Below are 72,089 nucleotides of genomic sequence, written 5' to 3'. Positions count from 1 at the left end.
TATGAGAATAAATAAATAAAATAAATTCATTTATAGACTAGTTCAGATAAGATTTTTCATAAAACTTTCTCAAGTTTTTATTTTAACTTGTATTTGGGTTAATTTAGAGGATAAAAATTATTTTATTTTTATTTATTTTTCTCTTAAAAGTGATGTAGAAATTTATTGAATAGGACACCATATAGAATAATTGATTGTTGAAACCCATCATTTGGATTCAAAATTATAAGATTGTTGGAATTTTATGATTTAGGGTTAGGGAGGAAAGCCAATATGAGAGGAAGCACTAAGAAAATGTGGGTACACAAAAGTGAGACAAATAATATGTTCATGCAATGACGGTTTACGTAGTGATGGCTTCACTCACTACACCCTCTCTATCCCTCCAAAGAGGACCTTTCCACTCCATTCATTTTTTTGTATTATATCATGTCAACTTCGCAACCAACCACCTCCCATAAACCAATCATTAATATTTTCCTAATTAACAAAGGATATGTGTTAGAGTATTTTTTTTTAACATTCATACATATTCTATATATCTATATTATGAGAATAAGTATATATTATGAAAGTAAAAGTTTATCGAAATATTATCAATTTGAAAAAATCATACTTACATATCACGACTTAATTCTTTCAATCCTCAAAAATCGTACTCAAAGTACACTTCAATTTAATTGTTTCAATCTTTCAAAAAGTCGTACAAACAATATACAATTTTAGGTCATATATAACTTCAACTCAGATTAACGATATGTACTGGTGAACAATTCATACAGTTTTAATTAAAAAATATTGTGTGAAAATCGTTGGGATGAAGTGCGACTTCAAATTCACACAATTTTGCAAGTCATACAATTTCATGACGACTTCAAACGACTTTAGCTTAAGGTTTAAAGAACGCAACGATTAATATTCGCAATCGCTGGCCTGAGTCTATTGGTTGAGATCCAAACGTCTATTTCGTATAGTATACTCAGGGACGTCTATTAGGGGGAGGAGAGGGAGATGTACCTGGGTTTCTAGAGGCTAAAGGCACAACCTTATGCTCATCTCTTGGCGTGGAGGGTACTGGAGGACAAAATAGCAACTAAAGTCAACCTGACAAGGAGGGGGTAGGGCTAACCACCAACATTTGTAGCCTGTGCGGGGAGGAGCAGGAAACTATGTCCCACCTGTTTTGTACGTGTAGGGTTGCTTAGCTTGTGCGGGCAAAGTGTCATGAGTGGGTGGGGATGACCTCTACGAGCCATAGGGATCCGAAGAATCATTTATTAAGCTTTAGGATGAGTGGGATCACGAAAAGTGTGAATCAGGTCTAGGGGTGTGTGTGGATAGCAGTGGTAGGGGAACTTTGGAATCATAGGAATATGAAGGTGTTTAGAAGCGGCATGATAGACCATATTGAAATTTTTGCTATGTCGCAGGTGAAGGCGTGGTCATGGGTAGTGTGCAAAGCGTTATGACATCTGTTATTTTTCCTAGGAACTCCTCTTCTTGAGAGGAGCAGTCGGTCTTTCCGTGCGTGAGGTAGGTTTCTGTATACGGGTTGAGGTATATCTCATTTTTATTCATTCTTTTTTTGATCGTTGTATGTTTCTGCAATACAATTTCATCAATCCCTAAGACTATATATATATATATATATATATGATGGGAAATTCAATGCAATAACAATAATATCTCAACAAAAGCAATACGCAGCGGATAACAATTTCCCCAACTTGCAAGAATATGTGAGGAGCAATAGCAAATAATGGCAACAACACAAAACACACTTCAAGAAGACACAAGAATTTTAACGTGGAAAACCTTCTCAATGTGAGAAGTAAAAACCACGGGCACAAGCCAGTCAATCAAGGTTCCCCTATGATAAAAAATATGGTTACAAGAGACTCAAATCACAGCACAAATTGTGCTCAATGACCAGCCAAATACCAATACAACAGAGATGAAAAAAGAGAACAAGGAACCTGAAAAATTCACAAACTGCAGTTACCGTACACGGCGTATATGTCACTGTTCCAGTGACTTTTGAACAATCCGAACGGTCAAACTGAAGAACCACGAGGTATGAACCTTTTGACAAAATTTCAGCCCGATCCAACGGTGGACGAAACCGCAGCAGCAATCTGAAAATTCCCGTTCTCAAAAGAAACGCTGAAAAATGCTGCTGCAGTGTGAGATGAATTTCTCTCTGCTCAAACACCTTCTGCAAGATCCGAACGGTCAGATTGAAGTTACACACAGTATGAACCTGCTGACAAAGTTTCAGCCAGATCCAACGGTGAACAAATCGGCGGCGGTGGTCGGAAGTTTCTGACGAAACTTTCTCCTTTTCTCTGCTTCACTATCACTCTCCATTTCACTCTCTATATCACTCTCTATGGATGGCACACTGTTGGCTCTCTCCAAGAGTTTCTGGATGGCTCTCTCTGCTCTCTCTCTTGCACCTTGACTGCACTCACTCATCCATTGAAAGAATGAAAAGCAAAAGGGACCTAACCTAATTTCACTGTGGACTGGGCCTCCACATAGGAAGTGAGCCCAAACCCAACAAATCTCCCCCTCACAACTATGTGGAGATGATTGCCAAACCGGCAATCTTGCAACAAGTTTCAGACTTGCTCCTCGGTAGTAACTTTGTCATCATATCAGCACAATTATCATCTGTATGAACTTTTGCCAACTCCAGAAACCCAGCTTCCAAAGCATCGCGTATTCAATGATACCTCACATCAATATGCTTGGACCTAGAATGGAAAGTTGAATTCTTACCAAGATAAATTACACTCTGACTATCACAAAATAGCAAGTACTTGTCTTGAACAAAACTAAGCTCTTGCAGGAGTTTCTTCACCCACAACAACTCCTTGCATGCTTTTGTAATGGCAATGAACTCTGCCTCAGTAGTGGACAATGCAACACACTTTTGTAATCTGGATTGCAATGCCACAGCTCCACCTGCAAATTTAATCACGTAGCTTGAGGTAGACCTTCTAGAGTCTATGTCTCCACCCATATCAGAATCAGTGTAACCTACAAGGGTAGGCTTATCACCTCCAAAACAAAGCCTCAAACAAGTCGTACCACGAAGATACCTTAAAATCCATTTCACAGCATTCCAATGCTCTCTACCTGGATTAGACATAAATCTACTGACTGTACCAACAGCATGTGCAATATCTGGTCTTGTACACACCATTGCATACATCAAGCTACCCACAGCAGATGCATAAGGAACCCGTTGCATATCTGACTTTTCATATTCATCAGAAGGACTTTGTTTTGTACTCAATTTAAAATGGGTAGCAAGAGGAGTGCTTACCACCTTAGCATTTTCCATCTGGAACCTCTGTAGCACTCTTTTAACATAGTTCTCCTGTGACAACCAAAGCTTCTTCTCTTGCCTATCACGCATGATTCTTATACCAAGAATTTGCTTAGCAGCTCCCATGTCTTTCATAGCAAATGACTCACTCAATTGCTTCTTCAACCTGTTGATCATGGAAATATCTTTCCCAACAATAAGAATGTCATCAACATACAACAACAGGATAATGAAATCATCATTAGCAAATTTTTTAACAAACACACAATGATCAGAAGTAGTCTTCTTGTAGCCTTGCTCACACATAACAGACTCAAACTTCTTGTACCATTGACGAGGAGCTTGCTTCAAGCCATATAGACTTTTTCTCAGCCTACACACATGATCTTCCTTGCCTTCAACAAGAAAATCATCAGGTTGCTTCATGTAAATCTCTTCCTCCAAATCACCATGAAGGAAAGCAGTTTTAACATCCATTTGCTCTACCTCTAAATCAAGAGTAGCAGCCAAACTCAGCACAATTCTAATGGATGACATCTTCACTACAGGAGAAAAAGTCTCATTGAAATCAATGCCTTTTCTCTGTCTAAAACCTTTCACCACCAATCTGGCTTTATACCTTGAAGATGTGGAATTGCTTTCTTGCTTTACCCTGTAAATCCACCTGTTTTCCAGAGCCTTCTTGTCTTTTGGCAATTTCACCAAGTCAAAAGTGTGATTATCATGCAAGGACTTCATTTCATCTTGCATTGCATCCAGCCACTTTTTCTTTTCTTCACTTTCCATGGCTTCAAGATAGCACTCCGGTTCTCCTTCATCCGTCAAGGTAACATAGTCATCAGAAGGATACCTAGTAGATGGTTCCCTCTGCCTATTAGACCTCCGAATTTGAACTTGAGGTGGTTCAGGAACATCACCAAGATCCTCGTCTTGTGACATCCCATGTTCCTCTTCAGTGTCATCAATAGGAACATCAAAAACATCTCCAAGTTGTTGATCATCAACATCATCATGTTGTTCATCACTCAGAACTGGATCGACATTAGACAATCTATTATCTGTCTCAGATGTTGTCTTCTTTGTCTTATCAATATCTTCAATGGTTTGATCTTCCATGAACTTCACATCACAGCTTCTCACTGCCTTCTTCTCAACCGGATCAAAGAACTTGTAGCCAAATTCATCCTGACCATAACCAATGAAGATGCACTGCCTTGTCTTCGCGTCCAACTTGGATCTCTCATCCTTAGGAACATGCACATATGCTTTACAACCGAAGACTCGCAAATGATCATACTTGACATTCTTGCCAAACCAAACCTTGTCTGGCACCTCAGCATTCAAAGCAACTGCATGACTCAAATTAATAACATGCACTGTAGTGTACAATGCCTCACCCCAAAAGTGCTTAGGCAACTTTGCTTCAGAAAGCATACACCTGACTCTTTCTATTAGTGTCCTGTTCATCCTTTCTGCTAAGCCATTCAACTGAGGAGTTTTAGGAGGAGTCTTTTCATGTCTGATACCGTGTTGCTTGCAATAAGCATCAAACGATCCACAATACTCACCACCATTATCAGTACGAATGCATTTCAGCTTCTTGCCTGACTGTCTCTCGACCAAAACATGAAATTCTTTGAATTTCTCTAGAACTTGGTCCTTTGTCTTCAAAGCATAAACCCAAAGCTTCCTGGAACAATCATCAATAAAGGTAACAAAATAAAGTGCACCAGTAAATGACTTTACCTTCAATGGGCCACAAACATCAGAATGCACCAGTTCAAGCAACTCTGACTTCTTTGTGGGAGGATGCTTCTTGAAGGATACTCTGGTCTGCTTACCAGCCATGCAATGAGAACATTTCTCCAACTCTGCACTCTTCAATCCCGGAAGCACATCCTTTTTAGCTAAACAATTCAGCCCCTTCTCACTGATATGACTAAGCCTTCGGTGCCACAAAGAAGCGTCCATATCCATGGCGTTCACACTGTCTTTAGCAACCAATGCTTTTGTCCAATACAGTTTACTGATTCTCTCCCCTTTGGCCACGATGAGATTACCTCTGGAGAGTTTCCACTTTCCTAAACCAAAGTGATTTTCAAAACCACTATCATCAAGCATCTGCACAGAAAGCAAATTAAAGCGGACATCTGGAGCATGTTTGACTCCTCTAAGCAACAACTGCATTCCCATATTGGTTTGCAAGCAAACATCACTAATACCAATTACCTTAGACACACCATCATTACCCATCTTCAACACTCCAAAATCACCAGAAGTGTAAGATGTGAAGAACTCCTTCCTTGGTGTAACATGCAATGTAGCACCACTGTCAATTATCCACATGCTCTCATCTGATACAAGATTAACTGAATCATGGTCACGGAGAATAATAAGATCATCATCAGAAATAGCAGTAGTAACACGATCATCATTGTCATGATGTTTCTCCTTCTGCTTCCCTTTCTTATCCTTGTTCTCCCTTTTCCATATAAAACAGTTTCTCTGAATGTGCCCTGTTTTGTGACAATAATGACACTCCACATTCTTGTATCTGGACTTGGATTTACTTCTGCTGTTCTGTCTACTCCCTTTCAGTTCCTTTCTCTGGCTTCTCCCCCTATTTTCAGTGACAAGTACTTCGGAATGAGATGAAGTACCATGTGCCTTCCTTCTCATCTCCTCATTAAGAACACTACCCTTGACACTTTCCAAGGAGACAACACCATCCGGGGATGAGTTTGTAATTGAAACCCGAAATGTTTCCCAAGAGTCTGGTAGAGTATTCAGCAGCCATAATCCCAAAACTTCGTCATCAAACTTGATGCCCATTCCTGCCAATTGATCTCAGAGTCCCTGAAAATCATTTAAGTGATCTGAAATAGAAGTGCTCTCCTTGTACCTCAAATTCATCAAGGAATTCAACAAGTATAATTTATTGTTCCCTGTACTAGAGGCATACAAAGTCTCAATCTTCTTCCACAAGGATTTTGCATCTTCCTCATTAGCAATGTGATTATAAACATTGTCTTCAACATACTGACGAATAAAACCGCAAACCTGCTGATGCTCAAACTTCCAATCCTCATCAGTTTTGTCTTTTGGCTTTTCAGTAGCAAACACAGGAAGATGCAATTTCTTCACAAATAGGATATCCTTCATTTTTCCCTTCCAAAAGTGATAGTTAGTGTCGTTCAAACAGACCATCTTATTTGTATTTGCCTCCATCATTCAAGCAGTCAAATAGCCCCAACCAAGGAGCTCTGATACCACTCTGATGGGAAATTCAATGCAATAACAATAATATCTCAACAAAAGCAATACACAGCGGATAACAATTTCCCCAACTTGCAAGAATCTGTGAGGAGCAATAGCAAATAATGGCAACAACACAAAACACACTTCAAGAAGACACAAGAATTTTAACGTGGAAAACCTTCTCAATGTGAGAAGTAAAAACCACGGGCACAAGCCAGTCAATCAAGGTTCCACTATGATAAAAAATATGGTTACAAGAGACTCAAATCACAGCACAAATTGTGCTCAATGACCAGCCAAATACCAATACAACAGAGATGAAAACAGAGAACAAGGAACCTGAAAAATTCACAAACTGCAGTTACCGTACACGGCGTATATGTCACTGTTCCAGTGACTTTTGAACAATCCGAACGGTCAAACTGAAGAACCACGAGGTATGAACCTTCTGACAAAATTTCAGCCCGATCCAACGGTGGACGAAACCGCAGCAGCAATCTGAAAATTCCCGTTCTCAAAAGAAATGCTGAAAAATGCTGCTGCAGTGTGAGATGAATTTCTCTCTGCTCAAACACCTTCTGCAAGATCCGAACGGTCAGATTGAAGTTACACACAGTATGAACCTGCTGACAAAGTTTCAGCCAGATCCAACGGTGAACAAATCGGCGGCAGTGGTCGGAAGTTTCTGACGAAACTTTCTCCTTTTCTCTGCTTCACTATCACTCTCTATTTCACTCTCTATATCACTCTCTATGGATGGCACTCTGTTGGCTCTCTCCAGGAGTTTCTGGATGGCTCTCTCTGCTCTCTCTCTTGCACCTTGACTGCACTCACTCATCCATTGAAAGAATGAAAAGCAAAAGGGACCTAACATAATTTCACTGTGGGCTGGGCTCCACATAGGAAGTGAGCCCAAACCCAACAATATATATATATATATATATATATATATATATATATATATATATATATATATATATATATATATATATATTCTTCATTAATTATTCACCATTACAGAAAATATGAAAATTTATTGTCTTGGTCTAACTCAACAACTGCCGAAGGTATTTTTATACACAAAATTCTTAAGGTCTTACAAAATTTAGAAGTCCTACTCGATACCAGCAACTTCTATATAATTTTCTTTTCCGAAGTATATGGGTGCTTGAAAACTTCAATAGAGTTCAAGTCGTAGGATTGAAAAAATAAAATCGTGTTGTATTCCCCAAAATTTGTAATTTTCTCTGCAAAATGCCTAGTAATGTTGGTGTCAAATTTCATTTTTGTGTACACAATATTTTAACAATTTTTCTTCCCAACTAATTCTAAAAGTTACTCTAGAGTCATATATGAGATTGATATATAAGGATCCCTTATGGATATATAAGGATCAGTTGGTCCTGTAAATTTTAGAACACAAACAGCAGACTTATGCTGCAGATATACATGTTGGCATCTTTAAAATTTGAATACCAGAATAATTTGATGAAACTAGAACTCTAAACCAAGGATCAGTAAATTACAGGTAGCTCAATGTTTTTTTTATTTATTAATATATATATATATATATATATATATATATATATAAAATAAGAGTATTTAAAGGATATTCCAATCATAAAGATCCAAATAAAGATCCAAACAATTCATCATCTACCACTACATATAATCATACAGAGCAAAGACAAAATTACATACATCTAAAGTTCCCTCAAATGCTCCTTATTTATTGCAGCAGCATTATCTTACCTATTCCAGCACCAAGGATTTCTACACTCCCTATATGCTCATCAAATGTAGCATAATCTCCTAAGGTCCTCCTTTTTGCATATTGTGAAAACAGTGGCATGGCACAATGTGCACCAAGAACACTTGAACCCATACCTCTCCACGTGAGTTAGGCCTCCAATCATTACCACAGCTTTTAAAGATGAATCCTAGTGCACCTTCCATTCATCCTGAAAAGCACCCCTCCTTGCCCCTAGTTCCTCTACGACCACGACGACCTCTGCAACAACTCTGGAAAGCTCCTCCACTCTTCAATACTTCCTTAGCTACATTACAGGTAGGTCAATGGTGTTGATATCATATGGTTCAGGTAGGTCAATAGACGAGAGGTATATTCTCCTCATGGTGATCAACGTTTGCTTCCAGAGTGTGGAAGTGTAAGAAACCAATTGGTTTTCTTTTACCACTTCCATAACTTCTTCGTACAAAAGTCCATCCTATTCTTGCGTGTCTTGGAAACATTCCAGAAAAATCTATTTCTAATATATTATTAATTACATAATTCAAAACTCATTTCGGATTATACAACTACGTAACATGAAAATACATTTCAAATTATATAATTTAAAATGTTTCTTCTGGATTGTGTAATCCAAAAATACAAACAAGAATACATTTTCACAGACAATCTAAAATTCTAGAAATATGTTCTAGATTACGTAATTCAAAAATGCATTCCAAATTAGGTGGAAAAGGTAATTGGCTCTTACAGCAGACTTAGTAGGTCCAAAAGCACATGAATAGTAGGATAGTTGCAAATTAGAAAAGAACAGGAGTAAGATAATAGAAGGTTATTGACATGGAATAGAAATTTGGGGAGAGTAGGGATGATAATAGCTAGGTTTGGATACTACAATTTTAGTGGGATACCTGCATTGTAAAATAATAATCAGACCCATATCCGTATAGGTAACAGTGACAATTTCTATACACCTAAATCCTTATCCACTAGATACTTGTATGCTACTTAGATCCACTACTTAACCTTAGTTAATCTGAATAAAGTCAGCTCTTCTGCATTGGATTCACAAACTAATAAAACACAAATGCGATTATAATCCTAATATTAATGATGGAAAAAAAAAATAAAAAGAGTTCCGATTAAAACTAAAAAAAGTAGTTTAATTGAAGAAAATATTCAAAAGGAAATCTAATTCACTAAATAAAATTCTTTAGCTTAATAAGAAAAGTTGTGGACTTGTAATTCTAGATATAAAATATAAATAATATATTATGCAAGTTTGAGTAGGACTGGGTACAATGTCTCAGTATAATCATCAATAGATATTGCAAATGTCCAAGTCTGACGTCAAATAGTATGAACTGATCCGTGGAGTAATCAAGTGTTTGGCTCTCCCCCTTAATATTTAACTTCTGAGAGATGAGTTCTCTAAATGCTTGAGTATTCTATCTAGTATTAAAACTGGTTTTCTAAGTTTTGGAAAGGATTAGTTAAAAGGGGTTAAACACTTCGGGATTATGGAATGCTTGATGTAAGTGTTGGGTTCTCTCCCTCATAGCTAACTTTTGAGGGGGGGATTTCCCAAGTGATTGGGGATATTTGCAACCTATCAGTTTAAAATAGGTAAATTACCCTACTCGGTCATAGATCAAGTTCATGGATAAAAACATCATATCTTTGGTGACAACATATTCAAATACATGGAATGCCAGAATATTACAAAAGTAATTTTAGTTAGATCTTAAAAGAATTGTTTTAAAACTAATACTTTTCGTGCAGTAAGTTCTTCCAACATCAATCATTTTAGAACTTATTAAGATTCAATAAATAACTGGATAAACCAGCTTGTGATCTAAACCATTGTATATTTTATCAAACAAACAGGTATGTTGCATTCGACTTGATCTAATTCTATCTCCATCTATGCTCACCTGCATAGGATTTGCCTTATATGTAGTAACAATATCTTGAAACGTAATCTGACTAGAGACAGCAGGATAGAAGTATCAGTTGACCAGGTTCTTGGGAGAACTATTGTACTGTCAAAATGCAGCTTGTAATGTAGTTTTCAGCCTTACAATTGGACCTGTAATGTAGTTTTCTGCAACTGATTTATTATAACAATATAGGGTGATGTTATCAAAAGCTCAGAATTTCAATTAAAAAGCTCAAATAGTACTTGGTGAATTGTTCATGATGAAATGCAACATTTACGACTAAGATTTGAACTGAAGAATAGGAAATACTTTTTTCTCACATTTTTTGAAAAACTAAATTACAAAGATTCTTGGATGAAAGTCAACGAGAACAAATTAAAACAAAGAAATTGTTGTATTGAAGAGTAAACTAAAAAGACAAACAAACAACATACAGTAACAATTGGGTAGAATCTATAACTTAGAAAGATTCGTCAAACAAACTAAACAGTTAAAACAACACACGGCAAAGGAACTCCATCCCTGGCATTATGAACAGAGCTATAAAGAGATAAATCGGAAATTAACATAATTAGCACTCTAAAGTGCATCATGATGCATACAATTGATTACATACCATATATGACCGCAATCTGTTCATGAAATATCATCCCTACACAAATGTCCTTCTAAGATCCTAAAAATGTGATGGCAAGTAAAAGGTTGCCAGCACTGGCTGTCACCACCACTATCTCAAATGAATGAACCGGATGGTAAATACATCCAACCAAAGCAAATAAATTTGATGTATATAACTACATATATCATATAGAGCCAGTCTGCCAAATTATAAACAGAGTCTACACCTTTAATTGCAGGGTCAGTAACACATTTGCATGAATCAAGAATCAGCAACTATCATCACATAAGAAACAAAAAAAATCAGTCTGAACCAAGATTTTAAAAAGCAGTCCAAGACCACGATTTTGTTTGAAACATCAACGGTTTTGGTGTCTCATTGACGCAATTACAGCCATGCCAACAAAATTCGACTGCAACTTCGCACAATACCATGACAGCAACAAAACTGTGAGCACGACCATGATTTAAAACCACAAAAGAAACTAACTATAGAGTTTGATGATGGCATATCTCTTTGAGAAGCGCATATCTGGCCTTGTTAACACTGTAAAAGCAGAAGAATATATGTTGCTCAAGATCCCCAAGCAAATGCTCCAAAACAGGTTGGTTCTTTCTAAGCTGTTTAAGCACCTCCTGAATCGGATGTCTCTCCCTTCCCCTCTCCAACGCAAACCGCACGAAAGCCTTATCAGCTTCCACCGCGGTTTGAAGCCGATCAACTAGGCTATCAATGGTGTTAATGTCATTCACCACAAGAGTTCCATTCTCCGCAGCCTCTAGCTGCTTCAACCTCGCAAGGTTCCTCGTCTTCTGCCGGGGAACACAAAGCGGCGCCGCGACAACGGCAGCGAAACCAATTGCTGCATGGGCAGCGACAAAGGCGACGGCGGCAACTGCGGCGACGGAAATAACAGCGCAGCCGGCGGTAGCGTGGCGGAACATGCGGATTCGCGAGTGGCACTTGCGGAGGTCGCGCTGGATGTCGCCCTTGAGGTGGGTGAAGCTGTCGCGGAGCTGGTGGAGGCGAGCGAGCGCGAAGGGATTCTCCTGGCTGTCGAATTGGAGGAAGAGGTCATAGGCGCGGTCGCACTGGGCCTGGGAGAGCGGCGGCCCGTCGGCGGGGAGGACGGCGAGGAGACGGGAGAGCGGCTCGTAGAGGTTGCGCGCGCGGAGGATGGTGAGGTGGAGGCGGAGACAGAAGTCGGAGGTGGTTTCGCTGTAGTCGAAGTAAGTGGAGACGAGGCGCGTGAGGTTACTGCTGGGTTTGGACTTGGCGAGGGCTTCGCGAACGCTGTTGGAGTCCGGTTGGAGGACCTGGGATAGGACGTAGCGGTGGTGGGAGTCTTCGTCATGGAGGTCGTGGACCTGCGAAGGCGCCTGGATCATGGAGCGGATCTCGTTGTAGGAGTGGGCCTGAACGGCCCGGTGGAACTCTCGCGACACGTTTGGGCTTGCGGTGGAAGCGTCTTCATCTTCTTTTGATTCTTCTTCTTCTTCATCTTCTTCTACTTCCGTGGAGTTCCCTACGAAACAAAACGAAGATTCGGTGAGACATTTTCACAAACAGGTTGGGATGAGAGTAAAGAGGTTTTGGTTTCGGTTTTACCTTGAGAATTGGGATGGGAAGGTGTGGGAAGAGAAGTGTTGGTGTTGGGAGTAGAAGGTCTCACTGAGACGCATTCCAGCATATCTATTTAAATACTTTGCTAAAACTTTCTATTCTTTTCCCACCTCCTTCCATACAACTCTATCTCACTACCCTGCGTATAACCGCCGAAGAGACTCACACTTTTTTGTTTGGCTTGTTCTATGCTGTTTCTGTTTCAGACTTCTTTCGAATACATTTCCAACACCTACATTCATTCTTCTGCTCATAGATAACTCTACCGTTGATTTTATTTTATAGTTTTCTTAACAAACTTACTCCATTAAATTCACATGGACCCAAGTTATTTTTCATCAACATTATATGGTTGGAAAATAATCATAATAATAATATTAAAAAAATAATAATTAACTTCTAAGTATCCCGTGAATTTAAATACTTTTTTATTTTATTAAGTTTTATTTCAGTCTAATGTTATTTGGATTTTTTGTCAAATGATGGTGTAATCATTATTTCATATGTTCATTTAAAACTTACCCATCACTCATTTCTTCTCTCCTTAATTTATTTAAATTTGTTAGTCAACTCATTCATGCACAGAAAAACAAACACAGAGTTGAAAGAGAATAAGAAAGAAATGAGCAAGTTATTCGTGAGTTTGAGATGGAAATAAACGTCGAGTCATTCCTTTTACAACAAAAAATCAAACCGGAGTTAGTTGGAAAAAATAAAAAATATTTTTGGAAATCAATAAAACGAATATTTTTAATAAAATTCAAATTGAAAATAATTAAATTTATAACATACTTAAAACTAAATTAAACCTTTAAAAAATAATTCCTATTCAAATCAATTGAAAACTCTCAATTTATATGAGTGAACAATTAATCACATTGCTTCAATAAAAAAATAATCATGTGAAACCTTTGAAAAATAATTCCTATTCACATCAATTGAAAACTCTCAATTTATATATGAGTGAACAATTAATTGCATTGTTTCAATAAAAAAGTAATGATGTGAATAATTGAGAAAGTTCTAATTAATATTAGTCAAGAAATAACATCAACCAATATTGTTCCAAAAAATAATTTTAGTCGACGTTGATTAAAAAACATCACCTAAAAATAATTTGAAGTGACATTAATAGAAAACATTATCAATATTGACAATGAAAACTCCTACTAACATTGCCTAAGAAGTAATAGTAACCTATATTGACAAAATAATTATTCTTGGCAAATGTTAGTTAAAATTATCTATAATGTGAAAATATGTATTTGAAATTTATCCTTATTTAAATATTTTTTTAACTAAGATTTTAGTTTGCATCCTTTATAATCCATTAGACAAAAGAAATGTTGTTTGATGAATTTTTAAAACAAACTAAAAAATAGTTAAGTTAAGTGATTTAATTAAGTTGTTGAGTTGTTTTCGTAGTTTTCTCTCTCTGAAGCAACTAAATTAGGGTTTTTGAATTGGGATTTTTGAATATGGCTTTTTATTTTACGTGAATGGTTATGCAATGGCGATTCCAGCAGATGTTGCAGAACAATGACAGAGCACCCTTCAAGTAATGGTTTTTGAATTTCTGATTTCTAGCGTTTTTTTTTTCACTTTCCTCATTCTCTCTGTCTCTGAAACCTGATTACTCTCTCTCTTTTCTCTCAAACCCTAATCGCAACCCTACATCTCAACCTTCCGCCCTCCTTTCTCTCCTTTTCCTTTACTCATTTTCACCATTTCAGTAACTTCAGAGATGCCATATTTGAAAGTATTTTTGTCCAAAAACACCATTAGACATTTAGAAATGGCGCGTGCTTTTGAAATTTGAAATGATAATGACTATTGTTTTTCACTATATATACAATGTTGTATAGAGCCATTATTTCATTTATGTTTGGTTTTGTTCTTTTCATTTGACATTGAACGAGATACCGTTTCTAGGGTTGAGTTCATGTTCTAGGGTTGTAAGCATGTGTTCAATTCATTTCTCTTTATTTTTGCCTTTCTAATATTTTGTTCTTTTGATTTGTTCATCTGATTCAACTTGGTTTTTGGTGGATAACGAAGGGCATAAACATATTGTTAAGTATAATATGGACTTGTGTGTTCCAGAGATCATTGGAGGATGGTCTTAATTCCGCGAATTTTATGGCCTTCGTGGCAATCATTTTGTATATTTTGATTATGTAGGAAATAATAGTTTTAAGATTACTTTGTTTAATGGAAGATCGTCTTCTTCAACCGTGAATAAATTTTATGATCGTATCGAGAGTCGTTGCCCTCTCATTGACGGTCTGTATCTTCATTTCACTATCACACTATCTGTGTCAATCAATCTGGTAATTTTTTATTGCATCATTTCTTAAGTTTGATTTTACTTTATATTACTTTATTACTGTATTTATACATATGTTACTTGGCTTTTAGGATCTTCCTGTTTCTTTTGTCAATTTCATTCACAAAAGCAGGCTAAAGTATATTGTCCTTCATGGACATAAGAGTGAAGTTAAGTGCAAAATTCTGATACAACCACCTCCAAAAGCTTCTGTTAAATTTGGTGCTGGATGGAGAGAATTTTGTAAGATGCATGCATTTTGTGAAGGTGACAAATTGATTTTTGAGGCTAATATTGAGGTACAACCCACAGATCTGAGGGTATTGTTAGTTTTGTGATTAGTGAATAAGTTAATTTCGCAAATATGTTTCAGCGAAAGACAATGTTACTTTTATTTCATTACAAGTTATGTTTTGTTTCATTATTACATGTTATGTGTTTGATTTTATTTTATTTTATTTTTCAAGTTTATTTAATTTAACCGTATTAGCAATAATTTAACTGAATAGTGTTCTAATTTGTCTCAGAATTGGAAATTCGAATTTGAATATTTTATAATGCAGTATTGTATAAAAGCCCAATTTGAATATATTGCATGTCAGAATTGGAAAGTCCACTTTGAATATTGCATGTCAAACCAATAACTAGCTTCAAATAACAAAGACATAGAAGAGTATTTGCATGCAAAAATGTTAAGGACATACCAAATATACAAATCGAGAATACTGAGCAAACAAGATCGACAATGTTTGTGAATGTTCTTTTCCTTTCTCAATAGCAATAGCATGTTCATACAAGGAGAACGCATCCTCCATTTTTCCCTGTAATATCAATATCAATGAATGGAAAAGTTGTAAACAAATCAACCTAAAATTAAGTCAAATGTAAAAACACTTAGACAAACCAACATACCAATTTGTGTTCCATATTTGCATGCTTGATTATTGTTTCAAGAATAAAATTTTACCATCTATCACCATCTATATATTCAAATAAGTGAGTAAAAACTGTAATTTGTAATATTTAATAAAAAAAAATAGAAAGTGGATTTTGGGAAATCATGTGGCGCCAATTTGACTGCACTAAATTTGACTAGATTTATGACATTGTTTCAATGAGGTTTGTTTGTATTATGAAACACATTTATCAATGTTTTCTCCAATAATGTATAAAGTTGAATAACCCTTCTCAAAAAACACTTACACAAGCCAGCATACCAATTTATGTTCTATATTTCATGCCTGATTATTGCTTCAAGAATAAAGTTTCACCATCTAGCACAATCTATATCTTCAAATAAGTGAGTAAAAACTGTAATTTGTAAAATTTAATAAAAAAATAGAAAGTGGATTGTGGGAATTCATGTGGCGCCACTTTTGAGAAAATTTATGACATTGTTTTAATGGTGTTTGTTTGTATTACGAGACACATTCATCAATGTTTTCTCCAATAGTGTATAAACTTGAATAAGCCTTCCCAAAACTGTAAAAAGTATGTGCAAAATTACTTTTTGCTGCATGGATTCCATTTATAACATTTTTTTTATGGTTTATGAGAGCAGTGCACATTGATCAATGTTTGCACATCTCACTACAAAAAAACATGTATATTGCGGCGGTTATTTTTGCAAAAACTGGCGTTTTTAACCGCCGCATTATACGTCTGTGGCGGTACCGCGTACCGCCAGAATTCTTGCTGCCACAAAGTTTAATGTGGCGGTCAATTGAGAACCGTTGTAGCAGACGCCATATTATGCATTGTATAAAGCGGCGATTTTAAGGGTGTAATTGGCGTTAGTTATAAATGTCGTAATTTTAAAGCTGGGTAAACCAATTCTAACGTAAATAGTGGCAGTTTTAACCGCCACTTAATACAGTATAGTATGACATTTATAATACACTTTATAACTGTCATAATTCGAATATTAAATATTTAATTTAATTTTTAATATTTATAATAATTTATTTAATTCTATTTTATAATTTGATTTCATAATATTATTTAATTTCGTATTATAATTAAACTTTAATTTAATTTTTAACATTTATAATAATTTATTTAATTCTATTTTATAATTTGATAAATATAATATAATTAAAATTGATAAATATAATAATCAAAAGATGAGTTCATTCATTCATTGAAAGAACAAAGTTCATAATGTCAAACTAATCCAAACAACAAGTAAATTAAAAATTGACAAAATATAAATTGTTTCACTTTCTAAACATATTACAAGTAAATTCTCAATACTAATTTGTCTTACTCCCTCCTCCACTTGATCTTATATTCTGGTTTGGTGATCGAGCACCACTAGCAACATCCGGTGCCTGAAATAAGTTAAAATATGTTTAAAGTTAATTGACAATTTTTAAAAAATAAATGAAAACAATATTATAATAAAATTTTAAGTATAGTAATTTATACAAGCACATTATACAAGCAATCTGTAAGCTTCAAAATAGATCTGGATGGTTGAATATAAAGTTAGATCCAAACCAATTTGCAAGTTGGTTTGGATCGATTGTTGTCTCTACAAATTTCTTAATCATTCTATAAATAACCATTATCATATAAAGAACATATTGATGATGCAAAAGATTTTTGAAGGTGGTGTCATATTGGTTCAGCCGCAAGGCCAGCAAGGAGTTTAATCATCAACTTAAACCAGTGACAGGTTTCAATGAATCAATGTTTATTAAATAAAAGGTGATCTTTTCAATAATGCAGAATTATTCAAGGTACCAACAGTATTTTATATATGCAAACATGAAATATTTCTTCAACATAGAAATTTGAGTTTCTTAAATATGGAAAATTAGTCTATAAGCTAACACAATGCAGTCAAATTTAAGATCTAATTTTTAAACAATGCAGACATACAAGAACAAGTTGAGATAATTCATTTTATAGAGTTCAATGGTGTCAATTGATCCAAATAGAATTTTGTAAAATGAAGGATAAACCAAATATAGATCCATAATCTAATACAACTTCAATTTTAGTTGAGCCTAATTCAGTACAGTATTTCTCAGGCCTATATAAGCTCTACTATGGTCATATCCACCATTGATGTGAGATCTCAATAAATACTAACAACCTATAACCAATAACTTAGTCAATCATGCCAAATTACTTAGAAAACTATCATACCCCTTGAATAACAAACCATCAATATACTGTAGTTATCTTGGATTTGAATCAAAGAGTGGGCATCACCAGAATAAATATTCACAATAGACTAGGCTACAAAAGTACCACTTACCAAACACTAGATAAAAGAACGTACCTTCCAGAATTTTAGAAAATTTTCTTAAGCTCCCGAATTTCTCAATATAAAAATGGTATAATGGCATTAGTTAGAGGATACAACAATTATTAAATAAAAAACAACCCAAAACAGAATCTGCAACAAAGAATTATATATGATGTGATACATATACAAACTACACTCAAACAACCTTAAAACAGAAACCCCCTGGTCAACCACTGCAAAAGGATCCTAATGCCTCTAAATCCAACCATAAAGTTTCTTTTGAAGCAAAATGAAGTTGAGTCCAGAAAGCAAACAGAGGAGCAAAAGCATGCTTGTTTTTGTTGGGAAAATGCTGCACAAATACAATAAACTAATAGACCATTACAATAGCATATAAATATACCAAAAACAAAACTCTGATATGTTGCTTATACAAATTTAAAACCAACCTTGCAGCTATAAGGAACAAGGTGCAGGAGTATGTAGAGGCTAGAGTTATAATTCCTTGAGCATTCTGCATTAATAATTTAAAAATTCATCAAACACAAAGAAATGGTGTGAGTTAACATGACACCTGAAGATGCTATGAGCTCCAGTGCTTGAGTGAACCAACTGCACTCACCCTAGTGAACTACAAACCACGTGCAGCAGTGAACCATCTCATACACTTCTTTTGTTTTTCTTTTTCCTATCTCTTTTGCAACCATCTCATTCACTTATTTAGAACGACCTTGGATATATTTCAACAGCAATTAGTTTTTTTTTTACCTTTTGATTCATAAATGGGTTCAATCATTGCATATTATCAACTACTTTTATTATTTTAAACACCATACATCTCTCTAATCAATAACAACTCTAAAAACTTTACGGAGCTAAAATCCATGGTTCCTTGTAAAAAGTTTTATATCACAACGAATCACAACTCTATTAATGCTGCATGCACATATGTTGACTTAAAATCACATAGAGCTACCAATAACATCTTTGTCAGACAAATAATCTTATTTTGAAGCACGTGATAAAAGATCAATCTCAAGATTCTCTAACTATTTCAATAAACCAATCCTTAAGTTTGAGTCAGAAAGTACATTGGATTAATCTAAAGTTATTATACAAAGGGGTTCATATATTTTCATGAATGAAAAGAGTTTAACTTAAGTTGGGAGTATATGCAGATGAGTTAAATAGTTTGAGAAAGAAGTATGTGAGTGATCCTAAATTGCAGAAAATAGTGTAGTAAAAAGTTTTACACGTTCTATGGCTGTGATGAGTATTGTTACTTTTTGTCTTTTTATTATTATTCTGATTTTACCTTAAGAGTGGTCCTCTTGCATAAAGTGGCATGTTGTATGAAGGGTGGTGTGACAAAAAGGGTAACTACCTAACTGGAAGGAACACATAGCGTGCGTGTTTTCAGTGTAATAGAAAAAGTTACAGCCCCTGTTATGTAAACATTGAGTGACAGAGTACAAGTCCAATGCGTTGTAGTAGCATTATTTATGGCTTCATCAAAAAGCTAGCGGGGTTAAACCCCCATGGTAACGTGCATGCTTACTTATAGCTACAAAGGTATATGCGTGCCCTTTATTACATGTTGGGACTGCATCACCCATTTGCATATGCACACTCTTTGAGTTTAACTATTGTTTCTGCTAAACACTTTTCACATATACATGGTGTGCAAGTGCAAAGAGAGAAGTACAGTGTGATTTTACCTGTTGACGATTTTAACTTATAACAATTTCAAACAAAAGATTATCAAGACAGAGGTTTAGGACGTGTGAGCACAAACCTTAAACAACCTTGCGCGGAGGCGACAATGGCGGACAGAGGAGTGAGCATTAGGGTTTCGTGAAGCTCAGCGGAACAACCTTGCACGGAGGCGGCAATGGCGGACAGAGGAGTGAGCGTTAGGGTTTCGTGAAGGTCAGCGGAACAACCTTGCGCGGAGACGGCAATGGTGGACAAAGGAGTCAGTGTTAGGGTTTCACGAAGGTTGCGTGACGGTTTCGTGAAGGTCGCCTGAGGGTTTCGTGAAGGTCGCGTAAGGGTCGTGAAGGTCGCGAAGAGAGTTATCAGAGAGGGGGAAGAGTGGTGGAAGACGCTAGAAGGGGGAAGGGAGTTATCAGGGAGGCACCTGGTTTCAAAAACAAAATTAGTTTCCAACAAATTAAAAAAAAAATGAAAATAAAGAGATATGGTGTAGGAGGGAAAACAAACGCGGGAATTTTATTCTGAAGGATAATTATGGCAGTTAAAAATGCCATATTCTAAAAGATCATTGTGGCGGTTACTAAAATGTCGTATTATACGGCAGATTGTGGCGGTTATTAATAACCGCCATATTAAAACCGTCACTTTATACACGTTTTTTTGTAGTGTCTGTATAATTCAACCTGGTGTGTTTCATGAAATGAACCAATTGCTAAAGTTGTCAATCCTGTGAAGTTATGGGTGTTAGAGCAAAATATATTAATAATATTTCATAAATACAATCTTTCCCATTTCATAGATAAAATATTTCCCGTGCAAGGCACATGTTAATAACCTAGTAGAAGAATAAACTAAAGGTTAAATAAACGCAAAGTGAAAGATTAAATAACAATGAAAGGGGATGCCCCAACTTAACTTTAGGAGAAATAATTATCCCAACTTATTCTTGGAGTCCTTATAAAATAGAGCATGTTAATTATTCTTGTCGGTTGACTCGAAATGCCTTAGTGTGTCTGTGTCACTCTTTCGTCTAGAACCTTTGCGTGTGCATATGTCGTTCTTGTGATGAATGCCTGAAAACACAAAGACAAAGGGCGCCCTAGAGGTCGTTTTCACTCCGACGCTCAAGTCAGTACTGGGGCTAGGAAACACCAAACTGTATAACTGTCACTGTGTGTGTGTTAAGCGGCGCAAGGGAATAACGTACCTTGCCAAGTTTGTTACCTTACTATTTATAGACTGAAACTAGGGTTTCCTCTTTACCCGAAATGGGCTTTTCTGATGGGGCGGGCCCAACACTATTGTTACCCTACTTCTTAGGATAACCTAGCGCGTGGGATCCCTAATTGGAGTGCAACCACTGACGGGGTGACCACCTGGGTACCTCCTCGCGCACCTGATCTCTGGGGTCACCCGCCTCTGGGAGTGCCCTAGCTGTTCACGTGCCATGCATGCTGCTCATCCCTGGAACACGACCCTCACAAGTCATATCTTTCCAGTGGCTTTACACTTGTGTTACGCCTGAACGCGTCATCCACTCTACACGCATGGACCCTCGTGACCTAGACTTCTCCCTCACTAATAACTGGTGTGTGATCTGGGATCCACCTCTTGTGGTCCAACTCTACTGTTTGGGTTCCCGATGTCTGACCTCTCCACATTGTCTAGTGGCACGTCGGTACATCTTGATGACCGATGTCTAACCACTCTTTGGTTCCTTAGCGCACGTGCTTTGCGAGATACTGGCCCACGCTGTTCGTGGGACCCCGCTTAAGGACTGGTCGGTACACAAACCCCCCATTCTCGAATTGTAACTTGTTTCAGCGAAGAGACTAAGTCCTGGCCCTGAGTGACCGATGTGGCTCTGTGTGACAGGACGTGAATACTGCACCAAAGTGACGTCTTTCTGGGCCTGTCTTATCAGCACACACGTGTTTTGATCAATGGCTAGGGCTTAACGTCGCTTACGCTTCTTTGTTTCCTTTAAACATTCGAAAACGCGTGCGTTCAATCACTGCTCCATCATTCTCTGAAACACTCTTGATTGCTTTGTCTTCTTCCTCAAGCATTCTCGTGTTTCCCCTACACATTCCAGCATCTTCTTGCTATCTGATAAAAAGGTACGAACTTTGACTATTGTTCGTACTTGTTTATTAATTCTGATGCTAGATAAATGCCTGGGCTGCTTAACGTTTGCATTTCAATAGCCCTATGTTCCTTTTTCTTGGGTTTCCTTCGAGTTAAGGTTCAAGAAACCCAAGACTCTCGAGGAGCTGATTCTTGTTATTGCGCGGTTATATTTGCGCACTCTGCCCCCGTGCATTCACACATTTTATCCCTGTGTTTCCTATTTTCTCGTATTATGAAATTTGCACGCAGGAATGGTTTTGAGCGAAGAGAAACGGGCCAAGCTGGCTCGTACCCTGACTCGCCTCCGAGGGATGTCTAGGGGCGTGGGCAACTTTAGCCCCCACGCCCTTGCTTCTATCACGACCGCGCCCTCGCCTACTCCTTCCACTCATGTAGTCGCGGTCTCTCTTGCCGCCCAATCATCTCCCACTTCCTTTCCTCGCGAGAGTAAGGTGGTAGAGATCGAATCAGATGAGAACTCTGCCGAGGGGCCACTCCCTAAGAGGCTTAAGCCTATGCCGGCGAGGGCTTCGTATTCTTCTTCTACTGGTCGCTCAGTTTCGCCTGGTGATCGAACAACAAGCGTTCCCTTGTTCCCTGACTTTGGTGGGACGAGTGCTTATGTGACTCGTCCTGCCCTTGAGCTGCCCCTTGTCCTTTAGCATGCCCTTAAAGGCTTCTAACTAGGGGTGACTGTGGACTCGGATGAGGCCGCTGCGAGGGAAAGACTGGGCTTCAATGTTGGGGCTCTTCTTGCTCAGTCAAACGCTTTCCTAATCAGGCCTGAAACGAGGGTGGTGCTAGTAGAGGCCAAGACTAAAGAAGGAACGTCCCTGCTGGCTCGTTCTTTTGTTGCCCGCGAGACTGCACTGAAACAGGAATTGGCTTGCCTTCGCCGTTCTGAGAAAGATCTCTCTAAACAACTTCGCGCCAAATGCCAGAGGTTGCCGAGCTAGAGGCAAGAATCTTGCCCTTGCGAATCCGGGTCTTCGAGCTAGAAGAGGTTGCTGAGGTGTCCAAATCCAAGATTGCGAGGCTTGAAAGAAGGTTCATCAATCGAGAAGTGCAGTTGGGACAAGTGGAGGCCAAACTCCTTCAACAAGCTAAGAGGTTTGAAGAAACTGAAGCTGAGCTGACCGGAAATGCTGCTGATGCCTATGACGCGGGTTTCGAGGATGCCCTCGCTCAGGTTGTCTACGTGCATCCCGAGATGGACACTACGCCTTTCGCGGTATCAAACCGTGTCGCAAACGGGAAAATCGTTCCCAGGGTCCTTTCTTAACTTGTATTTGGTTGTCAGAAAAGCAATTTATTATCTGCTTGTAACCATACTTTCTCTAACATCTAGCTATTTTCATTTAAACCGAAAACTGTTCTTTAAACTCGCTCAACGGCTAACTCGTGGTGCCTGACACCAAGACGCTTCTTCTAGCGTTCTGTGATATGCTGCCCTCATCGTGAGGAGGGGGTTTTAACTGTGAACTAGGTCGCTCCTCCTTGGCGCTCTTGCTCAAAAGGAGTGGTGTTCTCTATGAACCTACTTCTCCACTTACGGGGCCTCTAACGCAAGGGGAACAAACTTTCAACTGACCTCGGCTTCGCTTAAAGGCGCGGAGGATTTATCTGGTGAATTATTTCATTCGACCTTGCCGCTTTCACTCGAGAGGGGAGGTGTTCTCTCGCGAACCTACCTCTCTGCTCACAAGACTTCTAATGCAAGGAAACAAATTTTCAACTAACCTCGGCTTCGCTCAAAGGCGAGGAGGATTTATCTCGCGAACTATTTCGTTTAACCTTGGCATTTTCACTCAAGAGGGGAGGTGTTCTCTCACGAACCTACCTCTCTGCTCACAAGACTTCTAACGTAAGGAAACAAATCTTCAACTGACCTCGGCTTCGCTCAAGGGCGAGGAGGATTTATCTCGTGAACTATTTCGTTTAACCTTGGCATTTTCACTCAAGAGGGGAGGTGTTCTCTCACGAACCTACCTCTTCGCTCACAAGACTTCTAACGCAAGGAAACAAGTCCTTAACTGACCTCGGCTTCGCTCAAGGGCGAGGAGGATTTATCTCGCGAACTATTTCGTTTTAACCTTGGCGTTTTCACACAAGAGGGGAGGTGTTCTCTTGCGAACCTGCCTCTCCGCTCATAAGACTTCTAACGCAAGGAAACAAGTTCTTAACTGAATTGTACATAACTCGAAAAAACATTTCAATCGAAATTTATTTGGTGACCTCGTTAAAAAACCCTTATAAGGGTAAAATAGTGTCCCCTAATACCATGTACAACGTTCCTGCTTAACTGAAATAAAACTTGAAGTCGGCCTCATTCCATATACGAGGGATCGGGCCTCGCTTCAGCATCTCAAGTCTGCCTGCTTCATCCCGAGGACTTATGTTACTCTAAAATAAATAGTCCATATGGGGGTGACCTAACATGAAACCAGTGGGGTCGCCTTCTCTAGTATCTGGTGTCTTTCTTCAGGTCCTTGGCATACTTTGCTCCCCATGTGTATGAGTTTTTTAAACTAGTCATGTTTTTGCACAAGGACTGAACTGATCGCCTGATCGATCATCACTGGGTACCAACTAAACGATGTGCTTGGTTGTGGTTTACACAGGATTGGAGGGCTGGCTAAGTACTCCTTCAACCTGATGAACGCCTCTTTACACTCTTGGTAAGGGAGGTCGCCCCCTCCTCCAATTGGTGCAAATCCAGACAAGACAGACATGCGCCTTTCTGGGTTTGTCTCCATACCACACTCAACGAGCAAGGAACCCAAAAACTTCCCTGATTTTATCCCGAACACATACTTCTCGGGGTCCGGTTTCGGCCTGTACTCGACTATCTTTTCGACCAGACTTTGTGCCGTTTGACTGGGGGTGTTGCTCAGCTTGGAGACCTTTCCTCCAATCTCTCTTTCCCAGGGTTGTCAAACGGATCAGATCTGATCTCTCGGGCTATCTTCCCACGGGCAAATTTTGCTACGGTCCTGACGGGTTCGGCGCGACTGACCTCACGCAGGGGGACCTCCTCTGTGTACGGTGGTCTAGCAGTGACCATGGATACCCCTCTCCTTGTTTTTTGTCTATTCTTGTAACATTTCTTGGCCTCATTCTGATCTGACTTGATGGTAATCATCTTTCTTGTCAAGTCCGGTAGCTTCATTTTCATGTGCCTTATCGACGGCACTGCCTCTAACCTATTCAGCGTTGGTCTACCCAACAACATGTTATAACCAGATGAGGCATTGACGACAAGGTACCTGATGCTCTCCGTACGTGACGCGGTGCCATCCGTGAAGGTAGTCCTCAGTTCTAAGTATTCGCGCACCTCTACTTGGTCTCCTGCGAAATCTTACAGAAAGTCACCATAGGGTCTCAACATGTTTGAGGATAGTTGCAGTTTGTTGAAAGTCATCCAGAACTTTACATTTGTCGAGCTTCCCTGATCTACTAGCACGCGGTGCACCTTCCTTCCTGCGGTTACCGTCATGATCACCACTGGATCGTTGTCATGGGGGTCAACGTCCTCAAGGTCGGCCTTGGTGAAGACCAAGTCGACGTCGAAGGCGTCGTCGGTCCTTTGCGTTTCTACCGACATCATCGTTCGCGCGTATCTCCTCCGCTGAGAAGCGGTACAACCTCCTCCCGAGAACCCTCCTACGATGGTGTGAACCTCCCCATGCACAGGGACTTTATGCCCCAGGCCACCCCCTGTCGCCGCCACGTCCTCGATCCCCTGCTTTTCTTACAAGTAGTCCCTCAGGAGACCGTTCTTCACAAACTCGTCTAGCTGGTGTTCCAGTGCTAAGCAATTGTGTATGGGATGACCGACTGCATGGTGGAACTCGCATCAGGCGTTCTTGTTGGGCCCGAGCCTCTTGTCGGTCTTGGGAGGTACCTTCAGCCTCTCCGCTACGTTTGGGATAGCGATGAGGTCCTTTACTTCTACCACGAAGTCGTGCCTTGGTGGCACATTCTCCCTCTCGCGTCCCCTAGCATGAGGCTTCCTTGGTTGATAGGGTTGCTGCTTCACAGGGGTCTTCATCTCTGTCGTCGCCTCGAGCACCCTTAGAATTTGAGGGCGACCTGTTGTACGCGGGTGCATGGGAACAACGCACGTGCGTTTCTCGATAACTTCTTCCTCCGCCGCAATATGACCCACTGCGCGACGCCTTATCTCGGCGAATGTCTTAGGGTGGTTTTGGATGAGTGACTCGCTGAAGGGTCCTGGCACAATGCCCTTCCTGAACGTGTGCACCATCATCCTTTCGTCTTTGAGGTTCAACCTCACCACCTGTGCTCCAAAGCGGTGGAGGAACTCCTTCAAAGACTCTCCTTGATATTGTCTTACATCTAAGAGATCATAAGAGACAGACGAGGGAGCCCGATTCGCAATGTATTGTGCCCTGAACAACTTTGTAAGTGTTGGGAACGACGTTACATGGCCATCAGGGAGGCTGATGAACCAGTCCATCGCTGTTCCCGCCAGAGTGCTCATGAACAGCTTTCATTTCATCGCATCGGAGCCCCCAACCAGCATCATCTGTGTATAGAAAGCCGTGAGGTGGGCCTCCGGGTCCTCTGTACCAGAGAAGGTCACCTTGGGCCCTACGAGCGTGGCTGGTATTGCTGCATCCACGATCTCTTATGAGAACTGCGTCGGGAACTCCCTGGGTGGTGTCATAGGCTCCTGATCAGCACCCTCACGCTCACCTGCGAGGGTTTGCAGTTCCTCGTTTGAACGACACAGTTCTTCGCTCGTTGCTTGCGACACTACCAAGTCAGCTTGGATGCGTTCTTGATTTGCTCTCGACGCGACCATCTCTTCCTGAAGGGCTCGCATCGTTTCCATAACCTGTTGCAGGGTGAGGCCCTCATCCCCGTTTGGTGCAACAGGTCCCTGCCTCGTACTTCTCATCTCTCGGTTCTTGCTGGTGGGACAGTGTTTTGTATCGTGCCACATGGTGGGCGCCAAAATGTTCCTTCCGGTTGACTCGAAATGCCTTCGTGCGTCTGCGTCACTCTTTCGTCCAGAACCTTTGCGTTTGCACGTGCTGTTCCTGTGATGAATGCCTGAAAACACAAAAACAAAGGGCGCCCTAGAGGCCGTTTGCACTCCGACGCTCAAGTCAGTACTGGGGCTAGGAAACACCAAACTGTATAACTGTCACTGTGTGTGTGTTAAGCGGCACAAGGGAATAGCGTACCTTGCCAAGTTTGTTACCTTACTATTTATAGACTGAAATTAGGGTTTCCTCTTTATCCGAAATGGGATTTTCTGATGGGGCGGGCCCAACACTGTTGTTACCCTACTTCTTAGGATAACCTAGCGCGTGGGATCCCTAACTAGAGTGCAACCTCTGACGGGGTTACCACCTTGGTACCTCCTCGCGCACCTGATCTCTGGGGTCACCCGCCTCTGGGAGTGCCCTAGCTGTTCACGTGCCATGCATGCTGCTCATCCCTGGAACACGACCCTCACAAGTCATATCTTTCCAGTGGCTCTACACTTGTGTTACGCCTGAACGCGTCATCCACTCTACACACATGGACCCTCGTGACCTAGGCTTCTCCCTCACTGATAACTGGTGTGTGGTCTGGGATCCACCTCTTGTGGTCCAGCTCTACTGTTTGGGTTCCCGATGTCCGACCTCTCCACATTGTCTAGTGGCACGTCGGTACATCCTGATGACCGATGTCTAACCACTCTTTGATTTCTTGGCGCACATGCTTTGCGAGATACTGGCCCACGCCGTTCGTGGGACCCCGCTTACGTGGCACCAACATTACTAGTGGTCAATGACGCCCGTGGACTGGTCAATACATTAATCAATATTTTTATATGTACGAAGAATTGTCATATTATTAAATTTTTTTATATTATTTAACTACAATGATAAGTATCATAATACTAAGTTTCCTTTTTTTCATTTCATTTAAAAAAAACACATATCAAACTATTTTTCATTTATATTAAAGTTCATGAAAGATAATAACAACCAGTATTTGATGTGCACCTTTTAATAGGCTTGTAATTTAACATTTGAAATAATACTTTTAGTGGAATGTTGCATTTAAGGATGACTAAACTGGTCAACCTGACCCTTTTGGTCTAAGCCGCCAATGTTATGTGGGTTGAAAATAGTAACTCGTCCCATCATAGGTTTGTAATCTAGTTTTGATTGCATAGTGAATTCTCAGTGGTTAGCTGAAAACTAGATGTGGCTCTTGGTTAAGAGTAAACCAGTATAAATCTCTTTCCTTACATTGATATACTGCTTTAAGTTCTATTCTTTATATTTTGCCGCATTAAATAATCATTGTTTTGATAAAACAACTGGTAGATTTTTATTAAAGAACTATTAATCTGATAATCATCCAGTTGAACAGAAAACTCAACTGATTGATTTTACAAATCTTTTCACTCTACTTCCAATCTTTGCGAAAATAATTCACTCCCTTTTGTTTAGGCCATACATTCTAACACTATTTACTTGATTATAATAATTGATATTACTTTTTGGACAATAAAAATATAAGAAAAAACAATAAAATTAAATTAAATGTTAATATTCTAATGAAGGAAAAATTTATATCTAATAAAATAAAATAAATATCAACAATACTTCAATAAATCAAATGATATATAAAGAAAGTAATGTAAATAAAGTTCTATATTAAACATTGATCACTACCCATTTTTACTTCAAAAACACGAGATCTCTCATTAAAAATGCAAAAAATTAAAAAAAAAGACGATTGACTGAGTTGGCAAGTTAAACAGTCTAATCAATACGGATTAACGAGTTAAAAAAATTAACCCGCCCACCAACCCCACCTATTTTTCCATCCCTAATTCCATCCAAGGCCAATTTGTCTTCTTTCCGTGAATTTTTATTTATTTTTAATCTATTTTGACTCTTTTTATTGCACATTGAATTTCTCTCTCTCGAAACCTTTTTCTTCTTTTATGATTTTTCTTCGAGTAATAATGCCAGTTACTTGTATTTCCATTTCTTTAATTTTTTTTATTGATTGCACCACTAATTAAATAAACTAGTTACTAATTAAATAAACTAGTTACTAATTAAATAAACTAGTTGTAGACGTTTTGTAATCTCTTAGTGTAAGGCGAATAGTTTAAAAAATGAATATTTTATTTCATATTTTTTTAAGGCTCACGGTAGTAATAACTAATGATTTTTCATTATTTTGGATAAAAAAACAAGATCATACGTCATTTCATTTTTAAAATTTTTAATCTGAAAGCAAAATTTGATAGTTTTACGGGATGCCTCTTTTTTAAATTTTGATTTATTTTATTTTAAAAATTTATTATTTATGGTACTATGAAATAAAATATGGAAGCATCATGCAAAGTGACACAAGAAAGAAAAATGTTATACATTTGAAAACTATTTACATGGTGTCATGAGCATGAATAAAAATAAGATGTAAAAGCATGTTTGTATGTACTATAGTCATATGAGAATGGTTATGAATTTGAAAACTAATTAAAAATATTCAATATGGATGCATGTTTGTATGCACTATGTGGAGTGAAAATAAAAAAAATGTTTTGCATTGGAAAACTAGATATATGATATCATGAACCTTAATACAAATCCTTATTAAAGATAAATAAATGAAACATCTTCTCTTTTTGTTCTCAAAGGTGTAGAGAAAGTCTATTTTATAGATATTTGGACTTTAACACCATAAATTTCATTGATGTCTCTAAATAATACAATAGACTTTTAAAGTTGAAGTGTCCCTCAAAACATAATCCACAATTATTTGTATCTTAAGATATATTATATGATAAGAAGAAACAAACTCTATACGAGATTTTCACAAAGCCAAGTAATTATGAGACCCAAAAAGACAATAATTAAATCTCCATTCCCAACAACGATACATATAAGTACATGTAAATTACCACAAATCTCAAAATGCACATGTTATAGTAACATGATAGTGTGTGAAGGGAGAACAACCTAAAATACCCAAACTCATACCTACAAACTAATTAGTAAACTTTTCATATAGATATATAAATTATTCTCTACCCTAAGTTTAATAATTCGACATATAATCATTCAAGAAAACTCATTAAACAAGAGATGAATACATATTAGAAAGTCAAAAGAAAGGAAAAACAAATATAAAAAAATGCTATGAAAAATAGGTTAGATACATAGAGGGGTTGAATTGTGTATAAAATATTTCCAAAATGTTTGTAAGGTTATGTATGATGAAATGATAACAAACCAAGTTTTTAATATGATAGACGATCTACCAAAAAAATTTCTAAAAATGAGGCATTTTAAAAAATCTCATTCTTTTGTTATATCAAATTTAATAACTTGAAATTTAAATAAGTTTAAGGAGAGGAGGAATTTATGTTGTATATATTGGTTCTTTTGTAAACGCAAACTTCGTCTAGTTTTTTCTCAAATGATCAAATTTCACTATGTAGACTAATGTTACAAAGATACAATAGAGTATTTATATTTGGACTTTGGCCATTCCTGGTTGAAACAAACTAAGTATTATTTGTATACTCAACCACTTTTGGCTAAAAACCACAATATTGTTTGGAATACAACCACTACTAGATAAAACATGGGTTTTGTTTGGAATAATAATCGCTCATGACTAAAAACTTGGAGTAAAGTTTAGAACGCAACCACTCTTGAGTAACAATCCTACAGTATTGTTTGGAATTCCCACTCCAAAATAAAATACGATTATTGTTTAGAGCAACAACCACTCTTGACTAAAGAGTTTATAAAAAATTGGTGGTGCATTAGGGTTTGCATGCGATGTAGGTGCATTTTGGGACGGCGATGCTTGCGGCTGCTTTATGGGGTGTGTCGTAGAGGTGTGTGTGCCATGGAGGGGGTTTGCACTGCTGCTGCGGTTTTGTATGAAAATGGATTGCACGACTCCTGCGCACGACGTGCAACCAGTGCGACAACGTGCGTGCGGCGAAGCACGACCAGCAGAGTGCGGTGGAGCGCGACCAGCGGAGTGCGGCGGAGCACGATCAGCGCACTACACGTGCGCTACCAGCAGTAGAGCGCAACCAGCGCGGTGGTGTTGCGCGTGACTAGGCGGAGCGCGACCAGTGCGGCCCCAGCGTGGTGCGGAGCGCGACTAGACTACATCGACTTCTATGTAGGGGTGGAAGTGGTTGTGTGCGTAGTTTTATGGCAGACAGTGGCAATGCGGTTTGTGTGGGTGACGTTTTTGGAAACAACTTGGTAGGGAATGGCAGAGAGTTCTAAGGGATTCCTCATCCCATGGGGTTGTTTGATGGATCGAGAAGTGTCTCATAATAAGAAAGTCTCTACTATGCCAGGCTAAAGGAAAACATTTGCTTAGGATTTGGGAAATACATGTGATACAGGCTTGGACAACTTCAAAAACCTTTTGATGAAAGTCAAAGAGAAAATATTTTTCATACAAGATGTCTTATTAATGACAAATTATGTTCATTAATTGTAGATGGGGTAGTTGCACAAATGTGGCAAATACAAGGGTTATGGATAAACTTGGATTACCCACTATCTCTCATACAAACTCCTACAAATTTTAGTGAAGAAGGAGAAATCATTGTCAATAAACAAGTCCTCAAAGCTTTCTCCATTGGAAAATATAAAGATGAGATCTTGTGTGATGTTGTGCTAATGGAATCACCCACATTCTATTAAGAAGGCCATGACAATTTGATAGAAAATTTTACATAATAGTCATCTTTAAAATTAGTAGGACAAATATAAAAAACACACACCAATAATAATGGAAGGAAATAAGGTATTACACTTATTTTATCAAACACAAATTACTAAAATAAAGATATTTACAAAAGCCAGCAATACAATACATTTATCTCCGTTGACATCATACTAGAATGAGAATCACTATTATTCTTTGAGAATGACATTCACATATCTTATATTCAACTTACATATGTTATTAGTAAATGACATTCATCTCTCTTATAATTTTAATGAAGGAACCTTCACCTCTCTTATTTTATTTAAAAATATTGTATTGATTAGAACTTCAATGTTTTAAATATAAAAATGAAAGAGTTTCATAAAAGAATTATTACTATTATTTTTATTATTAGGATATATAAAAGTTTTATTGTCTCTAAATTATAATTTTTCTTATTAAAGTATTAAAATTTATATTTTTTAAAAACGTAATTTTAATATAAAAACACATAAATAACTACAAATGTATTAATTTATTATTACATTTGCATGTTATTTTAATAAAGTATAAGTATAAACATAAATAAATAAAAAATGCAATTATTACTTTATTAAAGGACTAGATGAATGTGCATTTTAAAATTAAAGTAAGATGTACTTTATCCAGAGATTAACCTCACCTCACTTGTTATATTATGACCGCGTCACTAACTTAGCTAGTTTTTATGCATAATAAATTAAATACTAAAATAATTAATTATTATATAAACCGATTTAAATATTATTTAATAAATTATAAAATTATTTATATTTAAAATAGTTTTTATTATTAAAAATTTATAAATTATTTTTTATATTAGTATCTAATATTATCACACTTTTAATTATCAACTAATTTAGATTTTAGAATCTAAAATAATTAATAATTAAAATTTTGATAAATAATATTAAATATTAATTCATTTTTTTATTAATAACAGAAATATTTTATATATTGATAAATTTTTAATTTATAAAATAATATTTAATTTAACCATTATAATAATTAATTATTATTTTTTTAAAATTAACTTTTATTTAACAATTTTTTTCATATTTACGTGTTATATGGATCATGTAGTCAGAGTAAAGATTCGGGGTTAATGAATTGAATATTTAACTTTCTTAGAGTCTTTTGCTAGGCAAGTAATTCAGGTTTCAATTTATACATAGGGAAAGCCGTGTGCAATGAAAAATGCAAACACAGCTTGGGGAGGAATTTTTTCTTATTTTATTTTATTGTTGAATTTGTTAAAAAATAAATTATCTACTTCATCCGACTAGTTTCAGGTTCAAGTCCCGGGCAGTATTTATGAATAAACTATTAAATAAGATTAAAAACTATATATGAAATTTTCCTATAATATTATTTTTTTTGTTTGTAATTATTTTTTAATACTTGTATTTTAAGAGTATGATTCTTAAATTTCATAATATTTTAAAGAAGGTAAGTGAACAAGGTTGTCTTATTAAAAAAAAATTAGCGTCATTTAAGTGTAACATGTTGTAACGTGAGTGCAATTGAAAGAAGTGAAACAGTTTATTTTGTTTCTTGTTGCTGTTTAATTGCCCTTATCCTGTTTCAATTTTTGTATCCATATTAATGTGACGTAAAGAATGACAGTAGTAATGTGAAACCAAATTTTGAACAGGTTTTGCAAAATAGACTTTGTCTCCTTCTTGGGCAGAACGTTAAAGTCTTTTGGTACCCTATCACCATTATTTGTCTACAATTTTCCTTCCACGTTAAAAATCACAATCATAAATGTAACTACCACCGCAATTCTTAAGCATTGTTTTTCTAATGATTTCAGGGTCCCCTTCTCGTGTTCATGCTTGGAAAAAATAATACAAAAAATAAAAAAAAATACATAAATATTATTAATTATCAAATAAAAAATAATATTTTTATATATAACTATTTAATAAATAATTGATTCTTTATCTTAAAATAACTAAATAAATATTTTTAAATAATGATTATATAATTTTTTAATAATATTTTTACAAAATTATATATATTATAATAAAATTATGAAAAATATAAATACACATGACCCACTTGTTTTCGATAGTTTGTTACATAAGAAAATAAAAATACTATTTAATTGGATGAATTCATTTGATTATACAGAAAGAAAAAAAATCATATCTTTCCGGTGTTCTATGATGGGAAAATCTAATGCTGAATTTCTGTCAAACAAATTTCACCACAATCTTTTGATCTGTTATAAATGTAATTTCTTTCTCTACAAAGGGTTATTTTACATTTATGCCGTCTCATAAAAATGTTTTATTGACAAAAGTTCTGAGTATAAGTTTTCTAAATTTGTATTTATGTATGAATAAAAGTCATAAAAACTAATTTTTTTCAAAAATGTTTGTGCAAGAAACTATAAGAGGAAAGTATAATTTGAATTTGAGTTGCAGCATAATTAATGAGATGGGAAAAGGTGGAGACTTGGGAAGAAGAAACTGTAAAATAAGAGTGATAAGTTTACCACACCAACCCAATCTTCACTGTCATATTAACAACAAATAATGGTTTACAAGAGAAAATTCATACATTTATGAAGAAAGAAAAAATGGGGAAGAAGAAAAAGAGAGTAAAGAATAGAGCTTTTCACTGGCCCATGAAAAAGAAAAGAAAAAGAGATGGATAGAGGGGGATACAGGTGCTCTTTATACACTTAGGAAGCAACTGGCCCTATTTTCTGCTATGCACTGAGGGAAAGCAAAGAAGTAATGCACAAATATAACAAACAATATATAATAAGTAACAATTTAAGACAACAATAATAACCTTTTCTTTCATGCTGTTGATTTGAATAACTGGCTTCCAAGGGTCACAGTTGGGGTTCCTTCTCCCATGATTGTTGTCAGGTTCATTTCCTTCTCTAGGATTCGATCAAGTTCCATTTCCACATAGCTCATGGCAGGTCTTTTCTCACTTGAAGGGTCTATGCATCTGATCATGAGCATGATGTAATCTTCCATTCCTTCAGGTGTACAACTACTCTCCAATGTCCGATCAATGGTGTAAGACATCATGCCACGGTCTTCATTGCTTAGCACCTTCATTATGCAGAGGAAAAAACACACCAAAAATCAATCACATACCACCTCATGGACTCTTACCTGTAAGATTACCCCAAAACCACATCTTCAAAACTAGCTATGACACACTTTCAACATCTGACCCCAATACTTTTCAATTTCTAACTTTTGGACAATTTTTTATTTTACTTTTCTTCTTATTTTTCTCTTATAAAAGAGCTTATAGAATAACTTATCCAAACAGATCCTAAGTGGTAATATGTATTCCTATTGACACTGTCAGGTGGTGTGATCATAGTGTTGCAAACATCAAATTTTGATTAGTTAGTTTGTGAGAAACCCCTTTGTAGTGATAGTACATATAAATTAAACTTTACCCATTCAACCAAATTCTGATTAGAGTCCGGAAATGGTGACCCTGTTGCTTCTTTCCCACTTAACAATTCCAGCAAAAATACCCCAAAGCTGTATGCATCGCTCTTTTCAGAAAATCGTCTGAACTCTCTCACCCTGCAAGGCATGGTCTGCATAAATAACCAGAACAGCACAAATGATTCATGAGATATAGAGATATGTATTACTCTGATGCAAGGAATATTTCATCTGTTGCCGCTTGAGAAGAGGAGCCTGCAATGTCAATTTTCCCCAAAAAATTGCGGAGTCCGGCATCTGCCACCTTAGAAATGAAGTTTTCATCCACAAGAACATTAGCTGTTTTGAAATTCTTATGCACCAAACGGGGACTCAGAGAGTGAAGATGAGCCAAACCTGCACAGAATAGTATGAATGAGCTTTTGAAAATCAGGAACAGGTTGGTCATGGCTTTATGCATAGAGAAGGTACTACCAAATAACTGAAAGTTTTAGGATGGCTTACAAAAACAAATTGTGGGATCCATTAAGATACTTGGGTATTTTATCTAAAAGAGAAGAAAACTGATAGCAGGAAAGCCACAAATGCTCACTGATTTTGCAAAGGATCACCTTTAGCTGCACCTTGAGCTATTGAAAGTCTATGCTTGAATTCTAGCTTCTCTCGAGATTGTTGACCAGCGCCTGCAGAGGAAAATCAAAGTCACCATCATAAGCTTTAAGAAAGGATTTATTTAGACGAACAAGATGCAAAAAAATTCATGAAGGGTAGGAAAATGAAGTTAAGTTTTGCATGCATGCAGAAAAACATAAAACACATACATGATAACAAAACTATCAGTGTGATTCATTATAACTATGAATCTAAATATGGATATAATTGTTAATTAAGCTTTGCAGATATACAGAAATTTACCATACAAGTGACTGGAGACGCTTCCATTAGGCACATATTCGTATATAAGAAACTGAAGACTGTTCTCCTGGCAGTAGCCTAAAAGACTGACGAGATTCCGGTGGTGAATAGCTGAGAGATAACGTACCTACAGCAAAATATAAAGTCATGTTAGACCAAAGCAAGAGAATGAACCGTAAGGGAAACATTTAGTTAAGACTATATGGTGTATGCAATTGCCTTTGCCTCAGAATTATGAAATGTAAGTGTCAAAAGACTGTGATATAGTTTATGCTCACAATGTCTGACTAGTAAATTTTTTAACATAACAAAGTCTGTCACACAAAAGGAATTGAGAGAGAAATACAGATTTTTCTCACATATAAAGATTTTTTTCAGACATGAAACACATTAGAGTGGACTAATGGGCAGAGAAAGATTCATATTTCTGAATCAAATGATATCTGAAGCTAAGTGGAATTTACTATATAACTGTACTCTAAATTCTGAAGCAGAAACAGATAAGGGTCAGAAGGACTAGTAAGACATGAAGAGAAAGAGGGCATCCTTTCCAAATTATAAGCAGCAGATCAAGGAAAGCAGTTTTGTTCACTAATCAAATTTTCCAAACTCATGGCATCTCATGCAATCAAAATTTAGAGCATGAAATTGAGGAGTATTACCTCATCCACAAATTCCTGACTAGCGAGTCCACGGCGTTTTTTGATGGCTACAAGCATCCCATCTTGAAGTAAACCCTTGTAAACCTCCCCAAATTTCCCTTCTCCAATCAAATTTTTTTCGCTGAAACTTTTTGTGGCCAGAGATAGTTCTTCCATCTCAAAACGCCTAGTATCTCTAGGCAACTCAATTGCACCATGTCTTCCCACTGCATGCAAAGGAATTTATTTGCAGCACTTTAGGAAAATTGTTCATCAGAGAGTATATAGGTATATCTAACAAATGCATGTCAGATGTTACCTTGAGAAGGATCAGAGGACCCTGTCTCTGAAGTCCTAGAAACATTCCTCTGGCGAGACAACCATATAAGTATAGCAATCCCTACCAATGCCACGGCTCCTGCAGCTCCTCCAAATATTGCTGCAAGAGTACTTGACATCTGGTGTGGGAATCACTTCACTTATGCTGTTCAAATTTATATGAACTATTATTATACATTAAACCTGGAGTCCAGAGAATAGAAAAAAATGGGAATTCGTTATGTATGAATATAATGTACTTCAAAAGATAGGAGACAGGTGCAGTTAAGAACCGTAAGTGACCAAGAGTTCAAACCCAATGGAATGTTGACACTGGATTGCGAAGGACAGGACTTAGAAGAAGGCATGCAGTGAAGAATGCAAGTAGAAGAACTAAATAAAATTGAATATGATGATAATGCTGGACCAAAGGAAGAGTATAACCTGTTAGGGTGCTTGTAAAATTGATAAATGAAGCTAAGCTAACATCACCAGCAAAAGTTGAAACAATTTTATGAAACCCAGTAAAATGCATGTATGTTCTAAATAAATGTCATGCAGCAGGCTGATAAAATTGGATCTTGCCAATAGCATTGCAGGCTCTCTCAGTATATAGATGAAATCTAAAAAGACAAATAAACAAGTAAATAAAAGCAGAGTGGAATGGAAGGAACAGCAAAGAGAATAAAGTGGTTACTTTTTGTCAAATCTCCAGGCCTATATCACGAGATAAATAATGAGGCAGGATCTCAGAAAGCCTGAGCTTCATTTACCAATGACACTTTGAAGGAGCTTCCAATGCCACTCACGGAAATCAAGATTGACCCACAAAGCCCCTCCACCTTCCCTCATATGAACCAATTGTCCACCCTCAACACAAATCTGACAACCAAACCAAGATTTTCAAGGCTTCCACACAAGATGCAAATTTGGAAAGTGGGGTTTTGGTGGCATCAAAATCAGAAAACCCCTTCAGATCAGGAGCAAAACTTCAAGTCTCAGTTGGCTCCAAAGACAAGGTCAAGGACTGATATGAATATGCTCCCTGAAAGGTAGTGCCACTCTGTAAGCAATGAAAACCCAGAAGTAAAACCTCTCTATCTCGTTGTACTTTTATTAATTTTATTATGAAAAAAAATAATACTCTTTCTTTCTCTCTCTCTCTCTCAGAAGTGTATCATCGTTGGATAGTGGATACAGACAATGCCGACAGAAAGTGACCTTGCGCCGACAGACACAACACACTATCAGGTTTATTACCACCTCCACCAAACACCCCAATTCAAAATCATCACCATAAATATACACATAGTATATATATGTATGTACATGTAAACAAACCCACAAAAACAAGGGACCCTTTATATTCTTTTGATTGATGGTTCCACCCCAGCTGAAGGGAAATTCAATTCAAGCTGACTAATATTGAAGCACAAGTCTTGGGAGGGGAATGCAGCAAGAGAGAGAAATAGAGAGAGAGGGTATGACAGAGAAAGACAGAGAGAGAAGGGCCAAAAAATAATCTTTTTTTATTTTTTTGTGGGCTGTAAAGTGGCATAATTGTTGTCTGGTACCGCAAGTTGAATGGGATTTATTTTTCTGTGTCGTGTACAGGGCATCTAAGCTGTAACAGATTCACACTGCTGCAACAGCACAAACAGATAGAAAGGGAGAGCCAGGAGACACAGTACATGGCAAAAGTAAATCACTGAGATCATGTATCTCCTATTTATTTTCACACATGACATGCACAACCACAAAATCTCACATTTTTTACATCAAATTTTTCAACTTAACCAGTAGTCTCCATTAACTACTCCACTGCACTAAATTGGATCGTTTATGATAATTTTATCTGGCTTGAACATGACTGTATTTGGTAAAAAAAACCTGTGATGTAACTAAATAGTCTCTACTAAGTATTATCAAACATATAAACTATGTTTATATTTTTACCACACAAAGTTTTATGGTTTATAATGATTTTACCTTACATGAACATTGTATATGGTAAAAGACACTTGTGACTTTGTTCAAAAATAAAACACATACAAAAAGGTTGAGAGAGGGAGATTCAAAGTTGTGGCTTGTTCTTTGTGGGGTTGTTGTGCCCCACCAGCCAGCTATGTTGACGTTGCTCCTACTGAGATTTTTAAATATTTGTGTATAATAATAATAATGATAATAATGTTAGGATCATGTTAGTCCGTAAGTGAATGAAATTTAAGAGAAAAAGCAAGGAATATGTAACGGCAAACTCTACGGTTCTGCTCCTTTTAGCTTTTGTTTATTCCCGTTTCTAACAGCAACACTTCTTCGGATTCTATCAATTATTCTTTAATGTGCCATTTGTTCTCTGTCATTGCATTTGAAACAAATATTATAATACGATGGAGTGATGATGATTACCGTGATGATTACAACAAGTCAAGAACGGCTCAGAAATGTAGCAGTCAAGAACCAACCAAGAATTTACAACATTAATCTAGTTCTCAAATTGAGTCTGATATATTACTGAGAGGTAGATGCTAGCTCTTTCAACTGCCACTCAAATTGTTCATTAAAAATCACATTATGCTCAGCACATTAGTCTTTGAAACCATAACTCCATTAATGAGTTTGATCTTGACATTAAGAACAAAATTAACTAATTATTAGAGAAGTGAAATGACTTACACTTTTCAGTTAAAGAGACTAATTTTGTTATCTCAATTTCTGGACTTAAACTGATTTGACAATTGTCATTCAGAATGACATGTCTTTGTAATCTTAACTTTTTATTTAGGTCTTCTTTGGTGATGAGATGGGTGAGCAAAAGGAAAATAAGCCTGAGGAGGAGTACTGGCACCGATGTGAAGGAAAGAAATGACATGATTAATTTTGATTTGAAAGATTCTTAGAGTTGATGAAAGCAAGAGAATAGGGACGCAATGATATGATCAATAACACAGAAGGATAAGAATAATAAATATTATCATGCTGTAACCAGTAAACCACCGTTTAATTAATTACACAATGTCAACGTACAAAATTATTGAGGCACAATGATTTAGTACTACCCTTTCTGCTCATCAACTCATCAAAGTCCATTTTGCAACACAAAACTAAGTAGTTTAGGTTTGGTTTGGTCTCTTTAAAACTGGCATCACTGGCCTATAGTGTCAGTATATTAATTTAACTGGTTTTGCCATATATTGATTCACTGCCCTTTTGCCATTCTGTGTCTCACGCCTCACCTAACAGCAAATAAACTCAATTCACATTATTTTCTCCAAACTTTTCAGACAGTATAATCGATGCAACCCCACAAAGATCACATCTTTAGATCGGTGACGTAGAATACCAGATTAACCAATCCCCTATACCCAACTGGGCACCCAATTTACTAACCTGTCACTGTTTTCCGTTCCTCCTTTTCTTTCACATTTTTGCTACTGTTTCAGCCATTACAAGGTGATGCCTATTATGGAGTTGAGTGAGTAAGTGAGTGAGTGAAACATTGATGAGAAGTTGGTGCAGCCCATTTTATTATTGGTTTATTCACTATTAACCAATCACATTTATTGCTGTATTTATATAAATTTGAAACTGTGAGCATTACTTTATGTACCCATTAATGAGTCATCAGAATCTTAGATGAGACCTCACTACTACAAGCAAGCAACATTATTCCCTTTCATTACGCTGGATGATTGATGGCTAGAATCCTTTCTTTCTTCTATTTTATTTTCATATACATACATATATTTGTTTATTTTTCCTGTTGCCTTGGTTGTTGAAACTTAGAAGTCATTGAACATAGCTGGATGCCAAAAACCTGTGTCACATGAATTGAAATTCCTTGTAGCTGGAGAATCAGAGGAGTAATCCTAACTGGGACCTCAACTCAAAAAGGCTTTCTTGTGGAAAATGTGGCTGTCCTACTAGATTATAGCACTTCATGACATCTCTGGCACCAAAAAGTACAGTTTAATTTGCTGCAAATTATTGTTGGAGACTCCTTTTTCCTTTCTTTGGGCCTATAGAGTGAGTTGTTGCTGAAGAATATTGGGCTCCTTCATTCATAATCACATGTTTTAAACATGCACCCCATAGATTTTGAAATTCCAAATTTATCCTTATGAAAATAAATTAGGAGGTGTGGCATTGTGAAAGGTGGCTGGGTATTTTGGTTGAGTTTTATTGTTGGTGAATGGTGGTGGTTGGTGTGCTAGGTCAACGATGGTTGTTGTGCTTGGTGATTGGAGGTGGTTATTGGTAGGTGTTTTGTAATGGTTTGAGAAAGTGTTTTGTAATGGTTTGAGAAAGTGTTTTTTTAGGTATTTTTACATGTGTGTGGTTATGTTTTACGTTCATATTCCTAATTACTTACCCATTACATGTCTCTATACATATTGTGGTCTACACACTATTATGTGGAAGTTAAGTTATGGTCTTTATTTTATGTTAGTAGGACGTAAGTGTTTATTGAGATGTTGAGAGTTGCACATATGTTAGCATTCCAGACGATTGAGTTAATTGATGTAGACAAATTGATTTTGCTCTTCTATCTATCTATCTATCTATCTATCTATCTATCTATCTATCTATCTATCTATCTATCTATCTATCTATCTATCTATCTATCTATCTATCCATCTATATATTGTTCATGATTTTAATTGTAGTAAGTGTGATGCAGACAAATTTATGAATGTTGTTTACCTTGTATTCAAATCCATTACTGAAACATTTATTTTAAAAAACAAAAGACATTCTGAATTATACAATCCGAAAAATATTAAAACATTATGGATTGTGTTAGAATATATAACCTTAAAAAAGAGGGGGGTGAATTGTTTATAAGATATTTTCGAAAACTTTTGGAGGTTTAATGAAAATCTGTGAAGAAATCCAGAAGAGGATTCAAGTTAGCCAAGAACACAAACTGTTTTAAAGAGAAACACAGAAAACAATCGGTTGTTTCTTCGAATCAATCGGTTGTTTATACCAGTTAAAACTTAAACAACTTAAAAACAGAATTTAAAGGAGTTTAGAGAAAGAGAAATGCACACAAGCAGGGTTCACTCTTACAAAAAGCGCTACATCCAGTTCTCAGAAACCACTGGGTAATCCATTAAGCAATCAAACCAGATTACAAAACACCACACACCAAAGTAGTGACCTTAAACCCCTCAAGAAACACACTACCTTTGGCAAACCACACCAAGAATATTGATCTTAAACACCTCAAGAACACACAACACTCCTTGGCAATACAACAACAAAAATACAGAAGATTGAGAAAGGATTACACCTGATCAAAGTTCAACTGAAAAGAATACAATTGCAATCTTATTCCACTCTCACTTGAAAATCCAAAGCTTGATGTGAATCTTGAAAAACTTGAGATCAAATATGTCAAACTTAATTTCTCAAAAACTGTTTTCTTACTCTTCAGAAACATATAACAAACTATTTATATTTTCCAAAGATTGGTCAAAACATTTAATGAAGGAGCGTATTCAGTTAGAAATCATTTAAGACATATTCACCATTCAAAACTGAATTATGTTAGGATTTTCAAAGAAACAATCGGTGGAAACCACGAAACAACCAATTGATTTGGTTTGACAGTTAAGACAACCAAGTCAAACAACTTTCAACCTTTTTCAAAACCTCTAAGAGCAAAACAACCGGTTGATTCGACAAAACAACAGGTTGTTTTTCACTTAGTTGGAAAAACATTTAATTTCAAAAAGGTTTCAATTCACATCAGTTTTAGATTCAAAAAAAGAGTGGATCACACTTGATTCTACCCAGATCCCACCCACACACAACAACAACACCAACCTTTCATCAAACACCTTGTATTTGGATTCTTCAAAGCTCTTGATCACTCTTGATCAACAATCTCCCCCTATTTGATGAAGACAAATCCCTGGTTGCTTGTGTTGGTATTGTTTGAATCTGAAACCGCACCTGCAAAACATAAACTATGCAATCCAGAGCATCTCTAATAACAAGTTATGATGAAACTAGTTTTTCTACATAACCACAAGAGTAGAAAAACCAGCCAGAAACTATGCCAAAAACATCAAAACTGCAACAGAAATTAAAAGCATACTTAAATAAAAGTTATAGCAGTTTTAAGACAACACATAAACCATATTCTCCCCCTATTTGTCTTCACAAATAGAATTAGGAAGAGATAAAAACAAAATAGTTAAAAAATAAAGCAATAGTAGCATAGAAATTTAACAAAACTTGGCTTCAATCTTCTTTCCCAAACTGCAGCTCATAAAGTTGGTTTTGAACAACTTCAATATGGTCATCAAGGGTCTGAAAATGTGTATCCTTGCTTTGAAATCTGTTGTCAAAGTTCTGAAAGTTTGTAGAACAAAGATCATGAAGATTCCTTTGATTTTCAACAAAGTTGTCCAATCTATTGACCATGAATCTCTCAAAAGGAGACATTGAGAGAATTCTATTTCCTTGATTTCCAGCACTTGTTCCAACACCTATGTCAGCAACAGGTTGATCTTCATCTTGAGCATCAACATCAACACCTTCAGCAACTTCTTGATCTTCTTCATCATGTTCAGCATGTGCACCACTTGAGGAACCACCATGTTCACCATCCTTGCTTACCCATCTTCCACCAATCTTGGTAAAACCCATCTTGCTTAGTGAACCATTGTTCACTTCATGTGTTGATTTCACCAATTTATATGTTTCTTCCTCAAGATCTACTTCAAAATAGTTTAAGAATTTAGAAATCAAGATAGCATAAGGATAATGATAGTCACTTAACCTCATAGATTTCTGCATGTGTTCCTTGATTTTATGGATCCAATTGATCTTGACTTTTCTCATAATGCAGTATATGTAGACAAGATCTTCCTCAGTGAGAACAGAATGATTGCTCCCCCTTGGTGTTAGAATCCAAGTTACAATGAGAGCCAACAACCTTTCATTCAACTTGAACCCTCCAACAGAACAAGTTCTTACTTGTGGTTGAAGATTCTTCAAACAACTTCTATAATACTGAATCTTGTTGAAATCTTCCACCACACCAATATTCCCTTTGTTGATTCTCAGTCCAACATACTTCAAACCAGTTACTGTAGTCCATACCTCATGAGTAATCTCCATATCCACACCTTTGACATGAGAAACAAGGTTGTTGTCAACAAACTTCAAGTTAGTGTAGAAAACCCGAATAAGATCAGGATAAATGTTCCCTTTCATCTCCAAGAACCTCTTTAGATGTTGTTCCTTGAGAAGATTTCTCACATCATCCAGCTTTTGACTTTTCAGCTAGCTGAAAGAGACAACTTTTGGGTTGTTTATCACTTTTTTACTTGTTTCAAAACGATATTTTTCAATCAACTGATTGTCTTTTGAAAACCAGCTTTCAAGACGCCCTCTTGTTCTTACAACCCTGGTTTTGATCCTTTTTTTTATGATGGAGGAGTGGAATCCATGATAACAGAATGAGAAAAAATGAAAACAGAGAAAAATATGAGATGCAGCAAGAGATGTTCCAATGGGTTATTTTTCTGTAGAAAAACAGCTGTAAAGGGTTTAATAGTAGCACAAAAACTCTCCTTAATCCTTTGGTTGCAGTGGGTTTTAGTCTTCAAGAAGAGGAATTTGGTCCAAGCTTGCACAGGAAACATGTCAGCCCATACCTGAGAAACCACTGGGTAATCCACTAAGCAATCAAACCAGATTACAAAACACCACACACCAAAGTAGTGACCTTAAACCCCTCAAGAAGCACACTACCTTTGGCAAACCACACCAAGAGTATTGATCTTGAACATCTCAAGAACACACAACACTCATTGGCAATACAACAAAAGAAATACAGAAGATTGAGAAAGGATTACACCTGATCAAAGTTCAACTAAAAAGAATACAATTGCAATCCTATTCCACTCTCACTTGAAAATTCAAAGTTTAATGTGAATCTTGAAAAACTTGAGATCAAATATGTCAAACTGAATTTCTCAAAAATTGTTTTCTTACCCTTCAAAAACATATAACAAACTATTTATATTTTCCAAAGATTGGTCAAAACATTTAATGAAGGAGCGTATTCAGTTAGAAATCATTTAAGACAAATTCACCATTCAAAACTAAATTTTGTTAGGATTTTCAAAGAAATAATCTATTGAAACCCCAAAGCAATTGATTGATTTGGTTTGATAGTTAAGTCAACCAAGTCAAACAACTTTCAACCTTTTTCAAAATCTCTAAGAACAAAACAACTTGTTGATTCGACAAAACAACAAGTTGTTTTTCACTTTGTTGAAAAAAATTTAATTTAAAAAAGGCTTTAATTCACAACAGTTTTAGATTCAACAAAAGAGTGGATCACACTTTATTCTACCCAGATCCCACCCACACACAACAACAACGCCAACCTTTCATAAAATACTTGGATTTAGATTCTTCAAAGCTCTTGATCACTCTTGATCAACAGATTGCACAATCCAAAAAGTATTTATAGATTTAGAAATACACTTAGAATTGTACAATCCTAAATGTTTGAATACATTATGGATTGTACAATAAAAAATGTATTTATGATTCTAAAATTATCTTCCGTAATATACAATACAAAATGTATTCAAGCATTCCAAATTGCACAATCCAAAATGGTTTTTATCATGGGCAGTTTTAACATTTTGCCACCTCATGGGGTGCATGTTTAAAACAAGAGGGTGCAGAAAGAAGGAGCTATATTATTCGGTTACATTAGGAATGTTGTTGGTGACTTTGTTCTGCTATTTACTATTTAACCTCTCCTAAATTTCTGTTCACCGTCCCCTTTCCTTTGTGTAAATAGTTAACCTTCTCTTTGTTTTATTAGTTATTAGGATCATAGGTTTTCAACTTAGTCCAATGAAAGAAAACGGGAGTGGAGAGTGTGCACAACCTCATTTTGAGCTAAAACTATTTATAATCCTTCTCTTTTATGTACCATCTAAGAAATTATTTAAACTTATCCTAATTAGTTGTCCAATATGTATTATTTTTGGTAGGGGTAGACTAATAAAAAAAATTAACGGAAAGTAGATTAAAAAAATTGGAAATGATCCAAATCAAATTTTTTTCCAGATTTTTTAGATCTATTTATTTCTCAATTGACTTTGAAAATGAAGAACCAAACATAAGTACTCATTATATTTAAATATATTGTGATATGTTTCGAGCTACTTAGTAATTACGAAAACACACATTAGTGTAATTCTTTAAGGTTTTTATTCTATGATTTGATTATATTGCACATACAATATATATATATATATATATATATATATATACTAAAATATGATGATAATAAATTTGTATGCTAGTTTTCAAATATTAAATCATGTAATTCATTTATGAATTCTAGATAATGTTGAAATTATCAATAAGAAAATAATTACACTAAATTAATTCACAACATCTTTCTTTGTTTAATTTTTTTTGTAAATGTTTACAAAAATTGTAAGAAGCATTTATTTATTTTTATAATAACAAAAGCCGCAAAAAATTATTCAAATTGAATCTAAACACTAGTTTTTTTAAAATTGTATGTTAAACTAAACTAAAATCAAATAAATCATATTTTATTTTTATATTTGGTTTTGATAAGTTTTTAATGAGTGACAAAATGGTCAGTTTAACAAATTGATTAACGACATCAATTTTTGAGAGGAGATGACATATTTGGTCCATCTCTAAAGCGAACAAACACGTTTACATTTCAATTTTTTATATTAAAAATATGTCAAATATTAAAATTAATTTATTAAATTTTTTTTTACAGTTTTTTAGTTATATTATTTGAAGGATACAAATATGTTATAGGATTGTAATTTAAATTAGGAATATTTACAAATTAAATTTTAATTTTTTATTATAATTGAGTAATTTAAAATGTAACAGTAAAAATAATTTCCATTCACTCAATCAGAGAATCTAACTAATAAGCTAAGACTTAGAAAATATAACATTGACTAAGTGTGCTTTAAGAAAAAAAGCTTTAAAAAAAATTTAAAAAAATCTAAGATGTTAGATTTAGAAAGAGAAGTTTTAATAGAGCTTATAAAACACTTTGATTTTTTTTAAATAGATTTATTAGACATTGTGGGGGTTGATTAATATGTTTTTTACACAAATTCACAGTGTTTTAAAAATTACAACTAAAAGTAATTAACTTGCACAATAGAACATGAAAACGAACATGTTTGGTTATATTGCTTCACCTTCAATTTGGACTACGTATAATTATCTTTTTTTCAACTTTAAAAGATCCACTAATCAATCTTCATTACAAGTATATTATCACTCTCAATTTGACTCACTATGAGTTCATAAATCTCCTAGTATATATTTGCTAATCTCCCCTTAAGATTAAATATAAGTACACATAATCACTCATAACTAGATACTTAGAGTCACTCCTAATTGTACAACAAAAATAACTAAAACTAATATAAAGAAAACTCTCTAGATAGGATATTCAAATGAGCATTACTTGCTTCATGGAGGACCATCCTTTCAAAAATCTACATTGGATGGGATTCGAACTCAAGTTCCTTGAGTGAATAAAGAAACTTTAACCACTACACCAGAAAAATTCTTCAGTATTATTATTGAATGACTTTTATTATACTTATTATTATTAATAATATGAATAATATGAATAGTATGAATAATATGAATACTATTAATAATAATAATAATAAAAATTATATTAATAATATGAATATAATATTAATAATAGGAATATAATATTAATAATATGAATATAATTTATATTATTATTATTATTAATAATAAGTATAATAAAAATCGCAATATGACCAAAGAATTTGTCTGGTCTAGTGGTTACTGTTTCTCTGGTGATTGAGAGGATTTGACTTCGAGTCACAATTCACTAGATAATTCCTTAACATCCTCGCCAAGAATTATTCAGACATATATATTTTTTTAAATCAAGAACACACTAACGCTCTGTCGCACTGCACACATAATCACGAATCAGTTGCAGAAAATAAACAACACAGGATTTAACATGGTTCGATCGCAAACTACAACCTACATCCACATGGGCAACTATTAGGTTTTCATTTTGTCCTATTGCACACCAATTACAAGTACAATGATCTCTTTAAATAGAAATTATAAAGGGGACACAATGATTAAGCCCACTCACTAAACATGGTGTTTAGTCAGCCCAATCCAATTGGTCCTAGCTTCATACCTAATAGGTGCCACATGTCATGTTATGAATTGAGAGTTTTTGTAAAACTTGGATAGTCATTTATAGGAGCTTCCTTAATCTATAAAAGAGAGGCTTCTCTCTTGTAATTTCTAGACTTTAATGATATATGAAATTGTGTTTCTAAAACTCTTAACAAACATCTCCAAGTCTCTCTTCTATTATGCTTTTTTGGATTCTATAAACTCAAGGAAGTTGACCTAACCTCTTCCTTGGCCCTTGCACCTAAAACCTCACGCTCAAACCACTTCTCCTCCATGAATTTCTACAAGTCTTTGGATGCCTTCCATCAACTATTTCCACACTCAAGGACAATTGTTTCAGGTGTATTAGAGCTAGGCTTCACATCAAGATAAGCCTTAATCTCCAATTTTTTTTGGGTTATTCTTGAGGTTGTGGGTTATTCTTGTGTTTGTCCATATGTTCTTCGTTGTTTTGTAATTTTCCCCCTTCAATTTTCACCGATTTTTTTTTTCATTTTTTTTATGTTTCTTGATTTTCATGGGTTGTTATTCATGTTTGGTATGATTATTTTTATTTTAGAGTGTTCATTTATCAAGTTTTTTTTATTTCTTTGTGTTTTATGTTAAATCTGCACCATAACCTACAATGTTTCTTATTTTCAGTTTTTTTTTTCAAATTTAAATATTTTTCTTGAGTGTTTTTGTGTCTTTGATTCAGTTTTGTGTGCAAGTAGATGAGGTTTTATGTGTCTAATTTTTTTTTGTCATTAGTCTTTTCTAGTTTTTGTTTCAATTTCACATAATTATAGTTTTCCACCTATTACATATGTGTTTGTTAAAATGCTTCTTAGAAGTGCACAACAAGTGTTTGTGTTTTTGTCATAAAAATATAGTATAAGCTTTTGTTCCTTTTTCTTTTGTAATCTTTGAGTTCTTGAGTGTTATTTTTTCATTAGTGCTTTCTATTACATAATTTCCTTTGTGAGTTGTTTTTGTTTTTAAATTTCCATTGCATTTCTAGGATTTTTCTTCCTCTCTAGATTTGTAAAGTTTTTGTCTTGGTTTTTGGGTTTGTTTTTGGTAAAAATATTTGAAAATTTTGGTAGAAGTTGAATGAGATGTTGTTTTTATCTAGTTAAAAAGACAACTCCAAAAGAAAAATAGAAAAATAATTTATAAAATTAAAAGCCAAGACGTTTTCAACCAAGAAAAACAAGTTTTTTTGTATTCATTGCCCTCGGTTTGAAACTTATTACATCTTATTATTTGAGTGTTTTTACCTAAACTTTTTACTAGACCTTTCTTATTGTGTTGTTGATTTGTGATAAACATTTGAGCCGTAAATTCATTGTAAAAGTTTCACAATAAAGTTAAGTCCTCTCTGCCAACACTGAAAAACAAGTTCAATTTTTGTGCTCTAGTGTTGTTATTTGATTTGTTTCTTTCAGAATATACACATGTTTGATTGATTTTTTTTGTCATCTGATCACATTTTGTGTTAAGGTTCTTACATAAAAATTTCATAACACAATAGTTTTTGGAAAAGTTTACATATATTATGGACTTTTCAGTGTCGGTTCGCTCTAGATTATTCTTTTGTAATCCATTTTAGAGGCATTCTTAGGTTCATTTTGTTGTGTGCTACCTTTTTCTTCTTAACTTTAATTGTTGATGGTCTTTGGTTTGTTTTCCATTGATGTTTTTCACATTAATCTCCTTTTGGTTTTGCTTTTCAAATCTTTTTAGATTTTCTTGCTTTTGTTCTTGGATTCTTTTGTTGGTGAGGGATTTGGAGTTTCAAGTGTTGGTGTTGAGGAAGATATATCTTGGGCTTCTTCTTTGAAGTACTATTTTGCAAAGAGAAATTCTAAACGGGAGAGGAGGGAATAAGATATTTTAGAGCACTAATTTGACATTCAACATCACAAAAGATTCAAGGGGTTCATCAAAAGTAGTTCCATTTTTTTCTTTAATTTTTTTGTATAACAAAACCTTTGTGTATTTTTTTAATTTTGGGTTAATTGGGAATTTTCTCCAAAGGAAATCCCAATAGATATTTTTTTAATAGCTTTCAGGTGCATTAGTGGTGTAAGTGTGTCAAAGGGCACTTAGTGTCACATGCACTTGCACCTTAGGATTCGACTAATTTACTTTCACTAGTATTTTCCTTTATTGCTTTAATTTTTGCTTTTAATTCATTCCTTTACTTTCTTGCTTTATAAGTATCTATGATACATAGGTTTTATCTTTTTTTTTGTTATTAGTAGATATTTCTTTGATCTTTAGTTTCATTTTTCATTTCACACACTCATTCCCGTTTATCTCACTGTTTTCAAGTTCTTTTGAGGGAAATTGTGCTGAGAAATATCTGAGATAAGGTCTGACTAGGAAAGTATTTGTACATAATGATACAATCCAAGTACCCAAGCATATGACCAAGGACTCAAGAGACAATTCACACTGTGATCAGTCATCTCAGCATTCAAGACACGACCCCACCAAATATCAGAAGGACCTCAGTAGAAGAAGAACTAGGCATAGACTAGAACATCAAATGTCCTCCCTATAAATAGGGTGCCCTGCCTCATGTATTTGCACATTGAAATAGGAAGAAAAGAAACTTTGTCACAGTGATTTTGTGAGTATGAGTACTCTAGTTTATCTGGGTCTTATCTTGGGTGAGTAACATCTCAAGTGGCGGCTCCTGTGTCACTCATCTTGGAGTCATCTCTTCTCCAAGTGGCGTGACAACCTTATTCTCCATAAGCTCTCTTCATCTCTTCCTCTTTTTACTTTCTTTTTGCGCCTTCCCTTCCCTTCCTTTATATAAGTTCATGTTTGTCTTTTAATTGTTGGTTCTCTTTGTCTTGTTATCTTAATTTTCACCCCTTGCATCATCCACACATATTATTGTTTTTTTCTCTTTGCCCTTCTGAAATGAACCTTCACACTTACTTAACCACTTGGTTAAGTTCGTGTCCAGTGGGAATCTTCTTAGGGTCCTCACCATAATTGTTAATCCCAAAAATCATAACAAAACTGAAACTTTTAAAATGTGCAATCTAAAATCAACTCACATCACTTAAGTAGTACATTGTGACTCACCTCACTTTCCTGGGTTGAACTTGGAGAAATCTCATACTTGAACTTTTGATTTACTTCACCAAAATATAAAAACATTTTTGAAAATCTTTTATCACTCAAGTTGTTTTTTTTTTCTAAATCTCTGTGAAAACAATTTTAGTTTTAATTCAACTATGGGTGATCCTTCACATCTATCTAGTGTTCATGGTAATCAAAACACTAATGATTTTTCAGATATCCATGAAACACTAGCAAAATAATCAAAGGAATTTTCTAACTTACAAGAAATGTTTTCAAAATTTATGATATCTAAGAAGAAAAATAAGGAAAAGTCTAGGAGTAGAAATGGGGAGGGGTCTCACAAACATAGAAACAATCATCATAGAAGCCAGTCCTAAAGCCAAGATGATTATAATAGTCATCAAAATACAGATTACGACTAACAAAATCCTAGACAACATAGGCATAGATCTCATGTGTATAGAGAACCTAAGATTTTTAAGAATTAAAGGCCTTAACAAGAGGGGGGTGAATTTTTTAAGGGAAAATTTTCATAAATACTGGTTAAAAATGAAGATTGATATTGATTTACAGATTAAAGAATCAGATCAGCCAAGAAAACAAAACTCTTAAACTAGTTATTAGAAAAACAACCGGTTGAAAATTCGTTTTATAACCGATTGTTTATGGCAGCAGATATAAAATCACAATTCAATCGGATTTTAAATGAGTGAGAGAGAGAGAATCACACAAACAATTATATTGGTTCACTTCTAACCAAAGCTACATCCAGTCCCCAGAAAACCACTGGGTATTCACTAAGTAACCAACAACAGATTACAATCACACAACAACCTCAAAGAGGTGATCTTAACCACTCAAGAACACACACCCTATTTGACTTTACACACACAGTCAGAACAGTCCTCTGACCTTACAGATTTATTGTTTTACAAGTATACAAAATGAAAAACAATTACAAGAATAGAAGGAACAGATTACACCTAGTGTACAGGAAATCACAAAGCTCTTAATTCACTTTTTGAACCAATTGCACAGCCTTAGGCAATCTAGCACAACTTGAATCAAATCTTCCTCAAACTATCTCTTAATCTCTCTTTCTGTGTATTTCAAATATGGAGGGTAACCTAGTTTTATAGCTCTTCAATCTAGCCGTTTTAGGCAGTTAAACATGAGCCAAAACAGTTTCAAATCAACTGAAAACAGATTTAACAGGTTTTTGAAAAATTGTTAAGAAATTCAAAAATCAATTGATTTAAATGTCATTTTAACCGGTTGAATTGGTTTTGACAGTTAGTCAACCAAGTCAAAAACAGTTTGAAAACCCTCCAAACAAGCTGAGTGTAAAACAACCGACTAACCGAGAAATCAACCGGTTGTTTTTCACTTAGCTTAGAGAAACACTTTTCATTTTCAAAACCAGATTGATTCAGCTGTGCTTTGGATTAAGAATGAACTTTACAAATTCTAAACAACCTATAAGTAAACCCCAAACCCCAAACACAGTAGCACATACATCAAACTCTCTTCACAGATTTGGAGGCATCAGAGCTTCATTTTCTACAAGATTAACCTTCCTTTGTTTCGTGGCTCATTAACTATAGATGTTATGAAAGTTGAAAAAAAATTTTAGGCTCACCAAATATATCATGAGAGGAGAATTACCTTAGTTACACTTAGTTTTCAAAACTGAGCCTTAAAATACATAGGCTTAAGGAGGTGTCATGTAGGACCTCTTAAGATGCTCTAAAGACCCTTGCTTGTATGGCAAGTGAGGGTTTCTAGAATTTTTTGATTTATTTACAAAGTACTCTTAAAACTTGTTCAAAATACAAGTCCTAAAGAAGACTTTTCTACTATTTATATAAACAATTCTTCTGCCTTTATTTTTGTATATGGTGGCTTGGATGATTCTCCATAAAGTCGCCTTGGGCCAAGTCGAGTCCACCTCAGGAAGAGTTTAGTTGGGTCCACATCAGGCTGAGCAAAGGACCAACTACAAGAGAAATGGTTAAGAAGATTCAAGATGAATGAGATTTAGCTAACCTCAGTAGAGTCAAACTCTTATCAGCAAGGGTCATCCTTCCACATTGTAAATAGTATAATAAAACTTTTCTTTCGAGCCATGTAATGGGCCTTGGTTTAATCTTTTGGTTCATGTATTTGGGCTAATATTAGAGTAGGGTGTAGATAGTAATAGAGAGTCCAACTAGGGTTAAAATTGCGCTTCATTGAGCCTAATTGTAAAAGGGTGTGCGTCTAAAATAAAGGGGTGTGTGTCTAGAAACATGGAGTAGTCCCTCTTAGCATGGTGAGCATGAACCTTGGCATAGAGAGCATGAGCATCCACATGACATCTCCTCAATGGAGATGATTTCCACCAATGAAGATAGGGGCACTTGTCAAGCTCCAATTTGAGAGGATTTTCTCCAATGAGGGGGAGTCATTTGTCATCATGTGAGTGGAGATTTTGTAGGGTTAAAATTATGATCTTAAACGCCACTTAACATTATAAATAGGAGTGTTAATTCTTTTTTAAAATTAATCTTGAATCAGAAGAGTTATGCTGCCCATTTTTGGTCATAAACATTTGTTCTTAAGCCATAAACATTTGTTCTATTGTAAAATTAATCTTGAATCAGAAGACTTATGCTGCCCATTTTTTGCCATAAACTTTTTTTCTTGAGCTCTCTCTAGGGTAGTCTCTTGTGTAGCCTCCCCAAGAATCCTTCCTAGTGAGTTAGCCAAACCCATATTTTCCATTTCAAATCCATATTTATTTTCCTCCATTTCAGCCAACTTTGGAAACTCCATTCAAAGATACAAAACAAAAAAATACAAGGAGAAGAAGGCACCTATCATTTGGTATCTAGAGCCATGGTTATGTTGAGATAAATAACTCTTCTTCTAAATTTTCTTTCCATATATTTTGTGTTGTCTTCAGTATTTTTAGATTGTGCTGAACATGTTTTGGTTTCGTTCCATCCATTGATTTTTTTTTTCAAATGTTTTTGGTGCAAATCACTTGTTCCTACTTGAACCATCCATATGTTGTTTTAGATGCTCTATTTTGTGAAACCATGTGTGCTTTGGTTTTATCTTGAATCTTGTTTCATTTTATTTGGTTAATTAACTTTAATTGTGTGTCATTTTATTTTCTAAATTTTGTCCATGTTGTCAAAGTGATGTGAATCCATGAATGTCATAAAATTTTAGTAGCACTATTGTTCAATTTTATTTTCTTTCTTTTGTGTCCAACAACAACAAAAAATTGAGAAAAGTGTTTGATGAAACTACAGTGATTTGGCATTTTGTGTGATTTTAATTTTCTGTATTTGAGTTCTTTTAATTTTTATTATACCATTCAGAAGTTCCTTAGAGTTAGGTTTCCTTTGTATCTTGAGATAATCATAATCTTATTTCAATTTCATAGGTTTCCTTCTCTTTGCAGTTTGTTGATTTTTGGTATTGGCTGGAAAATTTACTGCAAGCTATATACACGTTCAAATGGTGTGAAATTTTATATGTGAGAACTTCAATATGTTGATGATCTTCTATTAAAAAGGCACATCGAAATTCAAAGTACAGAAAAATGATAAATGTTAAAAGCTTGCATGTTAGTACTGAAAAAGTTTGAAAGAGGTGTGAAAAATGGCTCTTAGGTTTTTATTTATTGCATTTGATTTCGTGCATATTTTGAGCTGAAATTTTGTGAGAAAATTACTTAGTGTGGTAGTGATATGTGGTTAAAATTTGGGAGAAAATTCAAATTAGAAAAATTTAAATGAATTATTGAATCAGTGTTGCCAAAACCATTCTTAGTGAGATTTTGTTTATTTTATTCATCTATTATAGTGTCATTCTTAGGTTTCATTTGAGTTCTTACTTTTCTTGAATAACTTTAATGTTTTTTCTTGTCACATTTATTGTGTACTCTTTTTGTCTATCACATAAATCTCTCTGGAGTTTAAACTTTTTCAAATTGAGCTTTTATTGATTTCAATTTTTGGCCTCTTTGAAGTGGATTATCTCTTATGGTTGTAGAAATTGTTAGAATTGGACTAACTTGCTAGGTAGCATCCTAGGATAAGGGGAAATCAACTTCAAGGTTACTCCCCTAAATAGAGGGCATTGATGGAGAGGAAACACTTGAGGGAGAGAGATGAATATTTTAATTTTTGCATTAGTGTGATTGTGTTTTTCTTTGAGTTATAATTGCACTTTACTCTTTTTAATAGTGGATAATAACTTGTTTAGACGATGAGTGTGTCTCAAAGGGGTCAATGAGTCTCACTATTAGGATTCAACTAATTTAAATTTGTTACAATTTCAATTCCTACTTAGAAATTTCTTTTTATTTCTTAGCTTTCATTCTTGTTTTTGTTTCTCATTTGAAAGAAATTTGTGAAGTGCACTGGGATAAGTTATGATTAGGAAAGACTTGGTTTTTAAGTAATCATTTGATTGACCTCTCTTTCCTAGAAATTTATCTTGTGTGCTAAACTTATTTTCTTTCTTGTGAAAAGACTTATTATACAAACTTAAGATGTCTAGGAAAAACTTATCACCATAATGGAAGTGATTTCAAGAATGAGTCAAAAAATGAGGAAGAATATTAAAAAGAAAATAAAGAACCTAGTCAAAAATAAAGAAAAGGTAGGGCATTCCTCACACACTCTCACTAGGGATATTCAGTGTTTTAAATGTATTGGTGGAGGTTACGTTGCATTTGAATGCCCTAACAAAAAGGTCATAATCTGAAGGGTTAAGAACATATATAAAAGCCAGGATAAAGTATTTAGTGAGAGTGAAAAGTTTAGGAGAGAGAATTGTGAGGATGTCTACCCATGACGGACAATTGCTCATGATCCAATGAACCCTCAACAATCAGCTTAATCATCAACTCAAATAACAAAAGAGAACATTTTTCATACACTATGTAAAATTCTTGATAATACTTGTTCTCTCGTTTTTTTTATAGCGGGTCAGGATACTATTGCAGTACTAGGCTAGTTCAAAAATTAAACCTCACTTTCATTCCACATTTGGAACCTTATAAACTTCACTGGCTGAATGATGAAGGGGATCTGGCAGTTAATAAGCAATGAAGGTCAAGTTATTTGTGGGAAATTCCAAAGATAAAGTTTTATGCGATGCAGTGCCCATGGAAGTTTGCCATGTCTTATTGGGAAGACCGTAGCAATTTGATAAGAAAATCATGCACAACATTCGAACCAATGAGATTACTTGCACTCATAAGGATAAAAAATTTATATGTCATATCCTTTGACACTTTTACTCATAAGAATGAACCTTCTAGTTGTGTCTAAGGCTTCTACACTAAAGAGTGAGAGCAAGAGAAAAGATAGACTTAGAAAAGAATTCTGAATTTAGGCAATACACAATCCAAGTATAAGAAATGTACAAGAGAATTTCTATATTTATAGAATCATGGGTCTCCTAAATACAAGGCGTCCCTTTTGGCTTATCTTAAGCCCCAAAATCCTAAATTAAAACTAGCCCAAATACAAGACCCAAAATTCCTATCATAAATTAAAGACTGAAATTGAAAACATATTTACTCTATACAATTTTTACAAGGCTTCATTCAGAAAGAGAATTCTCTAGAAAAGAAGTTTTTTTATCAATGCTTCCTCTCTTCTGAGCCTGATTGTTTTGGTGGCTAGGATGGTCCTCCGTCACAAATAGTCTGTCTTTATTGGTGGAAATCCTCTCCATGAACGAGGTGTCATGTGGATGCTCATGCTCTCCATGCCAAGGTTCATGATCACCATGCCAAGAGGGGCTGCTCCAATGTTCTAGACGCACACTCGTTTATTCTAGACGCACACCCTTTTACAATGGGCTCAATGAAGCTCAATTGTAACCCTAACTAGACTCTCTATTACTCTTTACAACATATTTTAATATTAACACAAATACAAGGCCCAAAAGATGAAACCAAGGCCCATTACAAGGCCCAAAAGAAAAGTCCTATTCTACTATTTACAATGTGGCAGGATGGCCCAGCTGATAAGAGTTTGAGTCTGCTGAGGTCAGTTGAATCACACTCATCTTGAATCTTCTTGGCCATTTCAGACTGAACTCAAGTTATAAATAGTAAAAATTAATTAAGAACTAATTTATAATTAATGTAAAATATTAAGAAATCAATTTGTAATTTATAATATTTTAAGGACTCGTGAAATTTTAAAAAATAGTTAAAAATTAATTGAAGTCTTGTAGTGAGTGAAGCTCATTTTAGCTTGAACTCTAACTCACTTTATGTGGTAGCTTTCTGGGTTGGAGTTTTTGTAACCTACTCATTTAATAGGTGAATGAAAGAAAATTTATTTTGAAGTGAGTTGAAATTATACATGGACCATGAGTTAATGGGTTGGAGACTAAACATTCCAAATTTTACATTGTTCTGATCCATTAAAAATACATTTATCTAAACACACACACTGCCGGTGAACCCTCCAGCGATGATGTTGATGACTTCCCAGTTGCCTCTTCTTTCGTTCTCCCAGGGGGGTGGGAAGGGGTCCTCTCTGCGTGGAGGGTCATCCCTGGCCCTTTGAGGGGAAAAGTTTTTCCGCTTCTTTGGCTCATCCCGCCTGGGGGACTGTCTAGTACGCTGCAGGTGCCCAACTTGGACAAGTTCCTCTATCTTATCCTTAAGGGCTTGGCATTCCTCAGTGGAATGCCCCCTGTTTTTGTGGTACCGACACCGCTTCCTGCGATCGGTATTTTCAGGACTTGATGCTTTCCTGGGCGGAGGGATCAACTCGAGCTGAGAGCCTCATCCAGGATCCTCCCCCTATCAGTTGTCATGGGTGTATATCTTGAGAACCGACGAACCCGATTGTCCCTTCTTCTATCTCCCCGATTGGTCGATCGGCCTTGGCGCTCCTTCTCCCCCTTTCCCTTCTCTCCGCTATCCTCCGCACAGGCCTGGTTCCAAAACTCTCTTAGCTCCTCCAATTGCATGTACTTGGAAGCCCTATTCCTGAGCTCCTCCAAGCTTGTAGTCGGTTGCATGCAGAGGCTGTCAGCAAACAATCCCGAACGTAAGGCCATCAACATATGGTGCATGGCCACGTCCGGGCTGAGGTTCCGAATGCTCATCGCTACCTTGTTGAATCTATCGATGAAGGTTCTCAAAGACTCCCCTTCTCGTAGCGAATGCCGATCAAGAAGATGGAGGTTAGATGGTGTAGGCGGCTTGTTGTGAATTGCGTCTCAAACGTAGACATCAACGTTACGAAGTTGTTGACGGAGTTGGGAGGGAGCTTCGTGAACCAGCTGAGAGCTCATCCCATCAATGATGTGGGGAACACTCGACACATGACCACATCATTTGCGGTGTACTAGCTCATGTGCGTGGTGTACACATCCATGTGCTCATCTGGGTCAGTTGTGCCATCATAGCGGTCCCTATTGAAGCCTTTCCACTTGTCCGGCAGAGGTACTCCGATGATGGAATCAGTAAATGGGTGTCGGCGCATAGAATCCACTGTACCGGTCCTGTAGACCGACTTGTTAGGACAGGATTTGCCATCCATCTCCTGAGTGGGGGCCTTGTCTTTAGTCTCCTCAACCGCTCTCGGGTTAAGAGGGGAGGTGATCAACTTGCCGACGAGATTAGTCGGCACGATGGATGGTCGTCCTCCGTCGATCAACTTTCTCTTCCTATCCTCGTTCTTTCTGCTCACCTCTTTGTTTCTTCTTCTCAGTTAAGCCATCTCTCTCTGAAGAGACAACATCAACGTGGTCTAGTCAACTTCAATCATCCGCTCACTTGTCATGTTTCGGGTTGATACCATCTACTAGCATTCGAAACTCGATTTCTCTGGCCCCACGGTGGGTGCCATTTCACTATGCTAAAAATTTGAACTAGCTGCACAAAAAAAGCGAAGGTGTTATGTGGACTCTAAATTTAGTCAACTAAGCCTTCACTATTTAAAAAAGCGTGGGAAGGCATCAGAAAAAAAGCGTGGGTTATACCCACGTAAATTTTAAAAATAAAAATAAAAAAATGGTTGCGTAAGTAAAAACGATTACTACTGAAAATATAAAAAATAATAAAAAAGTTAAGAATTTGAAGGTTAAGCCCACGCTATCTATTTTAAAATTAAATTTAAATAAATAAGAAAATTGTGAAGGTTAAGTCTATGCAAACAATTAATTTTTATTTATTTGAAAAAAGATTTTGAAACTTTCATTAGAGTCGTTTTCGAGTGCGAGTATAATCAGACTGTGAGAAGAGTGTGTGAGAACGCCAGAATGCATGCGACTGTGAGAACGCGTGTGATCCTGCCGGTTGACCTGAGTGCAAGAGCCTTGCCACGTCAAAGGTTTCTCCTTCTGCATCGGCTTTGCACCACGTTAGCTTCCGTCCTTCACACCTCGATTCTCCGCAAGAACCTGAAAAAGACAGAGTGGCGCCGCTGCGGCCGATCGCGCTCCGATGCTCAAGTCAGTGACGGAATCACCAAATACTAGGAGAGAAAATCTCAACTCAAGGAACCGTGCAAGAATTCTCTCAGCGTTCTCAAGAGTTCTGGAAAATGTAAAGAAGTTTTCTAAACGCGCATCCCTCAGAAGTTCGTTAGAGTTCCTTATATACCTGAGCAGTTTGTCTCTCCTGACTGTTACACCTCTGGACACGTGGCTCACAACCAGCTGCACATGTGTCAACATCTGGAGCTACCTTCTACTTGAGCGTCATCTCTACTCTTCAAGCTATTTGACTAAGTTACCCATGCGAGGAGTAACTACAGCTTCCTTGGAGCGCGACCCCTTAACTGGCGAGTACGGGGTGTCACCATGCACACCTTCTTCGTGGTCTCGCCTGCCGCTATCACGATCTACTTCACTTGCACATCATGCATGTTCTGGGAGACTGTTCCCTTCCCCCGACCTCTGGCCAGGGAATGATCTTCTGATTACTTCGTCCTTCGTACGAGTAGCCCTTGGAAGCCTTAAGCAAGCCTTCCTGATCTTTCGGTGATGTCTCTAACCACTTGGTCACCTAAAACTCTCATACGGCGACTATGACGTGAGCCTGGTGACCTCCAGTTATACATACCAGAGATCGGAGAACGCCAAGCTAACAGTTGGCGACTACACAAACTTCCCGATGTGTTTCCCTTCTGCCAGCCAGGTGTTTCGCTCAACACGTCTACATTATCACTTGCTGCCACGTCATCACTTCCGACTACCTGATCGGTACACAAGCCCCCAGTCTTAAGCTGAGACTTGACCAGCGAAAAGACTAAGAGGTCACGTCATCGTCGATCTACGTGGCACTAGTGCAGATTTCCGTATGTTCGTACCCTCTGCTTTTCTGACGCTCCACCAACCCCTTTTTCAATCACACGACACGTGGCTTCATCAACAGTCGTCTTTAACTATCGTTTGCGCTTCCGAAAACGTTCGAAAAACCCTTAAACCCTTTGCGCTTCCACTGTTCCATCATCTTTCTTCACTCTCAAGCGTTCTAAGTATTTTCTCTGCGAACCACGAAGTTTCTCGTCTCTCTCAATCTTCAACTTTCTTCAATGCTCATCCGATCACATAAAGGTAACCCTTTTACTCATTCTATGGATACTTGCTGCATTTTAATCGGTTTGCATCATCCATTATCTGTCTGAAGCATACGTTGTGGGTTGTTTTCTCTTTTTCTCGTAACCTAGGGCTTCGTCCTTCATAACGTTTGTACCGTCCTGGTAGTCGGAAGTGATGACGTGGCACCAAGCTACAGTGTAGGCGTGTTGACAAGGCGCCAGATTCGCAGAAGTGAAGGAAGTCGGGGGGTTCGTGTAATCGCCAGTTATTAAGTTGGCGTGCTCCGATCTCCAGCACACCAGGCGATCGCCCAGTTGAAGATAAAGTCGCCAGATGGTAAACTCAGGCGACCAAGTGATTGGAGATCGCCAAAGCAAGCACATCGCCGAAGATGAAGGTGATGCAGATTATGAAGGCGGCCGGCGAGACCACAGGGAAGGTGTACGAGAGCACCCTAACTCGCCAATTCCAGTAGAGATCGCGCTCCCAAGTTAGCTATGCACTGGGCAGTACCATGCATAAATAACTTAGCCAAAAAGAGAGTCAGGAGCAGCGCCCAAGTCAAGGAGGCTCCAGATGATGGCACGTGTACGACTGGATGCGAGCCACGTGTCCAGGTCTGTAACTGCCAGGAGAGAGAAAGTGACCAGGTATATAAAAGTTCTCAACGAACTTTCTGAGGTACGCACGTTCAGAATATACTCTTTACGCTTGCGAGTTCTTGAGCATACTGTGAGAGAGAACATTGCACGGTTCCTTGAGATTTCTTGAGTGCTCTTGCTCTTAGTATTTGGTGGTTCGGTCACTGACTTGGGCGTTGGAGTGCGATCGGCCGCAGTGGCGCCGCTCTGTTCTTTTGCAGGTTCTTGAGGTGGATCTTGAAGAAGGACGGAGGTTTGAAGCGGTGCACACGTCGATCCTTTGACGAGGCAGGCTCCAACATTCTGGTCAACAGGCAGGATCAACGTTTATCTCAGCGAACCCTTATTCGTTCGCTCTATCTTCTTCGTCCCCAATCGAGTCGTTCTCTGTTATCCTCATTTCAACCCTTTCTCTTTCCTTTGCAGTTCCTGCGATGGCTCACACGAAGTCCACCGCTAACCCTCCTTCCTCGTTGCGAAATCCTCCACCCCAAACGCGTAGGGTTGCCCCTGGGGCAAATCCTCCACCAGCGCGCAACCCACCACGAGCCTCTGGTGCTCCTTCTAATCAGGCTGAGAGGCCTACTTCTTCTCACGCCAATCCTACTTAGGAAACCCCACCAGTCGCCGGAGGAGCCTCCCTTCCTCCACGAGACTATAAAGAACTCTACCCTTGGGCCACCCCAACTCTACTGAAAGAGACATCCTCAATAAACACCGAGTTGGGCGCGCACCGACTGCGGAAAGGAGACCAATCCGACCTCTCCTTCCACAAAGAGCACGATAGCAAAATGACCGTGCTGCTCTGCCTCCCGGGGGAACCGATCTGCGCGGATAATAAGGGGAACAACGACGAGTTGTTCTGCTTTATCTACACGACATTCTTCAAGAAAGTGAAGCTTAGGCTTCCTTTTACCCGCTTCGTGACCGAGCTCAACGTCGCCCCTGCCCAACTTCATCCCAACAGTTGGGCGTTCGTGAGGGCGTTCCAAATCATCTGTGCACACATGGGGCTGCTGGCTTCAGTGGATGTCTTTCTTTTCCTGTTTGAGGCCAAGAATCCCGGAGATCGCCTCTGGATTAGCTTGAACAGGATTGCTGGGAGGTCAATCCTCTCGATCTTCCAGCAATCTTACAAAGACTGGAAGGGGAAGTTCGTTAAGGTGTGCCAAAACGACCAAGACCCTTCCCTGCTCGACGGCTTCCCCTTGTACTGGGTACACAAGGGGAACAAAGACTCCGAAGAAAGCTTCAGGAGGCCAAGGAGTCCTGACAATATGGGGGAGTTAGACAAAGATCTCTGCCTCTTCTGGAAGAGTGTGGCTGCTGCCAACATCACCCTCCCCACCGCCTCAATAATCTCCTTTGAGTTCCTTAGGACCAACTCGAAGCTCACATAGGTTAGCTCCTGCCCCAGCACTAAGTCTTTCACTTCGAGTTAACATTAACTTAGCGTCTTCACCACTATATTTTGGCATTTCATTATTCTGTGTTGACTCCGATCTTTCATCCATGTACTGCTTGTGTTATCTCTATATGAATGCGCTTGCATGTTTGGCTTCTGCCTTGGTTGCTCATCTGTTCTTTATCTTGCGCAGATAATATGTTGGGCAAAGGGAAACTGGTAGAACTGAGGGCGATCGCCCGATCTCATAAGCTCGCGGCGGGCTCCCAAATCGTGCCCAACTCGGTGGTGGAGATCGCCGCTGCTCAAGGCAAGACTCCTCCCCGAGGTCCAACTCCCTCTGGGTACTGCCCGCCCCTCAAAGGAAGAAACTGGTCCTGAGGAAACCCAAGAGAAAAGCTCCTCAAGTGGTGCAAGAGGAAGAAGATGATGAAGAAACCACCGAGGATGGCCTCGTTACTAAGAGGACAAGGGTGGCCCCCTCTTCACCACCTGCAATCCAAACACCAACACCGCCCTCACCCCCAGCTCCATCACAACCAGTCCAAGCAACACCCTTGGCCGCCGCACCCCCCGTGGTTGAAAGCAGCGACCCAAACTTCATAGAGAACCCTCAAAGCGCCTCCACACCGTTCGTATCTGTTGGAGAGGGTCCTCCTTCTACCACGTCTATTGTTGGGGCCGCATTAGGCGAGGATGAGGGCGCTCATAACTCGCCGATAATCATTACAGAATCTCCGACCTCACCACCATGCCAAGAAGCCCCCCTTGCCCTTCAAACTCAAGAGGGTGGTGGTGAAAGTCAGCACCAAACTCCTCCAGCAACAACCTCAAGCCTCCCAACCTCCCTCGAAGAGATTTTGGGCCCCTTCATAGCTAAACTGAAGATGATGGCGAAGGATCTCCCCTTGATTGTATCGAAAGCCGTGAAGGACTCCCTCAAGAAGCTCCAAGAGGAGAACTTAGAGCTCAAGGAGTCAAATCTGATTACAAGGGCTGAGGCTGAAAAGCTCTCGTGCAACCTGCTGATGACTGAGCTCGAGCACTCAAGGCTGGAGGATGCCATGGACGCAGAGCTAAGAAGCACGCGCAAGGAGGCCTCCGACCTGCGCCAGAAACTGCACCTCGAAGTCCAAGAGAAGATCGACTTGGAAAGCAAACTTGTCCCTTACAGGCTCAAGGTGGCGGACTTGGAGGCTGCAAAGAAGGCGGATGCGACCAAGATGGAAAACCTTGAAAAAAGGTCAGCAGATCGGGAGGTGCTCCTCGGGAAGGTTGAAAAGGAGAGGGACGATGCCATTGCTGAGCTCGCCAAAGCTCGAGAGGAGGCCACAAAGATTGTTGCAGAGTTGGCCCAGGCTCGGGACGAAGGCAAAAAGGTTGCTGAAGACCTTGCTCGAGCTCGTGAGGAAATCGAAGAGCTGAAGAAACAAACACAAGAGCTCGAGCAGAGCACTGCCCAAGTCCTCACCGCCGGGTTTGACGCCGCTCTGGAGCAAGTAGCATGTCAATACCCCGAGCTCGACCTCTCCATGGTGTCAATCTGCAACGAGGTGGTGGATGGGAAGATCGTACCCTCTGAAGACTAGCTGCCTCCCTCCATCACCTTGGTTTTGAAACTTGGCGCTCATCTTTTGTTTGTAATTTCCGTTTACGTAACTATTTATGTATGTATGTAAACTCGAACAGCCACTTCTTGCATAACTTTCAATTCTGAAAAGTTGTCTTCTAATAATTCTCTTTGAATGCTTTTTACTTGCTGTGTGGTTAATCAATATAACCGATGAGACTTGCTTAAACAAATTAACTCAGCGATACTTCGGGCTTAACCATTCACTCACTGCTTTGAACTTGAGCAAACTGTTAATCTTATAACAATTTATCAAACTGTTAACTCATAGTAAAACTTGAGCAACTATTAACTCTTAAGCGATGACATTTAATATAACTTGCAAACTTAAGGCAATAAACCTTGACGTAAGTTACTTACTAGGCAACAGGTGTTAACTAAAACTAGTATCACAATACAGTTTACCTGATCTGCCCAGCAAAGTGAGCCCTTATTCTTGTCATCGCCTGGAACTTTTCTGATCGCCGTGGGTTCTGGCGATGTGAACTTTCTTGCCTTTATGACTTGGCCATTGTTCCCTCATCTGGAAGGTAGAGGCGCCTCTCGGATCCTTCTCTACCTCCCTGAGTTTCAGAGCAATGAGCTGGATAGTGAGGTGTTCTCTCTGAACCTACCTTAGCTATCTTTTTAACTTCTTTCACCCTTCGCGCCATACTTGAACTCGTTCGAGACGAGAAGGATTTTATCTGTCTTCGCACCGCCTACAAGCGTGGAAGCTTTCTCTGGTCTTACTAAGTCAATATTGATGTTTCACTTAAAGGGGGAAAGGCGTTTTCCTTCCTTCCCCACCGTTTAAGGTCACGAACACCCCTGACTTTTCAGTTCACCTTGCCTGAACTCACTCTGAGGTGAGAAGGAATTTTTCTTGCCTGCACTCGCTCAAAGGCGAGTAGGACTTTTACTTGCCTGCACTCGCTCAGAGGCGAGGAGGACTGCACTCGCTCGGAGGCGAGGAGGACTTCTTCTTGCCTACACTCGCTCAAAGGCGAGGAGGACTTTTCTCTTTCTCGCCTGCACTCGCTCAATGACGAGGAGGACTTTTTCTTGCCTACACTCGCTTCAAAGACGAGGAGGACTTCATCTTGCCTGCACTCGCTCAAAGTCGAGGAGGACTTTTTCTTGCCTGCACTCGCTCAAAGTCGAGGAGGACTTTTTCTTGCCTGCACTTGCTCAAAGGCAAGGAGGACTTCTTCTATTCTCGCCTGCACTCGCTCAAAGGCGATGAGGACTTGTTCTTGCCTACACTCGCTCAGAGTCGAGGAGGACTTTTCTCTTACTCGCCTGCACTCGCTCAAAGGCGAGGAGGTCTTTTTCTCTTTCTTGCCCCAAGACGCACGAGAGCATTCAGGTCTTTAGTCATCACTGGTGCCTCCGATCGCCGAAAAACGATGAGTACTTTAAAACTTTAACTACTGCCGCCGATCGCCGAAAAACGATGGGGACTTTAAACTTTTAACTGATGCCGCCAATCGCCGAAAAGCGATGGGGACTTTAAAACTTTTAATTGATGCCGCCAATCGCCGAAAAGCGATGGGGACTTTAAAACTTTTAATTGATGCCGCCAATCGCCGAAAAACGATGGGGACTTTAAAACTTTTGACTGATGCCGCCAATCGTCGAAAAACGATGGGGACATTTAAAACTTTTAACTGAGAGCATGCGATATAACTTTGAACTTGCCTTAAATCACGCACGAGTAATAAGGTCTTTTTTTGATTCTAAAAACTTTCAACATAAAAGGCATGCAAACTAAAAAACTTAAGCTTGGAAACTCTTCTTTATTGAGTGGCCTCATTAAAAACCCTCCTTAGGGAAAAAAGAGTGCCCCCTTCAAAACTGTTTTAACAGAAAGCTTGTAAATCTCTTCATGTTCGTTTTTACTTACAAAGCTTTAACTGTAATATAACTTGAGGTGTGTGGCGTTCCAGGTGCGAGGAATCGCCCCTCCTTCTAACGTCTCTAAGCGGTAGGCGTCGTTCCCGAGCACCTCGGTTATTCTGAACGGTCCCGTCCACTTAGGCAATAACTTGTTCTCCATCTCGTACTGATGGGCCTTCCTCATTACCAGGTCGCCCTCTCTAAACTGCCTTGGCATTGTCCTTGTAATAGGGCCTAGATGGTCTAGGTCTCCTCCTAGACGCTCCATGTGTAGCCTCCCCTCTTCACGTCCTAGACGCTCCTTCCTTGAGTCTAGACGCTCATCACGGTCTAGCTTTGGGTCTTGGCTTCCATGGTGGGATGTGCTTGGCCCTCCTCCATCATCCCCTCCCCCTTGGAAAGGATTTGTCCTCAAATCCAGCTCGTAATCGTCACTGGTACCTACAAATGGAGAAAGGTCAATTACATTAAAAGTGTCATGAACTCCATATTCAAGAGGTATTGCCAATTTATATGCATTGTTATTGACTCGCTTGAGGACTTGAAAGGGTCCATCACCTCGGGGACTTAGTTTGGACTTCCTTTGAGTTGGAAATCTATCTTTGCGAAGGTGAAGCCAAACTAAGTCTCCTTCCTCAAAAATTATTTCCTTCTTCCCTTTATTGTTATATTTTGCGTACTTCTCATTTTGTTGTTGTATTTGGAGTTTAATCTTCTCATGCATTTTCTTTACAAAGTCGGCTTTGATTACTCTTTCCTTATGCACAAATTCTTGTGGATTAGGAAGAGGTAACAAATCCATGGGTGTGACAGGATTAAAACCATATACTACTTCAAAAGTAGAAGCATTAGTAGTCTTGTGAACTACTCGATTGTAAGCAAATTCAATGTGGGGAAGATACTCATCCCAAGATTTATGGTTGCCCTTCATGATAGCCCTAAGCATAGTCCCAAGAGATCTATTGACTACTTCGGTTTGGCCATCCGTTTGAGGATGACAAGAAGTTGAAAATTGTAGTATTGTTCCAAGTTTGCCCCAAAGAGTTTTCCAAAAGTGGCTTATAAACTTGGGATCTCTATCGGATACTATACTTCTAGGGAGACCATGAAGTCTCACCACTTCTCTAAAGAAGAGTCTAGAAATATTTTGAGCATCATCTACCTTGTGGCATGGAATAAAATGGGACATTTTGCTAAAACGCTCCACTACCACAAAGATAGAGTCATGGCCTCTTGCAGTCCTAGGAAGTCCTAAAATGAAATCCATGCTAATGTCTTCCCAAGGAGCATTTGCAATCGGCAAAGGGGTGTAGAGTCCATGAGGCATTGTTCTAGACTTTGCTTTTAAACATGAGATGCATCTAGAACAATGTCTTTGGACATCTTTCCTCATGTGTGGCCAACAAAATTTTGCTTTTAAAAGGTCTAGAGTCTTATCAACTCCAAAATGGCCCATGAGTCCCCCCTCATGTGATTCTTTGACAAGGAGTTTCCTATGTGTTCCTTGGGCAATGCAAAGTTTTCCCTCTTAAAAAGATATCCCTCGGACACATAGTAACCTCCTTGCGCTCTATGTAGACATTGGGCATAGATGGATGAGAGTTCTTGATCTTCTTGGTAAAGTTCTCTTATGTGATCAAATCCAAGAATTTGGGCACCCAATTTTGAAAAGAGTGTATTCCGCCTTGAAAGAGCATCAGCCACTATATTGGTGCTTCCTTTCTTGTATTTGATTACATAAGGAAATTGTTCAAGAAATTCCATCCATTTAGCATGTCTCTTGTTGAGCTTGTGTTGGCCCTTCAAATATTTTAAAGACTCGTGATCACTATGGATGACAAATTCTTTGGACACAAGGTAGTGTTCCCAAGTCTTTAGGGCTCGCACAAGAGAATAGAGCTCTTTGTCATAGGTGGGATAGTTGAGAGTGGCACCATGGAGTTTTTCACTAAAATAAGCAATGGGGTGTCCACCTTGCAACAATACCGCACCTATGCCTACTCCAGATGCATCACACTCTATCTCAAAAGTTTTGGAAAAATTGGGGAGAGATAGAATTGGTGCATTGGTGAGTTTAGCTTTGAGCCTTTGGAAGGCTTGCTCATGCTTTTCATTCCAACAAAATGCAACATCTTTTTTAACAAGTTCATTCAAAGGAGAAGCTAGGCTAGAAAAATTAGGCACAAACCTTCTATAGAAACTAGCTAACCCATGAAAACTTCTTACATCACTTACATTTTGTGGAGTGGGCCACTCGCGGATGGCTTTGATTTTCTCGGGATCTACATGCACCCCCTTTTTGTTTACTATGAAGCCTAAGAAAACTACACTATCTACACAAAAGGTACACTTATCCCTATTTGCAAAAAGACTATTTTTCCTAAGCACTAGAAGAACTTCCCTAAGGTGACTTAGATGGTCTTCTAGGGTTTTACTATACACTAAGATATCATCAAAATAAACTACTACATATTTACCTATACAATCTCTCAGGTGTGATTCATAAGCCTCATGAATGTACTTGGGGCATTAGTAAGCCCAAAGGGCATCACCAACCACTCATATAATCCAAATTTGGTCTTAAAAGCGGTTTTCCACTCATCACCCTCCTTGATTCGAATTTGGTGATATCCACTTTTAAGGTCAATTTTGGAGAATAGAGTTGACCCATGTAATTCATCAAGCATATCGTCAAGCCTTGGGATTGGATGCCTATACTTGATGGTGATGTTGTTGATTGCTCGACAATCACAACACATGCGCCATTTTCCATCCTTTTTGGGCATCAACAAGACAGGTACAACACAAGGGCTTAGGCTCTTTTGAGCCCAACCCTTCTCCAACAAGTCTTGAACTTGTGATTCTATCTCCTTTGTTTCCTCGGGGTTTGTTCTATAAGCAGGCCTATTTGGTAGGGTTGCCACCGGAATGAAGTCAATTTGATGTTATATACCTCTAAGGGGAGGAAGCCCAATGGGACCCTCATTAGAGAATAGATCTTCAAATTCACTTAAAAGATTTTCTATTTGAGGAGGTAAATTCATAAGTTCACTACTTGTGGCAGTGCATGTAAGTGCTCCTTTACAAAAGATAAGGCTTGGTTGTTCAACAAGAAGCAAATTTTCAAAAACGTTTTCAAGAGGCTTTTCTTGTTGATCAACCTTGTGGGAAGGAACACTCTTCTCCCACGCCTTCCTATCCCTAAGGATTTTCTCTTTTTCTAGCGCTCTTTTTTTTTTTTTTTTCCTCATCCCTCTTATGCTTCATTTGTATTTGGTCTTTTACCACTTGAGAATGTGGTAAAGGACTAAGTACAAACTTTTTATACTTGTGGGTGAAGGAAATCTCGTTAGTGAGACCATCATGCAAGGTTTTCTTATCAAATTGTCATGGTCTCCCTAATAAGATATGACAAGCTTCCATAGGTACTACATCATATAAAACTTTGTCTTTGTAGTTCCCTATGGAAAACTTGATTTCCACTTGCTTGTCTACATGTAGTTCCCCATTTTCATTAAGCCATTGAAGTTTGTAAGGTTTTGGGTGAGGAACTACTTGTAGCTTAAGCTTTTCCACCATCCTAGCACTACAACAATTACAACTAGATCCACTATCCACAATGAGGGAACATATGTTTTCTAAATCATTGCATCTTGTATGAAATATGTTCTCTCTTTGTGTTTCAATGGATGTGTTAGGGTGATTGTTGAGGGTTCTCCTAATCATAAGCAATTCTCCCTCTAGTGGAGCTACCCTCTCATCCTCTCCCCCTTCCTCTCTCTCACTAGGCTCATCCTCGCCACTAGTGTATTCATCTACACCCTTAAGAAACAAAGTCCTTTGGTTTGGACATTGTGCTTGCACATGCCCTCTACCATAGCACTTGAAACACTTAACATCTCTAGCTCGGATGGGTGGGGTGGAGGTTTCTTTGGTGAAAGGTTTGGTAGGTTCTTTTGGTTTTTCTTTGGATGTGCTACCCTTCCTTCTAAACTCTTTCTTGGGATAAAAGTTAGAGTAAGGGCTCACCTTTTGTGTAAGATTTGTTGCTCAACTTTAATGCAAAGTTGAACCAAGTCATTCAAGTCTTGGTAAGGTAAGAGCTCCACTCTATCTCTTATCTCAAGTGATAGGCTACTAAGGAACCTAGCTATTGTGGTATCCTCCTCTTCTCTAATGGATGCTTTCATCATGTAGAGCTCCATTTTTTGTCTATACTCTTCCACACTCATGTTTTTTTGTTGGAGTCTTTGGAGCTTGTCCATCAACTCTCTATGGTAGTAGGAAGGTATGTGTCGGCGTCTTAGGGCTCCCCTAAGGTCATTCCAATATGTAATGGAGGTTCCCTATGAAGACGCCTTTCTCTTTTGAGAGAGGTTCACCAATACATGGCGTTCCCTTGGAAGCTAAGGGTGGCTAAGGGTACCTTACGTTCTTCACTCACCCTATGGCAAGCAAAGAGTTGTTCTACCTTCATCTCCCAATCTAGGTAGGTTTCTACATTCTCCTTACCATGGAAGTGAGGTAGGTCTACTCTAGTTTCCCTTGGCCCCTCTTGCTCCCTTTGCCTATTCCTTCTAAGGGGTGGTTGGTAATAGTCATTAATTCTAAGGCTTCCCTCCCCTAGAGACTCATTACTCCTAGATGCATGAGTATGAGTTTTCTTTGAATTTTGTGATTTTTGTGATTTCTCTTCTTGGGCTTTAGACAATTCATTAATTTTATTCTCATTCTCCAATTGTCTAAAAGAAATCATTTGCACAGCTTGTGAAACTTTTTTTAAAAGAGATTTTATAGATTTGACTTCACTTTCAATAGACTTTGGAGAGTGAGGAGGAGAAGACATGGCTAAAGGTTTTGTGTATATAAGTGTTTTACCTTGAGGAAATTTAGGAAAGTCAAAGAAGGTAGTTTTCCAGGTAAGGGAGGTGAGTCACAAAGGACTACTTAAGTACTAAGCCTTTGCCTTAGCCAAAAACTATCCCTCAATGTCTTCACACAAAACTTCCTCTTAGTAAACTACTTAGAACACAATTAAGTTGAGAAATCAAAACTTTTTTTTTTCAATACAAAAAAACAATGTATGCTAACTAATTAACAAAGCTAGACGGTTTTAACAAAGCTTAAAACAACCACACATACAAGTGTTACTAATTAAGCAATATAGAATCAACTAAAAACAATTAACAATTGCTAATTAAAGAGTTCTATACTAGTCGGCTCTGATACCAAATGATGGCAAATTCATGAAGTTCTTCTTGAATCATGTAAAGGATGGTGTGGAAGCCATGGATGTGTGTGTGCAAGATCCTCCTAAGAGTTATGGTGATCTTGAAGGTGCATGGTATGTATGGTAGTTGGGAGGTTCAGCCCTAGGTGAGGCTTCTTGGACACTTGGAGCCCTTGAAGACACACTCACCGTCTAATAACGTAATTAAGAGATAATTAACACAAATTAAGTTGCAAGGAAGTTAAGAAAACTCCCTTTGTTGATCCTCTTTTTGCTAAATACACTTCCTTGTTGTCTTTGCTTGTTGGCCCTCCAAGTGTTTGTAGTGTTTTTCAAGAAAGCTTGATTCTGCCTTGGCTTTGTTTCCCCTTAGAAT

The 72,089-nt window shown here is 37.5% G+C and overlaps 2 protein-coding genes across 12 annotated transcripts; both read right to left on the bottom strand.

The window, feature by feature from the left end:
* Positions 1 to 10,826: 10,826 nt before the first annotated feature.
* Positions 10,827 to 12,779, bottom strand: LOC137813597 (UPF0496 protein At3g19330). Its single transcript, XM_068615940.2, has 2 exons — positions 12,510 to 12,779; positions 10,827 to 12,426 (listed from the first exon to the last, which is right to left on the bottom strand). Exons 1-2 carry the CDS (start codon positions 12,589 to 12,591, stop codon positions 11,390 to 11,392), a joined length of 1,119 nt encoding a protein of 372 aa, XP_068472041.1. The 5' UTR covers positions 12,592 to 12,779; the 3' UTR covers positions 10,827 to 11,389.
* Positions 12,780 to 34,218: 21,439 nt separating this feature from the next.
* Positions 34,219 to 38,727, bottom strand: LOC137813594 (Protein kinase superfamily protein). 11 transcript variants are annotated; one of them, XR_016519634.1, is made up of 8 exons: positions 37,723 to 38,544; positions 37,027 to 37,191; positions 36,729 to 36,934; positions 36,067 to 36,193; positions 35,744 to 35,834; positions 35,361 to 35,547; positions 35,157 to 35,289; positions 34,219 to 34,797 (listed from the first exon to the last, which is right to left on the bottom strand). XR_016519634.1 is itself a non-coding variant. In XM_068615936.2 (8 exons), the coding sequence occupies exons 2-8, from the start codon at positions 37,163 to 37,165 to the stop codon at positions 34,534 to 34,536; spliced, it is 1,128 nt and encodes a 375-aa protein (XP_068472037.2). In that variant the 5' UTR covers positions 37,166 to 37,229; positions 37,723 to 38,727; the 3' UTR covers positions 34,219 to 34,533. The 11 variants fall into 11 exon arrangements, 8 of the variants coding, with proteins under 8 accessions (XP_068472037.2, XP_068472038.2, XP_090156693.1 ...); XR_016519633.1 differs by having other exon boundaries at positions 37,027 to 37,229; positions 37,723 to 38,513; XM_068615936.2 differs by having other exon boundaries at positions 35,763 to 35,834; positions 37,027 to 37,229; positions 37,723 to 38,727.
* Positions 38,728 to 72,089: the final 33,362 nt, after the last annotated feature.

The sequence above is a fragment of the Phaseolus vulgaris genome, chromosome 1 (genome assembly GCF_051622355.1).
Source record: "Phaseolus vulgaris cultivar YP4 chromosome 1, ASM5162235v1, whole genome shotgun sequence".
In the NCBI taxonomy this organism is placed as follows: Eukaryota; Viridiplantae; Streptophyta; class Magnoliopsida; order Fabales; family Fabaceae; genus Phaseolus; species Phaseolus vulgaris.
The sequence above is the reverse complement of the archived record's forward strand: the minus strand, read 5'-3'. Positions and strand labels throughout refer to the sequence as shown.

Coding starts and splice junctions, on each gene's coding strand:
- LOC137813597 (XM_068615940.2), bottom strand. CDS start 12,591: ATGCTGGAATGCGTCTCAGTGAGACCTTCTACTCCCAACACCAACACT. Junction 12,427..12,509: donor TTCCCATCCCAATTCTCAAG/GTAAAACCGAAA, acceptor TTTGTTTCGTAG/GGAACTCCACGGAAGTAGAA.
- LOC137813594 (XM_068615936.2), bottom strand. CDS start 37,165: ATGTCAAGTACTCTTGCAGCAATATTTGGAGGAGCTGCAGGAGCCGTG. Junction 35,835..36,066: donor CGTCTCCAGTCACTTGTATG/GTAAATTTCTGT, acceptor TTTCCTCTGCAG/GCGCTGGTCAACAATCTCGA. Junction 35,548..35,762: donor AGCTCAAGGTGCAGCTAAAG/GTGATCCTTTGC, acceptor TATTCTGTGCAG/GTTTGGCTCATCTTCACTCT.